General features: G+C 39.2%; 1 protein-coding gene, 1 pseudogene and 5 gene segments (V, D, J or C); 3 read left to right on the forward strand and 4 right to left on the reverse strand.

The window, feature by feature from the left end:
- LOC113654933 overlaps positions 1-3,205 on the forward strand; it is a 13,558-nt pseudogene extending 10,353 nt beyond the window's left edge.
- Positions 1-8,430, reverse strand: part of LOC113654900 — a 17,370-nt gene extending 8,940 nt beyond the window's left edge. Inside the window, 2 exon segments of the V gene segment in view lie at positions 7,828-8,151; positions 8,276-8,430. Of these exon segments, the coding sequence occupies positions 7,828-8,151; positions 8,276-8,324 (373 nt within the window).
- A 20,850-nt stretch (positions 8,431-29,280) lies between these two features.
- On the reverse strand, positions 29,281-30,293 carry LOC125145749. The segment is given in 2 exon segments: positions 29,281-30,068; positions 30,179-30,293. Coding segments are annotated over 2 exon segments (417 nt in total).
- A 7,633-nt stretch (positions 30,294-37,926) lies between these two features.
- LOC125145757 lies at positions 37,927-38,494 on the forward strand. The segment is given in 1 exon segment: positions 37,927-38,494. A coding segment is annotated over 1 exon segment (249 nt).
- A 1,056-nt stretch (positions 38,495-39,550) lies between these two features.
- LOC125145746 lies at positions 39,551-45,403 on the reverse strand. The gene is made up of 4 exons (XM_047819906.1): positions 43,886-45,403; positions 40,630-43,078; positions 40,353-40,541; positions 39,551-40,201 (listed from the first exon to the last, which is right to left on the reverse strand). Exon 2 carries the CDS (start codon positions 42,381-42,383, stop codon positions 41,256-41,258), a length of 1,128 nt encoding a protein of 375 aa, XP_047675862.1. The 5' UTR covers positions 42,384-43,078; positions 43,886-45,403; the 3' UTR covers positions 39,551-40,201; positions 40,353-40,541; positions 40,630-41,255.
- Positions 45,404-49,794: 4,391 nt separating this feature from the next.
- Positions 49,795-50,324, reverse strand: LOC125145707. The segment is given in 2 exon segments: positions 49,795-50,159; positions 50,270-50,324. Coding segments are annotated over 2 exon segments (414 nt in total).
- An 84-nt stretch (positions 50,325-50,408) lies between these two features.
- LOC113654901 lies at positions 50,409-52,576 on the forward strand. The segment is given in 3 exon segments: positions 50,409-50,437; positions 51,024-51,076; positions 52,021-52,576. Coding segments are annotated over 3 exon segments (402 nt in total).
- The last annotated feature ends 8,372 nt before the right edge of the window (positions 52,577-60,948 follow it).

A 60,948-nucleotide genomic window follows, 5' to 3' on the forward strand; every position in this document is an offset into this window, starting at 1 on the left:
TAGGGAAACTAAAGCTTAAAGTATCCATGAGCAAGCCCAGTCTGAGAAGTAACAGACTGAGATCATAATGAGGTTATAAGTTCAATAAAGCTTAAGCAGCTAACAGAGAACTCCATTTATATTCAAAGCAACATTATAGCAGCAAAGGTTTAGCAATATTAGCAATACGATATAATCAAATATAAGTAAGATCTTTTAACATAATTCACACTCATATAACATATAATCAGTAGAAATCATATACAGTATAAAATAGCAAGAGAATAAATGAGAAAAACTTACTCATTGTAGCTGAAAGGAGGATTAATCCACAAGATGTCTGTCATGAATGACTGAGCGACAAAAGTGATACAAACAAGGAAATAAAGCTTTCTCGAGCACATTTTTTAATAACAATGACGAAGAAGGTTGGAAATAAGAGGAAATTAACAAGGACAGGAAAATCCATATACAGAAAAATCCCAGGGCAGACCTTGAGTCTAGGAAATTTCTTCTGCTGTTTTTCCAATTCTTTTCTTTTTTGCTTCTCTTTGTCTTTTTCTCCTAGCTCTATGTTTACTGGTATCTGTAGCCTTAATCTCACTTTTCTTTTGTATGGGAATATGAGAGCAGGGTTTTGAAGCATTGATAAGGTTTATCTAATGAGCATGAAGTTAACCATTCATGTCCTTCATCATCCTTTCTACCCACCATTCTTACGACACCGAGCACATGCACATGAGACCTTGTGGCGCAACGGTAGCGTGTCTGACTCTAGATTAGAAGGTTGTGTGTTCAAATCATGTTGGGGTCAAAAATGTTTATTTCTCTGCTGGGAAGAAAATTGAATCATTTGGATTGCAACAATGCATATATGACACCAACAAATTCCCAGAGGGGAGTAAAGTAAATTCAGCAAGCTTTATACTGAGAGACCAACAGCAGCTACACACATTACATGAGCTATTATAAAGAGGAAAGATTTTTTTATTCTTGGACAGAAAATGACTACAGTTTAAAGTTGCATTTGAGACTATCACTTGCTGGCAAACGGACACAAATCAGACACTTTGTCTATTTCTTATTCTCAAATCAACTCAAAACAACTCAAATCAACTCAAATTAACTCTGGTGACCCTGTGACCCTAGAATGAAATCATGTTTAACTAGGTTTAAAAAATTCTCACTCACTCTGCCACTACCAAGCTCACAGTGTTTTGAGTCCCTAGTCTGATCGTCACTTCTTACTGAGTTACTTCATTAATCCTAATGTTCTACCTTTTGGTCCAAGATACATAAATATGTTACTCAGAGAGAATTTTAAACCTGAGAGATTTGTTTAATATCTCGGGAATTCTCAGGAGAATCTCATCACTAATCTGTCATTCATCATTCATTATTTCTCCTCCAGTCAAAACTTTTACTCATACAACTGTGTTCTGTAAATATGACAATTACTGCACTGTGTGTGTGTGTGTGTGTGTGTGTGTGTGTGTGTGTGTGTGTGTGTGTGTGTGTGTGTGTGTGTGTGTGTGTGTGTGTGTGTGTGTGTGTGAGTGTGAGTGTGTGTGTGTGTGTGAGTGAGTGTCAGTGTGTGTGTGTGTGTGTGTGTGTGTGTGTGTGTGTGTGTGTGTGTGTGTGTTGTGTTGTGTGTGTGCGTGTGAGTGTGTGTGTGTGTGTGAGTGAGTGTCAGTGTGTGTGTGTGTGTGTGTGTGTGTGTGTGTGTGTGTGTGTGTGTGTGTGTTGTGTTGTGTGTGTGCGTGTGTGTGTGTGTGTGTGCGTGTGTGTGTGTGTGTGTGTGTGCGTGTGTGTGTGTGTGTGTGTGTGTGTGTGTGTGTACACTGTACTGTGACGGTTTTTGTACGACGCCTTCATAGTAATGTATCACTGTGGTACACTTTTGGTGGAGGAACTAAACTCTTTATAAAAAGTAAGTGCCTTCTTTGTCTAAAAGCTCAAAGATTCTTCACTTTATTTACACAATTCATTGAAATTTATAGATTTTCTACAAATTAATGATGCGACAAATATAAAGTATTCGGTCTTTTCTATATTAGAGAAAAATGTGGTGTAAAGAGGAGAGAGATGTTTCTATAAAGACTTAATTCATGTTTTGTGTTACTCTAATTCATCATCACAATGGAAATTTGTGTAACAGTGAAGCACGAACAATAACAGTTTATTGTTGATTTCCATTAATTATTACCCATTAATAATTATTAGAATAATCTAAAAATTGAACATAGATGACTTTAGTGTGGTGTGATGATTATTTAAGCAAGGTGTGTTTCTTTAGAAGATGGAGATTATTTCAGCTGCAGTTTGGTTGGATGACTTTATCAGAATTGTGTCGTGTTGTATGATGTGCAGATAAACTACTTCATCTGCTGTACAGCTGTTACACTGAATGACCAAATATCACCATGTTCAGTATGATAGAGTTCACATTCTCAATATAAATCTCAATATTTAAGACTACAGTTTACTTTCTTTCACATTATTTTTCATTCTACATTTAATTCTACAGTATACATCTTTTATATTTTATTCTTATATTTTTATTGTTTACTTTTATTTACCTCTTTCATAGCTATATTTTCATCTGTGTTATATTTTATTTAATAATTGCACTGTCCATGAAGCGGACCTAACTCACATTTCACTGCTGGTTATATTTGCTCTATATAATTGTGTATGTGACAAATAAAAATCTGGAATCTTGAACATTCACATTAATCTAATTGTGTGTGTGTGTGTGTGTGTGTGTGTGTGTGTGTGTGTGTGTGTTTGTGTGTGTTTGTGTGTGTGTTCTCCAGCTGGTCCGGTGGTGAAGCCCTCCGTGTCTCTGCTCCGTCCTTCTTCTCTGCAGCTCTCTGATGGAACGGCCTCGCTGCTCTGCCTGCTCTCTGCCTATTCTCCACAGGGGGCGCTGCCGAGCTGGACCGTGGACGGTGCCGAGATGAACGAGGGGGTTCTGAGCAGCACAGAAGAACAGAAGGACGGCATCTACAGCCGCAGCAGCACCCTGACCCTCAGTAAAGAGCGCTGGGAAGAGGCCGAGGTGTTCAGCTGTACCGTCTCCCACCACGACACCACTCAGGTCGCCTCGTTCAGAAAGAGCCGCTGTGAAGTCCACTAGAATTCAAGTGTACACTTTAAACCATGCTTAGTAGTCTGAGGTGATGTCAGTGTGTAGCTCTGCTGAAATAAAGCTTCTATGTAGAAAGCAGGTCTCCTTCTTCATGAGTGAAGTGTCTTTGTCAGTGATTTGGAACAGCACCTTTAACAGCAGGTCGAGTTCAGCACTGTGTGTTGTGCTTGAGTGACTTTGGCTGAAGAACCATGAACATCTGCTGAAAGTGGTGATCTATTCTGAGTCTCAGAGCTGTTCATGCAAATGTGTGTGTCTTTGTGTGTGTGTGTGTGTGTGTGTGTGTGTGTGTGTGTGTGTGTGTGTGTGTGTGTGTGTGTGTGTGTGTGTGTGTATACTACATTTCTTATTTCTCTGATTTGTCAGAATTTACTTTAAACTATTAAAACAGTTACAAATACTGAAAACATGACAGAATAAACAGATTTTAATGTTTGTAAAGGAAAATAACAACCTTGATCAGAATGACACATCTAGCTATTAAATAGGACAGGATTATTTCTAATAATTTTTCTTCTAATGGGGTCAAGACACTGATAGACACAGAGAAGTAGACAGATCCATCCTCAAATTAAAAACACATGTAGGATCGGGGCAAAAGAATAATGTACACAATTATGAACCACAAACTAGAACTGAAAATAAGAACTATTGGGATGAAATAACAAAAAGGAAAAAAGAATCACATGATATCTGTAATAGAGGCCAATTCAAGACCAGAATCTTGACCATTTTCACACACACAGAGTCAGATCCGGTTTCTACAGGGTTTGATCTCTCTGACATGATACACATGATCTAGATAAAAGTCCTAAATTTGAATGTCCTGTAATGAAACTTCCACCTAAATGTATGAGCAGAGCAGGTGATGTTCTACACACTTCTTACTCTCTTCTTAACACTTGCTGTGGATTGAGAACACAGGTCTGTCTGTCAGCCAGCATTGTAGTCTGTTATTTACAGAAATTAATAAGGTTTTTAAACCCAGTGCATAAAGACACAACTGTGAAACCTCCCGAAAACAGTGAAAATTACAGCTGACACTCAAATCTCCTGATGACCTTTACTGAAGTTCTTTATAACAGCAGGAGAAAAAGAGCTCATAATTAATCTTTATTTAATAGATTGCGTTCCTAGGCATAAATTTCCACTGGGACATGACCCCATCACTCAATAATGTCTTGATTGCTTAATGTATGTACTCCAATATAATAATAATAAACACCATCATTCATTATAGATTTTTTCCACACTCCTATCATGTCACATCAGACTGCTAGAGCCTTTAGACAGTTTAATCACCATAGGATTAGTTTTGCTGTAATTACTAAAATAAAGTGTCAAGTTTTAGATTCTTAGTTTAAGCATATTGCACCTTTCAAGGTTATAACATTGTTTGTTCCCTCATTTAGCTTTAATAAATACTACTGAATATTTACCTAAAATGTGGTGAGGAAATCATTTGCCCAACTCCCCCATCTGTTTTCTTGAATTAATGAATAACCCCAAAGGTGTTAAAGTTAAGGGGAAAATCGAGGCATATTTTATAATTAGTTACAGACCTGCAAAATAGGAAGCAAACAAATGGCAGCTTGATAAGTCTTAGTAATAAAATATGAGTCAAAATAGTTTGTCTTATTATTTTAAAACTTTCTTTATAGTTTAACATACAGTATAGACAGTGTTGTCACGATTAGTCACAGGCGAATGCGGATCCAAATGCAGTTAAATCCTTTTAATAGAAGAAAAAAAAACAAGAAACAAACAAGCAGGCTAAAACAGGGCAGAACACTGAGCAGGACAGGGCACAGGACAGGGCACAGGACAGGGCACAGGACAGGGCACAGGACAGGGCACAGGACAGGGCACAGGACAGGGCACAGGACAGGGCACAGGACAGGGCACAGGAACAGACAGCATAGCACATACTAACAACGACTCACAACAGGGAAATGAACAAACAGAGTAGATATAGGGAATAAGAACCAATCACAAGACGGAGGCAATCACAGACACAGTTAATGTCCATGGTAACAAACAGGTGGGCGGGGTCAACAATTAACAGCAGGGAATGACAGCAGACAGAAAGAAGGGAAACACAGACAGACTCGTTACAGTTGTATAAAGTATTAGAAAGCAATACTTGAGTAAAAGTACAAGTATCGTACTAGAAAAAGACTTTGGTAGAAGTGAAAGTCACCTTTTAGAATATTACTCAAGTAAAAGTCTTAAAGTATCTGATATTTACTGTACTTAAGTATCAAAAGTCATTTTCTGATATTTAATGTACTTAACTATTTGAAGTAAAAGTAAAAAGTAAAATTTCAGTGATTTTCGGTAAGGAATAAGAGGCACTTCATCCTGTAGGAAGAATCTTTCATTCCGATGTACATAAACATTTCTTGCAAATACGGCCACTGGTGTATAACGTTATCCTCTTCACTCTTTTCACCGAGTTCACTACTATCGTCGGGGTGGTCGTCGGGGTGGTCGTCCGAATGCGGCTCTTTGCCCAGTTTCATGCGACTCTTACGTTCATACCGAAGTTTGTATTTGTGTCTTTATAATATGCATGTTCGCTTCGCTTGAGTTCAATATGGTATTTTCGTCAAACGTGCATGTGAGTGGGATGAAAATACCTCAAAGTTTCCCAGTAGGAGCAAGATCATTTTAGTAAACAGTTTGTGTCAAGTTCGATTTCAAAATGGCAGGGGAAAATAAAAGTTGATGATCATGTGTGCCCATGTGTATGATGTGGCTCTTTGCGGTAACACAGTAAAAATTGCCCACGGGAGGTCCTCCAGTAGGTGCCATGGCGGTTTCAGTTGTGCTTCCGCCTCCTTTTGGCAACATTACGCTGAAATAGAGCGTGCAGAGCTGCGTAATGCAATCTGAGAGCAGTGATTCACCAAACCTCCCTTATTGCAGTCGCACACATTTTGTAATAACGAGTAACGAAGATGCTTAGTGGAAATATAACAGAGTAAAAGTATACATTTTATCTATGAAATATAGTGGAGTAAAATTGAAAGTTGACACAAATTTAAATAGCAAAGTAAAGTACAGATACGTGAAATTTCTACTTAAGTACAGTAACGAAGTATTTGTACTCCATTACATTACAACACTGCATACTGTATAGCCCATAACTGTACCTAGATAAAACTGTACCTGTACCCATTAGACTGCACTAGAATTACAACAGATCAAGTTTCCAGAAAGAGAAGAGGATCGTGTATAACGCTGGGTCATCAACTGGAGGAATCCAGATTAAAGTAGAGCGTCAACTCCATGCCATTTTAAAGTTTAAAATAGATAATGATAGGCAGGGCAGAGATGGATGATTGATGGATGAGTGTGATCTTTACAGGTATATTTACCTTTTGCTCTATGTTTATGTTCTGTAAAGCTGCTTTGAGACAATGTCCATTGTAAAACGTGCTATACAAATAAACTTGAATTGAATTAAATTGAAGAACAGGTCCAGAACATGTAAACTAGCATGAAGGAGGACAGAAGGCTTTATCTGAAAGGAGGCTTCAGTCTAAAAGGAGGATGACTGATGGATTAGATTAATTTTCAAAAGAAACAGCACTAAAGGAATGAAACTGTTTAAGATGAGACAGTACAAGAGGTGTGTGAGAGTATGAGACACACAGTGTCCCTGAATCCTCTGAACCAGGTCTCAGTCTGAACAAGGAAGTGGAGAGAATAAACACCAGGTTCATTCAGAAACATTTAGAAAGAGTCAGTTTGGACAGGAGGAGTTACACCAGTGACTGAGTCAGAATCCAGAGCAGGACCAGACTGTGACCTGAAACAGACACAAGACAGAGACTGAGGCTGAGACCAGATTAATAAGAGGGTCAGATTTAGAGACTGTACTGGGGGTAGGATTAGTGAAAGACACTGAAAAATGATCCATCAAACAGTTTGTTATTATAAATAAAACAACAATCTTAAAAACTGTAAACTGTTTATCTTACAATAGTGAACATACTGGACTGTGTTCAGTGTGGTGTGATGATTATTGAGAGATTTCTAATGTGAGTTATTGTGGTGTGATTCTTCTCCTGCACAGAGTGTCATTGTGTATCATTGTGTGTCATTGTGTATCATTGTGTGTCATTGTGTGTCATTGTGTGTCATTGTGTGTCATTGTGTGTCAGACCTGCAATCAAGATTTTTTTCCTAAAGCCACATAATGTATACAGAAAAGATGATGATGATGTAAATAAAGTTTTTCAAATTATTTTGAATCAGTAATAATAAACTATAGATTTTCCCCCTCACTTTTCACTATAATGGGTTCTTTTGTGTTGCTTATTGAGATTTAGTCCCAGTACATTTTGTGTATTTAATTTTCAGGTTGTATCAATATAATAAATAAATAAATAATAGTGTGTGAAAAGACTGATAAAGACCTTCAGTTCTAATCCTGAAACATAATGTTTTGAATGTATGTGATGGAAAAAAAACCCATAATAAATACTCAGCATTCATATATTCATGATTATTGAGAGATCTCTAATGAGAGTTGGGAGTTAGTGTGATGTGGTTCTTCTCCTCCACAGAGTGTCATTGTGTCGTATCACATCCTCCAACTCAGCACCTGCAGTCGCTCCCAGCTGCAGCAGTTCAGTCTCTATACAATCTGACTGAGGGAGGTTTTTGTACGACTCTATAACACTGTGTGAACCAGTAGCCAGAGATTTCATGGTGACTCTGACAGTAGTAATCTCCTGCATCTTCAGTCTGGACTCCACTGATGGTCAGAGTGAAATCAGATCCAGATCCACTGCCACTGAAACGAGCTGGAAAACCTGACTGTAGCTTATTTACATATTTAATCAGGAGTTTAGGAGCTTCTCCAGGTTTCTGCTGATACCAGTGTAAACGATTCCCATATGTGCTGTGAGAAGTCACTGCCTGACTGGTTCTACAGTTGATGGTGACAATTTCTCCTGGAAGAACAGATTTCACTGCAGGAGTCTGAGTTACTGTGGCTTGACCTCTGCATTCTGAAAAATACACAATAACGCAGCATGAAACTGAAATATTCTAATAGAAACAATAAGTGTATTAGTATGAACAGATGATTGTAGAGATAAAATATAAAAAAAGCATAAAAAAGCAGTGTCTGACCTTGAGTCCAGAGGATCAGTGTCCAGATGAAGACGGGGATCAAAGTCATGGTAGCTGTGGGTGAAGTTGCTGTAGCAGCAGCTCTCAGTCATGAAGTGTTAAAGTCACAGCACTATAAACACTCCCAGATCACTGAAGCATGTGCTGCCAATGCAAAGTGTCCTCTAAGTATGGAAACACCTTTACCACATTCCCCCAATCTTACTGTCATTCTCACACTACTACAGAGTCATTGTGTAAATTTTACTTTTAGAGTCAGATGGAGATTTTCTGGAAATAATTTTCAGGTCTAAGATACATAAATACGTTAATCAGAAAGAATTTTAAACTTGATAGATTTGTTTAATATCTTGGAAATTCTCAGGAGAATCTCATCACTACTCTGTCATTCATCATTCATTATTTGTCCTCCAGTCAAAACTTTTAGTCATACAACTGTGTTCTTTAAATATGACAATTACTGCACTGTGTGTGTGTGTGTGTGTGTGTGTGTGTGTGTGTGTGTGTGTGTGTGTGTGTGTGTGTGTGTGTGTGTGTGTTCACTGTACTGTGACAGAGGTTTTTGTACGACGCCTTCATAGTAATGTATCACTGTGGATCACTTTTGGTGGAGGAACTAAACTCTTTATAAAAAGTAAGTGCCTTCTTTGTCTAAAAGCTCAAAGATTCATCACTTTATTTACACAATTCATTGAAATTTATAGATTTTCTACAAATTAATGATGCGACAAATATAAAGTATTCGGTCTTTTCTATAAATGAGAAAAATGTGGTGTAAAGAGGAGAGAGATGTTTCTATAAAGACTTAATTCATGTTTTGCGTTACACTTATTCATCATAACAATGGAAATTTGTGTAACAGTGAAGCATGAACAATAATTGTTTATTGTTGATTTCCAATAATTATTACCCATTAATAATTATTAGAATAATCTAAAAATTGAACATAGATGACTTAGTGTAGTGTGATGATTATTTAAGCAAGGTGTGTTTCTTTAGAAGATGGAGATTATTTCAGCTGCAGTTTGGTTGGATGACGTTATCAGAATTGTGTCGTGTTGTATGATGTGCAGATAAACTACTTCATCTGCTGTACAGCCGTTACACTGAATGACCAAATATCACCATGTTCAGTATGATAGAGTTCACATTCTCAATATAAATCTCAATATTTAAGACTACAGTTTACTTTCTTGCACATTATTTTTCATTCTACATTTAATTCTACAGTATACGTCTTTTATATTTTATTCTTATATTTTTATTGTTTACATTTATTTAACTCTTTCATAGCTATATTTTCATCTGTGTTGTATTTATCTTAATAATTGCACCGTCCATGAAGCGGACCTAACTCACATTTCACTGCTGGTTATATTTGCTCTATATAATTGTGTATGTGACAAATAAAAATCTTGAATCTTGAACATTCACATTAATCTAATTGTGTGTGTGTGTGTGTGTGTGTGTGTGTGTGTGTGTGTGTGTGTGTGTGTGTGTGTGTTTGTGTGTGTGTGTTCTCCAGCTGGTCCGGTGGTGAAGCCCTCCGTGTCTCTGCTCCCTCCTTCTTCTCTGCAGCTCTCTGATGGAACGGCCTCGCTGCTCTGCCTGCTTTCTGCCTATTCTCCACAGGGGGCGCTGCCGAGCTGGACCGTGGATGGGGCGGTGGTGAACGAGGGGGTTCTGACCAGCACAGAAGAACAGAAGGATGGCATCTACAGCCGCAGCAGCACCCTGACCCTCAGTAAAGAGCGCTGGGAAGAGGCCGAGGTGTTCGGCTGTACCGTCTCCCACCACGACACCACTCAGGTCGCCTCGTTCAGAAAGAGCCGCTGTGAAGTCCACTAGAATTCAAGTGTACACTTTAAACCATGCTTAGTAGTCTGAGGTGATGTCAGTGTGTAGCTCTGCTGAAATAAAGCTTCTATGTAGAAAGCAGGTCTCCTTCTTCATGAGTGAAGTGTTTTTGTCAGTGATTTGGAACAGCACCTTTAACAGCAGGTCGAGTTCAGCACTGTGTGTTGTGCTTGAGTAAGTTTGGCTGAAGAACCATGAACATCTGCTGAAAGTGGTGATCTATTCTGAGTCTCAGAGCTGTTCATGCAAATGTGTGTGTGTGTGTGTGTGTGTGTGTGTGTGTGTGTGTGTGTGTGATTGTTTCGCTCAGTCACATTCATTTCTTATTTCCTTGATTTGTCCGAATTTACTTTAAACTATTAAAACAGTTAAGAAATACTGAAAACATGACAGAATAAACAGATTTTAATGTTTGTAAAGGAAAATAACAACCTTGATCAGAATGACACATCTAGCTTCTTTTTTTTTTTAAATTAAAATAGGACAGGATTTTTTTTTAATAATTTTTCTTCTAATGGGGACAAGACACTGATAGACACAGAGAATGTAGACAGAGCCATCCTCAAATTAAAAACACATGTAGGATCGGGGCAAAAGAATAATGTACACAATAATAAACCACAAACTAGAACTGAAAATAAGAACTATTGGGATGAAATAACAAAAAGGAAAAAAGAATCACATGATATCTGTAATAGAGGCCAATTCAAGACCAGAATCTTGTCCATTTTCACACACACAGAGTCAGATCCGGTTTCTACAGGGTTTGATCTCTCTGACATGATACACATGATCTAGATAAAAGTCCTAAATTTGAATGTCCTGTAATGAAACTTCCACCTAAATGTATGAGCAGAGCAGGTGATGTTCTACACACTTCTTACTCTCCTCTTAACACTTGCTCTGGATTGAGAACACAGGTCTGTCTGTCAGCCAGCATTGTAGTCTGTTATTTACAGAAATGAATAAGGTTTTTAAACCCAGTGCATAAAGACACAACTGTGAAACCTCCAGAAAACAATGAAAATTACAAAATGAAAATAAATTCTTGAATGCTTAATATATGTACTAATTTATAATAATAAACACCATCGTTCATGATATATTTTTTTCCACACTCCCATCATGTCATAGCAGACTGCTAGAGCCTTTAGACAGTTTAATCAACAAAGGAAATTGTCAGGTTTCAGACACTTAGTTTAAACATATTGCACCTTTCAAGGTTATAACATGCTGTTTGTTCCCTCAGTTATCTTTAATAAATACAAGTGTTGTATAAAGTACTAGAAAGCAATATTTGAGTAAAAGTACAAGTATCGTACTAGAAAAAGACTTTGGTAGAAGTGAAAGTTACCTTTTAGAATATTACTCAAGTAAAAATCTTAAAGTATCTGATATATCTAATCCAAGATGGCAGAAACCATGTTTGTCCTGTATTGTTTGTTTTGTGTTTGAAAAGGCATTTCTTTTAAATATTGTTCTTAACCGTGGAATTTCAACATTTAGATTTTTAAAGTAACCGAGTGGATTACTGTATTTCAACGTGGAGTTTAGTCGCTTTTTTTGGTATTTTTGGGCCTTTGGATCTCTGCACTACTGATTTACATCTTGTATCATTCTTAGGAATTGCAACAGGTATATCACCACTACATTCTGTCTGTTTTAGCCTCGGATGGGTGAAAGAAACCTCAAAAAGTCTTTGATATTGAGGCACCGTACTGTATTTCATTGGTGAATGTTTTCAAACTGGATACTCATAGCTGCTAACAGCTAGCTACCACTAGCTGTAGTTACAGTTTTCACAGCTTGCTGCCACCAGCTACTGCCTCTACCACCAAGCTGTTGTTTGCCTAAAACTCACTTATTGGGCATTCGCCTACTTTATTTGTGGCCTTTATATCCACACTATCGTCATCTCAGTGGGTCTGCCTACTACGGACTCAGCTCCCTTCATTTCATCAGTTATAGTCTGCTGTAGCCTTAGCAGCTACAGCCTGCTGCAGTCTCGGTCGAGTCTTCTGCTGTTGGACTTGTTCAAAAGGAAAAGAGAAAAGGAAAAGGGAAAAATGAAGTTTTGTTTGGTCTTGTTTGTCTTTCTGATTCCCCTTGCTAGTGGGGCTGTCCATTTGCAGTTAGAAAATGAGTCTATTTTTATGCAGTTCCCTTATGTAGTCTTAAATCCTGAAACATTTTCCAAGGCCCAAATTAAATCACAGGGGCCAAGTCACTCATTTATGTTTGGTTTTAAGGTTTCAAATCTGCTCCATCTTCATTGCCTTTCTATTTTGAAGGATTGGTTTGTTGTCTCTGCAGACGCACTTCCTGTTTAAAAAGGCTTGTATGTTTTTTGCACCTTCTGTAACCGGCCGAGCTCTGGCAACTTCTACTCTCTGCGTTGTGTAATAAAAGACCCGGAAGAACTGGAGCTGCTGCTGAACTGGAGAGTTTATTCTGCACAAACCAAAGAGTACAGCACAAGAATAAACCGTAGTCTGTGATTCTTCACCTCTACTCAGCACGCACACCGCGGTCTGAGGAAGCAGCGCGATAATATCATACCATAAACAATATAAACACATTATGAATGGCATTGATATATAATCATGAATCACAAAACTAATTAATACAAAATGAATACATTGAAAACCAAAACAAATGTAAATCGCACCTGCACAAACCAAAGAGTACAGCACAAGAATAAACCGTAGTCTGTGATTCTTCACCTGTACAAACCAAAGTAGCCATTTTAGAATCATCTCGGTCTGTCGGCACACACACATACCGAGCAGCTGTACACGGTAACAAACCCACTAAACCCAACCCAGCTATATGCAAAACGCTTGCTAATACATCAAAAAAACTGTGAATAATAATATTAACGCATATTACAACTTTAATCAACTTTTCAAAACTTTTCAAAACTTATACCAAAAGAGCACCGCTAACTGCTTACCTCTACTCAGCACGCACACCGCGGTCTGAGGAAGCAGCGCGGGCTGAACCAGAATGACGTCACCATTAAAGAGACATGCAAAATATTTTTCCAAAATGGCAAAAAAAATTAAATACGAATGAAAATAATAAGGTTTTCATGAACAAATTAACACTAAATAAACAGTTGGAAATGAAAGGATAATTAGTGAAATACATCAATATTTTACTTATATTAACAATCGTCACATTCACCCCTCCTGAATTTCACTAATATCCTGACCAAATGACACAAAATTGGTCCCATAGAACCAGATTTTTCCAATGACCCTCATTCACAGTTCAACATAGAAAGTTACCCGCTTCACAGGTTAAGAGAAATCCAAGGTTGATCAGGTCTTGGACACTCTTAGAACAATATGCTGCCTGGTACAACATACAATAATCTGGTCTATTTTACACTTCTGAAATTCACCAAATGGAACCAAATGCCCCTTTTTTTTTAAATAAAGAAAGAAATGATCCTGCTCTCTTTACTACTGGTGACTCCCCTTTCTGACCATAAAATGACTTCTGTGCCATGGACTCGATTAAACGGCTAACCTTTTTGACCACCCTCCCTGCACGGGTGCTAACACCCGGTGTGTCAGTAGAAATGTGAGCTTGTGTGTCAACAATACTGTTGGCATGAGAGTCATTCACAATTTCCATTTCTAGGTCAGGATTACTTGCTGGGAATTCAATCTCTATGACAGACGCTTGATCAGAACCCCCAACAGCCTCATTTTCACTGAGGTTTTGGTCACAGACACTTCGACTGTGGACTGTGTGATCAGATCCCAGAACATCAACTTCGATAAACTCTTGACCTTCAATCTCCTTTTGAATGTCCTTGTCATCTTGAAGTGGTTCAACAGGTAAGAAGCTGATATCAAGAATCAAATTTCGATGCACCACCTTGGATCCTCCTTCCTCGTCAATCAATTTGTATATATTGGTTTGAAGGTTCCGATTCTTTACAGTGTAGACGGTTGGATCCCACTTATCGGCAAGTTTTTTCTTTCCTCTCTCACTCTTGTTTGCAAGGAGCACTCTGTCCCCGATGTTCAAATACGTGCCCTTTACCTTTCGATTATAACACCTGGCTTGCTTTTTCTGCTCTTTCTCAGCATGTTTCTGAGCAATGTGTGCTGCTTCGTGAAGGTAAGACATGAGTGTTCTCACATAACTACCATGGTCCACAATCACAGGGTCATGCAACACCTGTCCAAATATGACATCAACCGGTAACTTTGGAATACGGCCGAACATCAACTGGAATGGGGCGTAACCAGTGGTCTCATGTACTGTGGCATTATATGCGAAGGTCAAAGTCTGTATCTGCTCGGGCCACTTGTGTTTCTCTTTGAGAGGCAGAGAACGGAGCATATTACCCAGAGTTCGATTGAACCGCTCTGTCCCCCCGTTTCCCATCGGATGGTACGCAGTAGTGTGTGACTTCTCAATGCCTGCCAGCTTGAGCAATTCTGCTATGAGGTTACTTTCAAAGTTGGCTCCCTGGTCTGTATGAATGCGTGTCGGGAAACCATAAACACAAAAGAGGCGATCCCACAACTTCTTTGCAATTTGTTTTGCTTTTTGATTTACACACGGAAATGCATGGGCCAGCTTTGTGAAGTGATCAGTCACAACTAATACGTCAACAGAGCGCTGCTTGCTGTCCTCAGCAGTCCAAAAATCCAGACACACTAACTCCATGGGGGCAGAAGTTCTAATGCTCTCAAGTGGAGCTCGTGCAGATGGCTCGGGTGTTTTGGCCAATATACATCTCTGGCAACACTTGACATACTCCCTTACGTCACGCTCCATTCCAGGCCAGAAAAAGCGATGTCGGGTTAGCTGGAGTGTTCTTGACTGTCCCTGATGTCCAGCAAGGTCATGAACACCAGTTAGAGCTTTAGTCTTGAGACTAGAAGGAAGTACAAGTTGGAACCTTTTGTGATGGCTTAGAGGATCTTTAGAGACACGATAGACCACTCCATCCTGAATCTTCAGCCGATCCCATTGCTTAAGAAGAACTAAAGCTCTGGCGTCCAATCCAACCCTTTCTCGCCTTGAAGGCCGTTTCCTTTGACTCAGGAAAGGCATAATCTTTGAGATTACTGGATCTGACTCTTGACCCTGTTGGATCTCCTGAAGAGGGATTACTGGAATTGTGTCACACCCGGGCATTACTGCATCCTGAACGGACTGAACTGCCTGAATGGCCCTCATCTCAGTTACAGTCTCCCACTGATTATGGAGGTTCAGATAAGTTTCAACTGCTGTGTGATCACAGGACACTGCAGAATTCAACTGTGACAACACAAGGAGGCTGTTCACTTGTAAACGGAAAGTGTCTTGAATTCCATTTTCGCTAATACCTTCAGCCTCATTGAGTAAACTACCATATTGCTCCGTAATGAGCCTGTGACTGACTGTTTTTGTGAAAGGATCCCGACTCAAAGCGTCGGCTACAGTGTTCTTTCTTCCCGCGATATGTTTGAGATCGAAAGAGTAAGCCGCAAGCTTAGACACCCAGCGCTGTTCACAAGCATCCAGTTTAGCTTTCGTTAGAATGTATGTGAGCGGGTTATTGTCCGTCCATACGGTGAACGTGTGGCCCTTTAACCAATGGCTGAATTTCTCACACACACTCCACTTTAAGGCTAAGAACTCAAGCTTGTGTGCTGGGTACCGCTTCTGAGAATTGCTTAAGGATTTGCTAGCGAATGCAATTGGACGGGCTTTCTCTTCGCCTGCTGATATCTGTGATAACACTGCCCCAAGTCCATCCAGAGAAGCATCAATTGACAAGATTAACGGGAGAGAGAAGTCGGGGTGTGCTAGAACCACACTATGTAGCAAGCTCTCTTTCAGTTTAGAAAGGGCATCATCACACTCTAAGGTCCAATCCGCTATCTTGAGCTTTCTGTATGTACCAGCCTTAGCCTCGGTTTTAACCTTTGACCTCCTTTTCTGCCCAGCTGTCAGTGAAAAAAGTGGTTTAGCTATGGAGGAGCAATTTGGGATGAAGTGCTGGTAATAGAGGATCATTCCCAAAACAGACTTAATCCTCCGTACAGATGGAGTACACCCATCTTCTTCCATGAGGTCAGCTTTTGTCAGTTGGGCTATGGCTTCGACCTTTGACGGATCAACAGAAACACCATTCCCATCAATGATGTGACCTAAAAACTTAACAGAGGCTCGCATCAAATGGCACTTTTTTGGACTTAACTTGAGATTGTGGTTCCTCAATCGTTGGAATACTACCGCCAACCTTTCCAGAGCCACACTCTCATCGGGTGCAAACACCAACAGGTCGTCCAAGTAACACAACAGGCTACTAAAATTCAGATCTCCAAAGATACTCAACATCATACGCATAAAAGATGCTGGACTGTTGCACAGCCCTTGAGGCATCCTGTTATATTCGTGGAGTCCTACTGGGGTAGTAAATGCTGTATACTTCTTATCTTCTTCAGCCATGGGGATGTTATAAAAGCCTGATGTTAAATCCATAGTACTGAAGAGAGTATTTCCACCCAAGGCAACTAGACAATCAGATTGGTGTGGGAGCGGGTGTGCATCTTTAATAGTTCTAGCGTTTAGCCATCTAAAGTCCGTACAAATCCTCAAGCCGCCATCTTTCTTCCATACTAGAACTAAGGGCGAAGCATATTCACTCACTGATTTCCGAATTATTCCTTGCTCCTCCATCTCAGATAGAACTTGGCGCAATTTTTGATAGTGGCCAGGTGGCACTCGACGGTATGGCAGTCGAAACGGACGCTCGTCCATTAGGCGGATGCGATGGACAAAATCTCTGACCTCCCCACAATCCAAAGCATGTTTGGAGAATACATCATTGTAGTTCTCAAGCAGCTCTACAAGCCTTTCTTTCACTGTATCTTTAACAGAACATGAGTCAATATCAATGTCACTGAGACCTACAGTCTTTAGTCTCTGTTTGAGATCAGTTGTAACACCAGCTTGAGAAGGCCTTTCAGATGTTGGTACTTGGACATGACTGAAACCCTGCAACAAATCAAAATCTTCAACAGCTATGCATGGGAACACATCTGCGAGCTTACGATTCCTCTTGAGGGTAACTGGTTTGTCCGAAAGGTTGGTAACTTTCAAAGGAACCCAACGATCTCCCCACAACGGTGTAACAACGCGGCCAATGATGATGTCCCGTGGCATGGATCTAGAAGAAGTGGCCTCTACGATTACAGTGCTTCCTGTTGACATAGCAGCATTACTTGGCAGCCTTCCCCAGACAAGGTGCTCTTGTTTGGCCATAAGAGTAACTGATTGCTGAAGCTTAACAGTCCCAACCTTGTCGGGTGGATTTCCACCTCTCCAGCGGCAAGTATTTGCCATGACATCCAAGAATTGTTCACACGATGGAGATGGCTCTGAGATACGGTTAGACAAAATCCTCCAGTAATCATCACTGATCTTCATCCTGTGCATGAGGAACTTAATTACATTGGTACCAATGATCAAGTCATCTCTTTGTCCTGGCACAACTAGAACAGGCACTAAACATCTCTCACCATATACCGTCAGCTCGACTTCATACATACATTTGGGTTTAGTTGCTTTACCTCCACATCCTATTAACATTATCTCCTGTGGTAACGGTGTGGCCTTTGGCAACGTATCTTCACTCAGCATCCTGCTCTCTACTGCTTCACTGAAAGTACATGCCATAGATCCTGAGTCCAACATTCCCATCATCTGAAATTTGTTGTCAACACAGACAGGTGCATAAAACAATTCATCGAACACTTCAAGAGTTTGCATATTCTGTGCAATCACTTTAACTTCAGCCGGGGCTTGGGCACATGCATTTTCATAAACTTGTTTAGGATCTGCGCTTTTGAGGGTTTGTTCCAATCTACCCACACGTCCCCTCTCCAGGTGTGGGACGACTATTTTAAAGTCGGTGAACTCTCAGGTGTTTGTGCAAACTGATTGACATTGTTGGGTTGGTATTTTTCACAATCTCTCCGTATGTGACCAGACTGGAAACAGGCAAGACAAAGTCGATGTCGCCGACAATGTGCCAAAGTCGAATGCTCAGGGGAATGGCACACCTTACACGCTCTCGTAGGTGGTTGGCTTGGACGAGGGTGCCTCATCTCTGCTTGACTATTCTGGGAAAGAGCACGATCAAGTAGACTGATGAGTGTCTTCATGCAATTATCATCATTCTGTAAAGTAGATGGGGTACTAGAGTTAGTGTTATCAGATGACACTACAGGTAAAACGCTGGTTGCAACATCACCCTCCATAGGTGACTGGGTGTAAGCTGTAGCATTTCTTACAGCAAAGCTACGCTTGGATTTGACTGCTACTTGTTCTTTTTGTTCAGTCTGATATCTGTCAAGATGTTCTTGTACCTCACTCGCAGTCCACTTATCAGGTGCTTTTAAACGGAAAATGGCTGACAGGGATAGATCTGGGCAATGCTTGACAAACATCATTGCTGCCTCTTGGCACGGATTATCCATATGTCGCCCAAGCCTGGTTAAAGCCTCCTCTGCAACATCAACAGCCTTATTTAGACGGACCCAGTACTCAACTGGATTTTCTCCTGCAACAGGCACTGTGCTGTAAAAATCAGCTAAGGGCATGTAGGAATATCTGACCTCGCTGAAATGCTGTTTCAGAATATCAAATATCACTTTGGGGTTCTCAGAGGGTCTCAGGGAGGTGTTACTGCGAAGGGTAATTCTAACAATATCTTTGGCTTTACCCATTAGTCTTGAAAAGATTTCGTTACAATGCTCCAACACTGGTATGCCTCTTTTCCGCAGGTAAGTGTCCACTAAATCTTCCCATTCATGCACACTGAACTTATCTGTTCCATCTCCTCGGAAGACAGGGGGCTCTTTTGCCTCGGACTGCATGACTAGTTTAACTCCCGTCAAATTAAGAGAGGGTGCTTCTGAGAATGACTGACCTGCACCTAAACTACGAGTCTGTGCATTGTTAGATTCTCTTTCCCCATACGCTACCTCACTTTGAGTGGAAATTATAGTCTGTCCTACTTTCTGTGCAATATGTGTTATGAGATTAACCCATGCTGGATCACTTAGATCTGGGGAGGCAGATAGCGGATTACCCCGTAACTGACTAGGTGTTTGTTCAGTTACCCGTGTGGAACAAAATTCCGGTGGTGTTCGTTCTACATTACCCCTCAATGTAACAGGTGTAAAAGTATGGTCACTGAAAAGTCTCCCTCTGCCAAAACTTGAATTTGACACATTGCCATCAGCATCAAAATGATCCATATTGTAACCATGTGCCATCATTCCTCATTGCATTACATAACATACAATTCACCAAATAAGTAACGTTAATGATTTCAAATAATCTCAAATAATGAAAGGAAGAAAAGTAAAAGGCAGTGGAGCTAATTATACAGTGAAACGTCCAGTTCAGTGAAAATGCACTATTTTGTGTTACTGTTCATTAAAACCTTGAATGAAGTGCAGCGCCCACCGGCGACCAAACGACATTGATCCTTGGATGAAGATCCGAAATGAGCTGATCTTCATCCGGGTCACGGCACCACTGTAACCGGCCGAGCTCTGGCAACTTCTACTCTCTGCGTTGTGTAATAAAAGACCCGGAAGAACTGGAGCTGCTGCTGAACTGGAGAGTTTATTCTGCACAAACCAAAGAGTACAGCACAAGAATAAACCGTAGTCTGTGATTCTTCACCTCTACTCAGCACGCACACCGCGGTCTGAGGAAGCAGCGCGATAATATCATACCATAAACAATATAAACACATTATGAATGGCATTGATATATAATCATGAATCACAAAAACTAATTAATACAAAATGAATACATTGAAAACCAAAACAAATGTAAATCGCACCTGCACAAACCAAAGAGTACAGCACAAGAATAAACCGTAGTCTGTGATTCTTCACCTGTACAAACCAAAGTAGCCATTTTAGAATCATCTCGGTCTGTCGGCACACACACATACCGAGCAGCTGTACACGGTAACAAACCCACTAAACCCAACCCAGCTATATGCAAAAACGCTTGCTAATACATCAAAAAAACTGTGAATAATAATATTAACGCATATTACAACTTTAATCAACTTTTCAAAACTTTTCAAAACTTATACCAAAAGAGCACCGCTAACTGCTTACCTCTACTCAGCACGCACACCGCGGTCTGAGGAAGCAGCGCGGGCTGAACCAGAATGACGTCACCATTAAAGAGACATGCAAAATATTTTTCCAAAATGGCAAAAAAAATTAAATACGAATGAAAATAATAAGGTTTTCATGAACAAATTAACACTAAATAAACAGTTGGAAATGAAAGGATAATTAGTGAAATACATCAATATTTTACTTATATTAACAATCGTCACACTTCAACTTGGAACGAACTACAGAAATCACTAAAGCTACAGTGTCTAATTTCCTTAAATGATTTTAAACGTTATGTTAAATCTATAGAACATGAGTCCATTCACACTTGCAAATGTTTTTATTAATGGCCCTTTTATTTAAATTGAAATGCACTTGAGTTGTTTTTTGCCTTTTTATTTGTTTTGTGATTGTGTAATTTAATTTGTTCTGCTATTTTGGCCAGGTCTCTCTTGAAAAAGAGATTCTATATCTCAATGAGACAAATCTGGTTAAATAAAGGTTAATAATAAAATAATAATAACAATAATAATAATAATAATAATAATAATAATAATAATAATAATAATAATAATATATACTGTACTTAAGTAGCAAAAGTAATTTTCTGATATTTAATGTACTTAAGTATTTGAAGTAAACGTATTGCAACAATGCATATATGACACCAACACATTCCCAGGAGGGGAGTAAAGTAAATTCAGCAAGCTTTATCCTGAGAGACCTACAGCAGCTACACACATCACATGAGCTATTATAAAGAGGAAAGATTTTTTTATTCTTGGACAGAAAATGACTACAGTTTAAAGTTGCATTTGAGACTATCACGTGCTGGCAAACGGACACAAATCAGACACTTTGTCTATTTCTTATTCTCAAATCAACTCAAAACAACTCAAATGAGCTCAAATTAACTTTGGTGACCCTGTGACCCTAGAATGAAATCATGTTTAACTTGATTTAAAAATGCTCACTCACTCTCCCACTACCAAGCTCACAGTGTATTGAGTCCCTAGTCTGATCGTCACTTCTTACTGAGTTACTTCATTAATCCTAATGTTCTACCCCTGGTTGGAGTCTCGTCGCCCCGTGGTCACCTTGCCTACACATTGCCCCGGTGGCCACATTGACCTACATGGTCAGCCAGTGTCTCATGGGATTGTTATGGATGGAGCCCGGAGACTGCCATGCCTCCTTTGAACCAATGTTGTGTCAGTCAGCTGTATGTTCTGGTCTTTATCAGCAATCAGGTCTGCACTGAACTCAGAGATTAAGACAGGGGTCGGCAACCTTAAACACTCAAAGCGCCATCTGGACCCGTTTCCCACAGAAAAAATACCACAGGGAGCCACAAAACCCTTTTGACATCTAAAATGAAGATAACACTGCATATATAGTTTTTTAAAAAACTGTAGTGTGTTGCATTTATGAAATCAATTAACTGCTACAGATTAAACACAATTTTATTTCTGCAGGCAAACAAAAATATTTTGAACAGTTTGAACTAACCTTAAGAAAAAAGACGCTGGGTTGAAGGTTACTTTCAAATAAAATGTTTAATATATAATTGAGTCCTTCGTATTCATGACCAGGGCTCTCAAGTTTTGAAGACAGGCAAGCATGACATCTCCAAACCCTCGCTTTTTTTCATTGGATGTTGCGTTAAGTCTTTCCCAGATAGTGCTATTTTCTGATTGGCTATTGTGTAGCCTCTTTTTTGATTGGCTGATAAGTGTCAGGCTCGACTAAGAACTGAGACGCGCTTGATTCCTGCCCGGTTCCACAGAGACAGCAGTGCGGACTGATACATTTTGGGCGCTGCGGCTTATTAAATATATGATAGTCAAAAAGTTTTTCTGCGTGAGAATATGATGTGCGGCGGGAGACCGTGAGAAAAGACCCAAATGCGTGACGGTCACTCACAATGCGTGACACTTGAACGCCCTGCATGACATAAAAAAATGTAACTTGCCGGCTGCAGCAAACCAAAACTGCGCCTGCTTCTGTGTGTCGGATTTCGCAAGTCGGCAGTTATGACACATATTTTGAGCGACCAAAAAAAAAAAAAATGAAACACGGTTTATTTTAATGTTACAAGAGCATCATGATCTTAGAATTCAGAATTACATTTTTTTAAAACTAACTAATAAAATAAAACAATTAAATTAAATATTTATTTTCCAAATCTACAGGGAGCCGCAGCAGAGGGGTGAAAGAACCACTTGCGGCTCCGGAGCAGTGGGTTGCCGACCCCTGGTTTAAGATGATCCATTAGTTCCTCAGTAGCTCTCGGTTGCAAAATTATAAACTGCTGTAGAAAGGACTTTATTTACATGTGTGTGAGTATGAGTATGAGTGTGTGTGGTTTCCAAGGAAATTTCATCATGTTAAATGATTGTGATATAATATATAAAATATATCGACTTTACACTGACTGTAATACAAGTCTTTCTGACTAGCTGCTGAATTTTTCTCATAGCTGGAACCTTCAGAAACATCATGTCTAGCGAGCTGTTTGCACAGTGGTCTGATTGGAAAGAACCAGATGATCATGTTATCATCATCAGTCATCAGTAAAAGTGAATCTTATGGAGTAAAAAATAACAGTAATTGAAAGCTATGAAGGAAACTGCAGAAAAACTGTATAATTGTTGAAAATGTGCAATTTCTTATGATAATGTTGTTATTGTAGGTCAAAATTGCTGCAGAAGCGATTGTCAGAAGCCAGTTCTTTACTTACAAACCTCTGGTGTACAAAGAAGGCACAAATGTGGGGACCAAATACGTAATCAAGGTGTGTGTGTATGATATATTTCTTATATCATAAATAAAGTTTGACAAATGAGTTTGGTTTGACTCAGTTATTATGGCTGAACTATGTAGACTGATACTTCATTTGATTTAATTTTATATTTAAATATGTTTATTTCATTGCTCCGGCACTTTATATTATTTGCCAATAAAGAAAACAGCAAATTACCAACAATACTTTACAAATATGTAATAAAATAAATAATTTAGTGCATAACCTGTTGGGCAATAAATCTAGAAGGAAATTATCTCTAAATATTAAACAATCACACAGCAACCATCAGTCAATAAACACCACCAATGAAATGTCAACGATTAATATTAATTAATGATTAATTACTTTATTATTATTATTATTATTATTATTATTATTATTATTATTATTATTATCATTATTATTATTATTATTATTATTAACATTATTACTACTAATTTAAATAGCAGATTAATTCAGATTGATTTTACACAAATTAACATCATTTACTTTCGCTGTCTTTGTAAATGAAACTTATTTTAGGATTGTTACAGTTACACTTACACTAGATTATTATCAGAATTATTTTTTTAATTAAATGTTTTCTGAAACTCTGGAGTTAATGTCAAACACCACAGTGAGTCAGTGTGTAGAAACATCAGTACAAAAGTAACACTTATTAGTGAGAAAATATCAGAACAACAGGAAACCTGAGCCTTATGAAGAGTGTGTTGTGGAGATGCTGTGGGTTTTCAAGACGTGGTGTGATGGGAATTTTGATGCAAGATCGAAAATTCATGAAATATGTAAAACAATATTTGTGAACAAGATAGTTTAGATGGAGTTTGGGGCATAAAATGGAAGATAAATAAATGTGATGATCAGATACTTGATGTTTCCAATAGTAAGAGTAAGCACCATGACTGCAGAAAACAACAACATAATGGACTGTGTTCAGTGTGGTGTGATGATTATTGAGAGATCTCTAATGTGAGTTGTGAGTTAGTGTGATGTGGTTCTTCTCCTCCACAGAGTGTCATTGTGTCGTATCACATCCTCCAACTCAGCACCTGCAGTCGCTCCCAGCTGCAGCAGTTCAGTCTCTCTACAATCTGACTGAGGGAGGTTTTTGTACGACTCTATAACACTGTGTGAACCAGTAGCCAGTGATGGAATGTGTACTCTGACAGAAGTAATCTCCTGCATCTTCAGTCTGGACTCCAATGATGGTCAGAGTGAAATCAGATCCAGATCCACTGCCTTTGAAACGAGCTGGAAAACCTGACTGTAGCTGATTTACATATTTAATCAGGAGTTTATGAGCTTCTCCAGGTTTCTGCTGATACCAGTATAAACGATTCCCATGTGTGCTGTCAGAAGACACTGCCTGACTGGTTTTACAGTTGATGGTGACTGTTTCTCCTTGAAGAACAGATTTCACTGCAGGAGTCTGAGTTACTGTGGCTTGACCTCTGCATTCTGAAAAATACAAAATAACGCAGCATGAAACTGAAATATTCTAATAGAAACAATAAGTGTATTAGTATGAACAGATGATTGTAGAGATAAAATATGAAGCAGTGTCTGACCTTGAGTCCAGAGGATCAGTGTCCAGATGAAGACGGGGATCAAAGTCATGGTAGCTGTGGGTGAAGTTGCTGTAGCAGCAGCTCTCAGTCATGAAGTGTTAAAGTCACAGCACTATAAACACTCCCAGATCACTGAAGCATGTGCTGCCAATGCAAAGTGTCCTCTAATTATGCAAACTCATCTGTCAGTCGCTGCAAATATGTATCTGATTATGACATAATCAGAAACTATGTCAGAACCTTTTTCACCTTTATTGTGAAACTGCAATATTTTATAAATTAATTGATAAACAACCAGAAATTTTTAAGGGGAAAAAAGATAAACAAAAATGTCAAATTCCCAGTTTGCTTATGTTTGCACAAACTTTAGAAGCTTTCAGAATCAACCAGTCACATTCAAGCTCATACAAAGTGCTAGTTACTATACACCTGCCATGTATGTTGATTAAAGCCAAATAATGTATTGCTGTTACTATTAAATTTCTATAACCAAAGTTTATAAAAACAGCTACATGACCTCGTTGTAGAACAATATCAATCAGGTTTAATATCAACCCATAGGCCTGCAACAACATTAAAATAACTGCAATAAATTCTGTTTGTGCCATAAATGTGATATCAATTTTCTGAATTCTTCTTATTTCTGAGCTACAAGGCAGGGTGACCAGTCAGACACCAATTTTGACCAATTATGCTTCCTTTTAAGAGAAGAAGCATTAGGCTAGGCAAGGCAAGGCAAGTTTATTTGTATAGCACATTTCATACACAGAGGTCATTCAAAGTGCTTTACATAGAAATTAGAAAACAGTTTATAAAAGAGAAAAATAATATATGAAAAATAAGAAACAAACGATAAAATCATAACAAAAACAAATAACAATTTAAGAATATAAAAGTGATTTTAATAAAAACAGTTTAAAATATGTTAAAAAGAATAAAACAGGAGTAAAAGTGATTTGGATAAAAAGTGCAGTCAGTGTGAAGCAGCACAGCGCTCATTCAGTAAATGCAGAGTTAAACAGATGTGTTTTTAATCTTGATTTAAAAGTGTCTACTGTTGAAGCACATCTGATCTCTTCTGGAAACTGATTCCAGCTATAGGTGGCGTAATAACTAAATGCTGACGCATCTTGTTTCGAGTGAACCCTTGGTATCTCTAACTGACCTGATCCTAATGATCTGAATAGTCTGCTTGGTTTATATTCAATTAGCATATCTGTAATGTATTTCGGTCCTAAGCCATGAAGTGATTTATAAACCAGTAACAATACTTTAAAATCTATTCTAAATGTAACTGGAAACCAGTGTAAGGACCTGAGGACTGGAGTGATGTGCTCAGATTTTTTGGTTCTGGTCAGAATTCTGGCAGCAGCGTTCTGTATGAGCTGCAGCTGTCTAATGGTCTTTTTGGGATCCCAGTAAGGAGTCCATTGCAATAATCCACCCTGCTCGTGATGAAAGCATGAACAGTTTCTCTAAGTCCTGTCTTGAGACAAAACATCTAATTCTGGCTATATTTCTGAGATGGTAGTAAGCTGATTTGCTTATCACTTTCACATGACTACTGAAATTAAGGTCAGACTCTAAAATTACACCAAGATTTCTGACTTTATTTTGTGTCTTTAGACCCCTAGAGTCAAGGTGTGTGTTAACCTGGAGAGTTTCATCTTTACTCCAGAATACAATGACTTCGGTTTTGTCTTTGTTTAACTGGAGGAAGTTTTGACGCATCCAACTGTTAATTTCATCAATGCACTTACATAGAGAGTCAATGGGGCTGTAGTCATTAGGGGACAGGGCTAAGTATATCTGGGTGTCATCTGCATAGCTGTGGTAAGCAATTTGGTTCTTTTTCATTATTTTACCAATCGGGAGCATATACAAATTAAAGAGAAGCGGTGCAAGAATTGAGCCCTGTGGGACTCCACATGTCATGGATGTGCACTTAGATTTATGGTTACCTATGTTTACATAGTAACCTCTGCTTTTTAGGTATGACAAACCATTCGAGGACCATCCCAGAAAGCCCTACACAGTTTTCCAGTCTATGTAAGAGTATGGTGTGATCTACCGTGTAAAAGGCAGCACTAAGATCTAGTAGCACCAGCACTGATATTTTACCTGAATCAGAGTTTAATGAATATCATTTATTATCTTTATGAGCACTGTCTCTGTGCTGTGACGCTGGCGGAAACCAGATTGAAAATTCATTGAGGACTGTAGCGCTGCAGCTGTCTTCTAACCAGATTTCATTTAGAAACATGAAGTCCAGGTTGTTAGTGGTGATAAGATCACTAAGTAAAAATGATTTGTTCTTTAATGAACGGATGTTCAGAAGTGCTAATTTAACAGTAACTGGTTTTGGCCCTGTATCCATCTCAGAATGACGTCTAAAAGGCAGTAGATTAGATAGAGTTGTTGTGCCGCTGGAGAGGGCCTTCGTCTTTCTGTCACATATCAGGACAGATATAGGGAAAGCTAAATGGACATTGGGCTCCCGCTTGTTCTGAAAACATTTCTGATTGTTACTGCTGTCATAGCGGGGACCCAACACATATCAGTTACCAGTGCTGTTTGCAGATGAGGGCTGGTGTGATCCCTGACGTTGAAGCAGAGGTCGGAGTACCCTCTCAGATGGAGGGGGAGGGCAGGCTGGGCCCGGAGGCTTTGGTGGTTGTGGAGCCCGCCGTTTCTTGGTTGGTGTTTGGGGACTCGCAGCAATAGAGTGGGAAAACTTAGTTCCAGCAGATACCAGTTTCTCCATTTTCTCTGAAAAGCACAGAAGTGGTGATGTTGGAGAGAAGGAGAGAGTGTGACAACATCAGCTGTGATTCTGGTGTTCCTGGATGTTCGGGAGTGCTATCTTGTTTTTCCTGGTTGTTATCCACAGAAACGTCCTTGGGTGTTGATTCACCATCAGGCTATAGTGAGATCTGTGGGCAGGGCTCAGCCTGAGCTGTTTCTGTGAACAGTAGTTGTTGTGGCTGCGGAGTTTTATCCTTGTCAACTGAATGTCCATCCAGGTGTTGGTGTGAAATCCTGTGGTCATGTAGGCCATTCAGGAGTGGACTGGCACACTCACCTGATGAACGATGAAGGAAGAAAAAGATATTGTCTTTAAGCAACCTAGCACCTAGTTTGTTTGGGTGGATACCATCTCTTTTAAAAAGTTGCCTTTGACTCCAGAAGATATTAAAATTGTCAATGTAATTCAGTCCTCTCATGGTGCAGGTTTTTTGCAGCCATGAATTTAAACTTAGTAGCCGAGAAAACATATGTTTCATCAGAATGTTGCAAAGTTCCTTGTTAACATCAGAAACCGTTGCCCGAGGAAAACGGTATGTACGGTTAGCCTTGCTTCCAATGTTTCTGATAATAGAGTCACCCACTATCAGCGTGCTTGGCTCGGCTGCTGTCTGAGTGGAGAGCCGCTGCCTGTATGATATTGAGCGCCTGTTAGCTCTGTTAGCTACTGGCTGATGTGATCTGTGTGCATTTACATATGGGAATTCTTCGCCCAAACTCACTAGTGCTTCAAATCTATTCTCATGCCACACAAGGGGTGGTGGAATACCAATATTAGCTACTCGAGTTGGACCCATATCTGGGGTAGATGATGCTAATGCAGCACCTTTGGGTCTCGCACCCTGTTTATGCCATCGGTTTATGTCCTCAATTACTTTAAGTTTCTCTGAGCTCACTATGACCTGTTTAGAAGCATTAGGTTCACAGGACTCACCAGCTTTATGTTGAGAGGGACCACGATGAAGCTCTGCTGTATGTTCTGGCAGGGTCGGCAGCACCACAAGTAACTTTGTTTCGAGAACTGCAATCTTTTGTAGAAGTCTGTGGCAGATTGAGCAGCAGGTGGATTGAGATCCAAAAGAAGGCATTTTCTCTTTTGTTTGAGTGTGGGCAGCTGTGTTGTCCTGATTTAGGATTGTAAACTGCCAGCAATAGCAGACTGGTAGACCGCTATGACAAATTCCCCAAGTTGAATATTCCAAATGTCAATATAGATCCAGGAATTTGTAGTTTTTGTGTGAGTGCCCAATTCTTTAGTTAGAGCACTGTGTTGAACTGCTGGTAGTTAAATCAAAAGACAAAAGCGAAAAAGCAAAAGCGCAAAGCAAAGAGTGCAAGTAAAAGTGTCCGAACAGTAGTGAAGCAAGAAGTAGAGTGATATAATAGAGTGACAACTCCATGCTACATGTCTCCTGATTCAATAAAGCAGCAGACTGGAAGGAGACCTGAAGCAGAAGACAGCACTGGAAGTAGAAATGTACTCTCTGTCACAGGGATATTTACATTTACAGGATTTGGCAGATGTCCTTCTCCAGAGTGACTTCCAGAAGTAGAAGTGCTTTGTAATCTCCAACAAAACACATCCTCATGGTCTAATAAAATATTATGAAGCTAAATCACTGTTCATGATGAGTTAGCATTAGTTAGTACAGCAGTACAACAACACTAGATGAGGAGATTTAGAGAAATAAAGTTCTCAATTTAGTGGTTGGTGTTTGAATGGAGTTGGGGATTTTTTTCGAAGATAGACAGTGACTCAGGTTTTCAGTAAGAGAGAGAAAGTTAAATCCTCCACACAGGGGCCAGGAAAGAGAAGAGTCTTTATACAATATGAGGAGATGGTGAGGTGAGATGGTGTAACTCAAGAATTCTCCATAGAGAGCCAAACATGTTGATATGGAGAATCATCTTCACAGGATGTTGATCAGAATCAGATACTTTCTTGGGGGCAGGATTAGTGACAGAGACTGACAAATAAAACAAAAATGACAAATTATCCACTGAAGATATTGAGTAGGACCACAATAAATTTATATAACTACAAATGTTAGAATAGATGTGATGGACTGTGTTCACTGTGGTGTGAAAATTATTGAAAGATCTCTAATGTGAGTTGTGATTCAGTGTGATGTGGTTCTTCTCCTCCACAGAGTGTCATTGTGTCGTATCACATCCTCCAACTCAGCACCTGCAGTCGCTCCCAGCTGCAGCAGTTCAGTCTCTCTACAATCTGACTGAGGGAGGTTTTTGTACGACTCTATAACACTGTGTGAACACACCACCACTGTGGTGACTCTGACAGTAGTAATCTCCTGCATCTTCAGTCTGGACTCCACTGATGGTCAGAGTGAAATCAGATCCAGATCCACTGCCACTGAAACGAGCTGGAAAATCTGACTGTCTCCGATTTGCGAGCTTAATCAGCAGTTTAGGAGCTTCTCTAGGTTTCTGCTGATACCAGTGTAAGTAGTGACCATATGAGCCGTGATAATACACTGCCGGACTGGTTTTACAGTTGATGGTGACTGTTTCTCCTGGAAGAACAGATTTCACTGCAGGAGTCTGAGTTACTGTGACTTGACCTCTGCATTCTGAAAAATACACAATAACGCAGCATGAAACTGAAATATTCTAATAGAAACAATAAGTGTATTAGTATGAACAGATGATTGTAGAGATAAAATATGAAGCAGTGTCTGACCTTGAGTCCAGAGGATCAGTGTCCAGATGAAGACGGGGATCAAAGTCATGGTAGCTGTGGGTGAAGTTGCTGTAGTGTTAAAGTCACAGCACTATAAACACTCCCAGAGCACTGAAGCATGAAAAATGAATGCAAAAATAAAAAATAACGTTTTCACTACAGACAACACACGACAGAACTGAAACCAGTAGGATGACAAAAAAGTTCTCAGAATTTGTACTTAAGGTGCTTTCCTTGTTCAATGAAGCATTAAAATATAGATTCAATATGATTCACTACAAGATTACAGTGAAGTAATTTTCAATGTGAACAATTACTGCCTGTCGAAAGTGACGTTTTAATTTTTTTTTAAATGTCAAAGAAAGTGTTTTATGATTTTATGATTTTTTTAATTGTTGCTGTTGAACAAAGGTTTAATATTGTAAACGTAACATGCTACAGATAAATTATCTTACAAATGAAATGTTATACCTTCCCAAATTGACAGAAAACACAAGACCCAGAGAGAAAATGATCGATTGATACATAACAAGCTCTCTAGCAGCACTCGTGGAGTCAGATTAATCAGGAAGTAAAGCTCCAAAGATTCTAAAATGCCTCCTTTTGGGAGCTGCATCTCTCTTGGGTGCTGGAGTTCACCACAGTGTGAGGCTGGTGTTGTCTGAAAGCCAATGAGAAACTATTTTTAACTGTTTTAACCTGCCTGTAAAAGCATATACTGTGTTGGTATTGGTATCTGTGATCTGAAGCTATCTGTCACTATCTGTGATTGCTGGTAATATTTCATGCTATAGATATAGACTGTATTTGAACTGTCATTGTTTTGCTCTCTTTGCTGCTATTGTTTTATCTTAGTGCAGCTTTTGATACCATTGACCATGCTGTTCTATTTGATAGGATAGAACATGTTGTCGGTGTTAAAGGGACAGCCGTCTCCTGGCTCAGGTCTTATTTGACGGATCGCTATCAGTTAGTAGATCTAAATGGTCACTAGTCTAAACAAACTAAGGTAACATTTGGTGTTCCGCAAGGTTCTGTTTTATACAGTATATATTTATAATCCCACACACCCCTCACACACACTCTTCTCCCTCCTTAGTCCTTAGGTCTGTGTTGTTCTATGTAGTTTAAATGTCCAGCTAATCTGTCAGAGTTAGAATACTTGGCTAAGGAAGAATAGCAAAATATCACTAAATCAAGATAAAACACTAAATTGATTGACTCTTGCCTTACAAGATTGAATGCAGTGATAAAATCTAAAAGGTGCTTCAACTAAGTGTTAGTTTAAAGATGTGCACACTCATGACCTCTGTTTTTCACACACTCTGTTTTTCACTTACTTTTTTGCAATTTCACAATAAAAGTAAAAAAAAAAGCTCTGACATTAATCTTGGTTTAATCTAGCTATGGGGGTCACAGTACAGTGACTTCTGTGCTGGTCCCAAGCCCGGATAAATAGAGAGGGTTGCGTCAGGAAGGGCGTCTGGCCTAAAACATTGCCAAATTTAATCATGCGAATAGTCAATACGAATTTCATACCATATAGGTCGAGGCCCGGGTTAACAACAACTGCCATCGGCGCCGTTGACCTTCAGGGCGCTGTTGGAAATTGGGCTACTGTTGGCTGAAGAAGTAGAGGAGGGAGGAGAGTGCACAGACAGAGAGAGAAGAGGAAAGGTAAGAGTGTAGGACTGAGAATAGGAACTCTGAATGTTATTATGACAGGGAAAAGTAGAGAGCTGGCTGATATGATGGAGAAAAGGAAGGTGGAAATACTGTGTGTACAGGAGACCAGTGGAAGGGTAGCAAGGCTCGTAGAATACAGTAGGGCAGGATTCAAGCTGTTTATTATGGTGTGGATAGTAAGAGAAATGGGGTAGGTGTGGTCCTGAAGGAGAAGTTTGTGTGGAATGTTCTGGAGGTGAAGAAAGTGTCAGACAGGGTGATGAGCCTGAAGTTAGAGATTGAAGGGGTGATGTTGAATGTTGTTAGTGGTTATGTCCCACAGGTAGGTTGTGAGTTAGAGGAGAAATGGAGATTCTGGAGTGAATTAGATGAGGTGATGGAGAGTATTCCCACGGGTGAGAGAGTGGTGATAGGAGCAGATTTTAATGGACATGTTGGTGAGGGGAACACAGGTGATGAGGGGGTGATAGGCAAGTTTGTAGTTAAGGAAAGGAATCTTGAAGGACAGATGGTAGTGGACTTTGCTAAGAGGATTGACATGGCTGTGGTTAACACTTATTTTCAGAAGAGGGAGGAACATAGAGTGTTTTACGAGAGTGGAGGTAGGAGAACACAGGTAGACTACATCCTATGTAGAAGAGGCAATCTGAAAGAGATTAGTGACTGTAAAGTGGTAGTGGGAGAGACTGTAGCCAGACAGCATAGGATGGTGGTGTGTAGGATGACTCTGATGGTCTGTAAGAGGAAGAAGTCAAAGATAGAGAAGAAAGCTAAGTGGTGGAAGCTGAAAAAGGAGGAATGTTGTGAGAAATTCAGACAGAAGTTGAGGCAGGCTCTGGGTGGTCAGGTAGTGCTGCCAGATGACTGGAAAACTACCGCAGAAGTGATCAGGGAGACAGGGAGAAAGGTGCTGGGTGTGTCATCTGGAAGGAGGTGTTGTAAAAAATCTTAGTAGAAATAATTAAAATATTATTCCTTACAATACTATAACCAAAGTAAAGTATTAGGCCTTACAAAATATTACAATTGCTGTCATAAGACATTTGTAGGTGATGTTGTAGGCCAAAGATGTTTATTGTAACCAGATTCGGGGCTGTCAGGCCTAGTCAGTCTGAGCACATTTGTAATAACAACTTGTTATGTAGAAGGGAAAAGACCATGATTCCCAGACCTTAGCTCATAAATTGTTTTGGAAAATGAAGAAGACCATGTTTCTCAGACCTTGGTCCATAGCAATAACATGTTATGTAGAATGAAAAAACAGTGGTCCACAGACCTAGGCCCTGAGAAATAAAGGGAGGAAAATCCATAAATGGGCATGTGGTGCTCATAAACTTGTTGTGCAGACTGAAGAAGGCCCAGCTGTTTAGTCTGAGGGCATGAAAAATAAGGGGAGGAAAATCCATAAATGGGCATATGGGTGAAAGGTAATGGGAAATAAGGGGAAATTGGGTCAGTGTATTTAGAAAACATAGGAGGTAATGCCGGTAAATAAGGTGATATGGCACCTGGGCTCCTAGGAGCGCCAGGGTATATATTGAGAAGATATCTGAGGTTTTTTTGGTTCTTCGGGGACGAAGGTGTGTGTGTGTGCGTGGGTGCGTGGTGGTGCGTGTGCACGCGCGGGTCAAGGTGGGTGTTTTTATTTTTGCAAGGACGTCGCGAGAGTTCTTGTTTTTCTTGATTGATTTTGAATGACATGCTCCTTTTGGGGGTTTTCATTTGTTACTTTTAATTTGGCAACTTTGTTACTTTTAATTTGGCAAATTTGTTACTTTTACATCCAGGTCTGAGGAGTTTTCTCAGTATTTTTGTAGTAATTATAGAGTTAACAGTTAAGTTTAACTAAAACAGTCTTTAGTAACCAAAAAGTCTAAGTGTGGAGATCACCCTGCAATGTGTCGACTTGGAGACCGGCTCTGAGTTCCGACAGAGGAAAGGAGATAAGGAGACTTGGTGGTGGAATGAGGAAGTTCAGGATAGTATCCAGAGGAAGGGATTAGCAAGAAGAAATGGTATATGGACAGGACTGAAGAGAATAGACAGGAATACAAGGAGTTACAGTGCAGAGGGAGGTGTCTAAGGCCAAGCAAAGGGCATATGACGAGTTGTACACTAGGTTAGACACTAGAGATGGAGAGAAGGACTTGTACAGGTTAGTTAGGCAGAGGGATCGAGATGGGAAGAATGTGCAGCAAGTTAGAATTGTTAAGGATAGAGATGAAAGGGTGCTCACAAGTGAGGAGAGTGTACAGAGGAGATGGAAGGAATACTTTGAGGAGCTGATGAATGAGGAAAATGAGAGGGAAAAAAGAGTAGAAAGGATGGAACAGGAAGTAGATAAGATTAGAAAGGATGAAGTCAGAAAGGCTTTGAAGAGGATGAAAAGTGGAAAGGCAGTTGGTCCTGACGACATCCCGGTAGAGGTCTGGAAGTGTCTAGGAGAGGCAGCAGTGGAATTTTTAACTAGTTTGTTCAACAGGGTTTTAGAGAGTGAGAGGATGCCTGAGGAATGGAGAAGGAGTGTGTTAGTGCCGATCTTTAAGAATAAGGGTGACGTGCAGAGTTGCAGCAACTATGGGGTTATAAAGTTGATGAGCCATACAATGAAGCTGTGGGAAAGAGTAGTGGAAGCTAGGTTAAGGAAGGTGGTGGAAATTTGTGAGCAGCAGTATGGCTTCATGCCCAGAAACAGCACAACAGATGCAATTTTTGCTCTGAGAATGTTGATGGAGAAGTATAGGGATGGTCAGAGGGAGTTGCACTGTGTGTTTGTAGACTTAGACAAAGCGTATGACAGGGTGCCAAGAGAAGAGCTTCCTGTTTGCTATAGTGATGGACCAGTTGTCAGAAGAGGACAGATAGGAGTCTCCTTGGACGATAATGTTTGCAGATGACATTGTGATCTGGAGTGAGAGCAGGGAGCAGGTGGAGGAAAACCTGGAGAGGTGGAGGTTTGCGCTGGAGAGAAGAGGAATGAAAGTCAGTCGTAGTAAGGGAGGGAAGTGGAACAGTAAAGTTACAGGGTGAAGAGGTGAAGAAGGATTTTAAGTACTTGGGGTCAACAGTCCAGAGTAATGGAGAGAGTGGGAAAGAAGTACTGTAAAGAAGCGAGTGCAGGCAGGTTGGAGTGGGTGGAGAAAGGTGTCAGGAGTTCTGTGTGATAGGAAAATATCAGCAAGAATCAAGGGGAAGGTGTACAGGACAGTGGTGAGACCGGCCATGCTGTATGGTTTAGAGACAGTGTCACTGAAGAAAAGACAGGAGTCAGAGCTAGAGGTAGCCGAGCTGAATATGTTTAGGTTCTCTTTGGGAGTGACAAGATTGGACAGAATTAGGAACGAGTACATCAGAGGGACAGCTCATGTTGGACGTTTGGGGGACAAAGTTAGGGAGGCCAGATTAAGATGGTTTGGTGAATATATTAGTAGGAGAATGTTGGATATGGAGCTGTCAGGCAGGAGGCAAAGAGGAAGGCCAAAGAGGACGTATATGGATGTAATTAATGAGGATCTGAAGCTAGTGGGTGCAAATGTTGAGGATGCAGAAGATAGGGATACGTGGAGAGAGATGATTCGCTGTGGCGACCCCTGAAGGGAAAAGCCGAAAGAAGAAGAAGAAGATTAATCTTGTATTCATTTGGTTTGGTTTGGTCTAAGACAGATATATCAGACCTGTGATCAAGATTTTTTTCAGAAAAAATTAAAAAAACTATTGTGTCAAAAGACTGATAAAGACCAGGTCTAATCATAAATCTGTCAGTTTTGAATGTATTTGATGGAAAAAACAAAAACAAAATAAATACTCAGCTTTCATATATTCATGATTATTGAGCGATCTCTAATGTGAGTTGTGAGTCAGTGTGATGTGGTTCTTCTCCTCCACAGAGTGTCATTGTGTCGTATCTCATCCTCCAACTCAGCACCTGCAGTCGCTCCCAGCTGCAGCAGTTCAGTCTCTCTACAATCTGACTGAGGGAGGTTTTTGTACGACTCTATAACACTGTGTGAACAGGCTGGTACTACTAATGGAATGGTAACTCTGACAGTAGTAATCTCCTGCATCTTCAGTCTGGACTCCACTGATGGTCAGAGTGAAATCAGATCCAGATCCACTGCCACTGAAACGAGCTGGAAAACCCGACTGTAGCTTATGTACAAATGTAATCAGGAGTTTAGGAGCTTCTCCAGGTTTCTGCTGGTACCAGTATAAATAGTGACCAACTGAGCTGTGATAATACACTGCCGGATTAGTTTTACAGTTGATGGTGACTGTTTCTCCTGGAAGAACAGATTTCACTGCAGGGGTCTGAGTTACTGTGACTTGACCTCTGCATTCTGAAAAATACACAATAACGCAGCATGAAACTGAAATATTCTAATAAAAACAATAAGTGTATTAGTATGAACAGATGATTGTAGAGATAAAATATGAAGCAGTGTCTGACCTTGAGTCCAGAGGATCAGTGTCCAGATGAAGACGGGGATCAAAGTCATGGTAGCTGTGGGTGAAGTTGCTGTAGCAGCAGCTCTCAGTCATGAAGTGTTAAAGTCACAGCACTATAAACACTCCCAGATCACTGAAGCATGTGCTGCCAATTCAAAGTGTCCTCTAAGTATGGAAACACCTTTACCGCATTCCCCCAATCTTACTGTCATTCTCACACTACTACAGAGTTATTGTGTGGATTTTACTTTTAGGTTTAAAGGCATAAATATGTGAATCAGAGAGAATTGTAAACTTGATAGATTTGTTTAATATCCTAGAAATTTGTGGGTGAATTTCATCATTAATACACTAATATTGGACAGTATAGGGGTGTAATTATTATTGCAGCTTTTTGTGTTTAACAAGTAAATCAATAAATTATACTATATACAAAAAATAAAGTATATTGAAGCAAAATGTATATTCAGCATTTCTGATTATTTTTTGTGAAATATTTTTAGTAAAGTCAATAAAGGTGTTATTCTTATTCTATCAGGAATGGCTGATTTAGGTGAAAAATCATTCAAACTTGAAAAACATAAGTACATTATTTCAGTACATTGTGTGTGTGTGTGTGTGTGTGTGTGTGTGTGTGTGTGTGTGTGTGTGTGTGTGTGTGTGTGTGTGTGTGTGTGTGTGTGTGTGTGTGTGTGTTCACTGTAGTGTGACAGAGGTTTTTGTACGATGCCTTTATAGGAATGTATCACTGTGGATCACTTTTGGTGGAGGAACTAAACTGTCTGTGGGCCGTAAGTAACCTGTTTACTAATGACTGAAATGGAGTGTGTTCAGATTAATGTCTGAAATGGAGTGTGTTCAGATTAATGTCTGAAATGGAGTGTGTTCAGATTAATGACTGAAATGGAGTGTGTTCAGATTAATGTCTGAAATGGAGTGTGTTCAGATTAATGTTAAAATGTGTAAAATATATAGTTGATCAACATTTTCTTCAAATTTTCTCTTAGGGAATGTGATGTTTGTATAAAATCATTTTGTTTCTCAAATTTCTCTTATTGTAGAAGTTTCATAAAATGTGTCTGACTTTAGTGATAATAGCTCGTTCTAACCGAAATAACATTTATATAATTGTTTGTGCAAATGACTGTAACAGAGTTTCACTGAATTATTCTAGCTACATTTAATATCTCAGAGACTGTGACTCTATAAACAGATGTCCTGAAGACTAGGATCAATTTATTTAAATAATAAATATGTTCTCATTTGAAAATATTTATATATAATTTATAAAATATTTTTTTCATATTTCTAATTATTGAATATACAGTATAATTAATTTAAAATTGTCATTGTTCATAATAATATAAATCATTATAGCTGTAAGATGTAAAAGTATTTGAATTGAATGTGAAACGTTTGTGATGCTCCACTGATCTCAGTTCTGCTCTGTAAGATATAAAGGGAAGTGAAACACACACAGTGAGCTGAAACAAAGCCTGAGTGACTGACAGCTGTCCATTCCTGTCTCACCTCTGTGTGTGTGTGTGTGTGTGTGTGTGTGTGTGTGTGTGTGTGTGTGTGTGTGTGTGTGTGTGTGTGTGTGTGTGTGTGTGTGTGTGTGTGTGTAGGTGACACCCAGCCCAGTGTGACAGTGCTGCCCCCCTCCAGTGTGGAGCTGCAGCAGGAGAAGGTCACACTCATGTGTGTGGCCTACAAGGGCTTCCCCTCGGACTGGAAGTTGAGCTGGAAGGTTGACGGCAGCAGCTGGAGCTCGGGGGAGAGCCGCAGCGCCGCCGTTCTGAACGCGGACGGCCTCTACAGCTGGAGCAGCACGCTGAGCCTCCACCCGGATCAGTGGAGGAACAAGGTGGTGACCTGTGAGGCCTCCAAAGACAACCAACCTACTGTAGTGAGCACAGTGAACAAAGAGCAGTGCTCAGAGCTGTGAGCTCACACACACTTTACTCAGCTCACCTTCTACTGCTTCACTGTGTGCTACATGTGGCCTTTACTGCTCAAATCATCCACTCTCATCATTTCATTTGTCTTATTAACATGTGAGCTCACACACTCCTCACTTTAACTCAGCTCTTCTTCTTAATTATCACCTAAATATGTGTTAAGTGTGTGGATCGCTGCAATGTCCTGCTTTGAATTATTAATAAAAGCTTTTGAATCAGTAAACACGGCTGTTTTACATTGTTGATTATACACATCATACACAAATCACCAAGGAATCTGTCTCAGTATCTGCTGTAGAACCTGATTATTCATGAGAAAGACACCTGATAATAATAATAATAATAATAATAATAATAATAATAATAATAATAATAATAATAATAATAATAATAATAATAATTTACTCTCACTGGAGAATATAAGTGTATAATCTTGGGGACTGGTGTGATGGGTCTGGAAATGCTGTTACACTAACTGTATTAATCACGACTCAACTCCTGTATATTTCTAATTCTAAAAATACTTTCTACTTCATCAAAGCAACTTAATATTAACACTTTGCATAAAGTCTATCAACATATTCACTTCTCAGTGTAGAGTAAATTATTGTCATTTTGAGCATATATGGCTAAAACAGTACACAGTGGAATTAAATAACGTTCCTGCAGGAAAATGGTAGTACATAAAGACTCAGAGCTACAGAAGACAACACAGGACAAGGGCTAATAAATAAATAAATAAATAAATAAATAAATAAATAAATAAATAAATAAATAAATAAATACAAGCTCTTTAACATAAGGTGCATGCGTGCAGCCTAATGCAAATAGTGTAAGACAAAAGACAGAGACGGACAAGAGACAGTTTATAGATAAAATACAACCCAGTCAACAATTTGATCTCACAATGATGTCACTATGAGCTCACAATATTCTCATGGTGCGGTCATAATGTGAGTGTCACAGTGAACTAAAAGTGTAACCACGCAGAGCTCTCACTGTGTGCTCATACTTTGTTCACAACATGAGGTCACTGCACAATCACAGTGCACTCATACTGTGGTGGAAATATGAGGTCACTGTGTGCTCATACTGTGATCACTGTGTGCTCATACTGTGGTCACTGTGTGCTCATACTGTAGTCACTGTGTGCTCATACTGTAGTCACTGTGTGCTCATACTGTGGTCACTGTGTGCTCATACTGTGGTCACTGTGTTCTCATACTGTGGTCACTGTGTGCTCATACTGTGGTCACTGTGTGCTCATACTGTAGTCACTGTGTGCTCATACTGTGGTCACTGTGTGCTCATACTGTGGTCACTGTGTGCTCATACTGTGGTCACTGTGTTCTCATACTGTGGTCACTGTGTGCTCATACTGTGGTCACTGTGTGCTCATACTGTGAGATCACCATATAACACCACTATGCAATAATTGTGTTAGTTCACTGTTATCTAAAATTCAGTTAACTCAAACTTTTACACCCACATTCTTTATTTCCATCAATAAAAACAAACAAACAAAAAGTCAGGTTTTTTCTTTATTTGGTTTCCTTTTCAGCCTGGTGTTGGCGTTGGACAAAAAATTACTACTTGGCGAATACATTCCGTGTCTGGTGTTGTTCTGGTGGTTACTTTTAGCTTCTTCACCTCTATTTCATTTTGTTTGTGAAAAGACCTGACACATTCTAAAAACACAAAGAGCAAGGTGTTAACATTACAATTTCTATAGCAGCATCCAGATGCACAAACCAAAACTTAAACACTTACTTTTCAAACATATCAGGAGCACAGGTGGCAACACCTTCTTCCCATCTTTCCCCGTTCTGTTATACAGACAGAGAACATTGTCTGACGCTATGCTTTTTAAAGCCTGTCTCACCATCTCACCTATACTGGAGCTGCCGTGAGTATGGATGAGATAGTGTACCTGACAAAAACATACATAATATTGTCATGATTAAAATATACCAGGCTTCAACATTTCTTTTACATGGTATCTGCTGAAAATAAATAAATAAATAAATAAAACTGTGGCTTTGTTGTAAAAATAAACGCTAAATTTATATAGTAGTACTAACATAAAGCTCTCGATAAGAAGGCTTCAAACGTTTCAAAGCTGGAGCACTGTTGTTGTTTAAAAAGTTCCTCATGGGCATCTTCTTCTGCCCGCTTCATGAGAACAGACTTAACTTTTGCCAAGTCATTCACGATGACAGCTTGTCTCTGTTCCAGCATTTGAATTTGTTGGAGTATCTTAGTATTCAGATCTGAAAAATTGTAAAGTTAGATTGTTATATAGCAAAGGATGTTTTATGTCTGTATAAACAAATAATGTCTAATTGATATATCACATACCAAACAATTTCTCCATGGTGACTTTGCATTTTGTTTCCTTTGGTTCCTTCCCTGTTATCAAAATTACATACATAAGGTCAGTGAAATTGCATTTATCTAAATCAGTTACTGTATATTGTTTCTCTATTTATTTTTCTACATCAATTAAACCGTTTTTTCCCTGATCGTTTTATCCACAATGCACATGTAGGTGGTTCACTTTAATTGTTTGGTACAATGAAAAAAAAAAAAAAACACACGCACACACACACACACACACACACACACACACACACACACACACACACACACACACACACACACACACATTATTCATAGTCTTTGGATCAAAATCAGGATAACATGCAATAAAAAAGGCAAAAACCCTGCCTTACTGACTTACTTGACTAACTAATCAAACTGAATGCATGAGCGGTATAGACGCTACCGCATTGTATTCATCTTTATCAATCAAGGACAAAGGTATCATGATTGCTTTATGTCCCAGTTGAGTGGTGTCAGTATGTAACATTTTAGTGTGATTCCGAAATCCTTTGAATATGCCAATTATTCTGGAGTCACATGGCTTAGTGTACAAAGGTTCCATTCTGCAAAAAACCTCACAAAAAAATCAGATTTTCTTGAACTCAATGTATAAGGCAGTAGCTATCATTGGTCATTCTGTAACATTCTTTTGTCTTTGGCGTACCAGAGTTAACATTTGATTTCTTAGAACTTGATATTGCTTGCCTCTCTGCCAATCTGTTAGCTACTTGAATCAGTGGATCACTTGAACCGCGGATAAACCTCTTGATTTGACCCATATTGTTCTCAAACTTGTACGCTGAACAATAGTGTAATGATCTGTTGTAATTTGCAACATCAGTGAGATGTAGCAAGCAATGCACATTATATGAGATGAAACTCATGCTATACAGGCTGCTACCTTTTTCAACAAAATATGTTAACAGCTCATCTGCATAATCACGATGCTCCATTAGGTTTTCACTGTACAAGATGCGCATTCCAATACTAAGTAAAAGGAAGTGAATATACTTCTCCTTATCGAGAACATATTTCAAAATCACTGGTCCAGTATAAAGCAAAAATGTTCGGAATTCAGTTGCTTTCCAGTGCTTCAGTTCATCTAACCCCCTGGGTTTCCTATTGAATTCAGGAGGTATGTGATGTCGGAAAGCTTGATGAAAATAAGTAATGGTGCTAAGATATCCAGCTGATAATCTATGGGCCAAAGGTCCTTCTTTCCACAGCATCAACATTCGCTTAGTCACTCCTCGATCTACACAATGCATGGGATCTATTGGGAACTGCCTGATCATATCAATGTCCAGATTCAAAAGAATGCTATCTGTTTTGTGATGTTCAAGATTTGTCTTCTGTCTAAATGACTCATTGGTTCTGAGATTTCCTTGATACAAAAAAAGCATTTTGCTCTCATGAACTCCCTTTACATCACAAAAGTCACAGCCATAGCGGCCATTAAACTGAACTATTCCTTTGATGAGGGCTCGTGCTGGTGCATCACATATGATGTTTTTGAGGACAATTCTCTTGCCTTTAAAGCCTGTTTCCATCAGTTCTTGCAGCTCCTCCATAAAATCCCTCAAAAACTCCAAATCATTTGGTTTCTTTGCTCCAGAAAACAGAGCAACAACAAAAGGACTGTTTTTCACTTCATCAAGGTTGATGACAGCACACTGAAGTGGCCACATTGTGAGGTTTTTGGACTTGAAATATTCATCAATATCGGCCATCAATATTCAAAGAAATCTCAAAGTGGTCGTATTTTGAAGTGTCTTGCTCAGACAGAGTATGTGTAAGACCTTCCTTTAACCCAAAATATGTGTATTTGCCAGCTATCAAAAACAAGATTTTACAGTTCAGTGAAATTTCTGAATAATATTGCCAAATGAGTGCATGGACATTTTCAAAGTTAAAATGTACCTGATTTTTCTGTTATTCTCAAACTGCCAGAACGAAGTGTTTTCAATAGTGTTCGTCCGTCTGCTGGAACATCAATGTCATGTTCCTTCAAAATCTTAAGCAAATGAGTGAGAGAGGTCATGGAGATGTTGAATTTCATTGCCCACTCAGACAGCTTTTTCTCCAGAGACAAAGCTAGCTCTGAGTTACTTTCACTGGTAACATCCATGGAATCATTTAGTCTATCAATTTCATACCATAGCACTTGATCTTGCATATTAATTATGGTATTCTGTTGTGATTCTGAATCATACTGTTCTTGCAAGTCTTCATTTAGATGCTGCTCCACAACATTCAGCATATTTCCTGAGTCGTCTGATGAGTAGTCTGATTCAAGTTCTCTGGAGGAGTGTTCACTATCAGAAGTGTTTTCATTTTTTTTCTGAAGAGCCAAAATGATCTTTTTTGATTTTCTACGAGCTTTTTGTTGCTGTCTTTTCAATGCCTTAATTTTTGTTTCCAAATCCTAACAGGCCAAAAAGAACTTCTGTATTAGTAAAACATTATATGAAACACATACATCTTTTACAAATTATTTTTGTTTGAGAGGACAACCTTAGCCACTCTCACTGATTACTGTATTTGATAATTGTTTAAGAAGTCTTCTTTGGACAATTGTTGTGTATCCTAAAGAAAGTGTGTATCATAAACTACTTTAAACTACACTTTTGTAGATCTACACTTTACATTCTTAAAGATGTAGTGTTGCCTCTGATGTCTGGGTAAAGTTGCTTGTTATGTTAATAAGAGGATGAATGTCAGTCACTTTGAGTTTTGGTAAATGGGAAGTGACGTTGAAGCTTTTAACATAAAACAGCTCCAGTTCCGCAGATAGAAGTTGTTGTTAAAAAAAAACTAGTCATATAGCGTGGTGAAATAAGTCTTTTTATCTTTAATATGAGTGTCTAAGAGTAGGCGTACTTCATCTTTTTATCCAAAGAGCAATGATAGTTTACGCTATTCCACCAGTGCAGCATTCTTGCTTACTGTTGTTTTACAGCGCTTGTTAATTATTGAAATATAAGTATAAATAAAAAAAAATTATATATTGAAATATAAAGTTAGTGATGTTGTAATGATCTGACATAACAGGCCTAACAATTCACAAATACTGATAGGCAAACTAGCTGCAGCTAGCAGTTTTGGTGTGATTACTGAAGGTAAAATGGCTGGTATACATGTACAGTAGCATGTGTGAGCAGTACTCTGCTAAAAAAAAAAAAAAAGACCAGACCACATTGCACATCTAAAAGTATGTAAATAGGCCACTCACCATTTCTGCGGTGTAACAATCCCATGCACAACTTTTTCTTCTTCTTTAAATGTTTTATGGTGGTTGGAAGACCAGCTTAGATGGTGCATTTAAAACCACCAACTGGACCGGAGTGTGAAGCATTTACAATGAGCTCACGCTTTACACACATGCTGAGGATCACAGTATGAGGATCAGATAAACTCACATTGAGCTCACGCTTTACACACATGCTGAGGATCACAGTATGAGGATCAGATAAACTCACATTGAGCTCACGCTTTACACACATGCTGAGGATCACAGTATGAGGATTGTGTGATGTCACTGTGATCATTGCATGATCTCACGGGTTGACTGGGAATATACAATGCAAGTCATGACAGACAGATAACAAGACAGATACATGAAGATAGCACTGATCAGTATGACATCTGATGGTGTGTGAAAAGTTGTTTTTTTTGTAGCAGGATCCCAAAGAATGTAGAAAAAATTAATGTGCAACGATTGCAGACTGAGTGTAAAGGTGTAAAGGGAAGAAACTGTTACATAGTCTGGTTGTGAAGACCTGAACGCTTCGGTACCTTTTTACAGACAACAGGAGTGTGTAGAGTGTGTGTGAGGTGTGTGTGGGGTCCTCCACAATGCTGTTGGCCTTGCAGATGCAGCATGTGGTGTAAATGAGACTGCTGATGATCTTCTCAGCTGCCCTCACTATCTACTGCAGGGACTTTGCAGAACATGCAGTGATGCAGCTGCTCAGTAAACTCTCATTAGTCAGTCAGTAAAACATGATAATGATAGGGGTGGGAGATGGGCTTTCCTCAGACTTTGTAAAATGTAGAAATGCTGCAGAGCTTTGTTCTTGGTGGAGCTAATGTTGAAGAATCAGATGGGATTCTCTGCTAGGTGAACATCAAGGATGTTTGGTGCTCTTGATGGAGGATCTTCAAGTAAATCTTCATCAGAGCATGGCCACTCTGCCTTCCTGAAGTCAACAATCATCGTTTTTTGTTTTGCCCATGTTCAGAGACAGATGGCTCTATATGAGGCTATTAGCTGTTTTCTCTCTTCTCTGTATGCTGACAGTTTGTTCTTGCTGGTGAGACACAGCACTGTCATGTCATTGGTGAGCTTGATGATGTTGTTTGAGCTGTGTATAACTGCACAGTTATGAGTGAGCAGAGTGAACAGAGTATGTGGGAGCTGTACCACTTTTTGTTGGGTAGGTCATGTAGGCGAAAAACCTGCAATAGGGGGCGAGATCCCTAAAAGGACCAGATGGAGGAAGGTGATGATGTTGTGTGTGGAGTTGTTGTGATGATAAACAAACTACAGAGGGTCCAGTGGGGGCAGTCACAGGGTCCACAGGGTCTTGATATGCCTCATCATGAGTCTCATGTAGAGATGGGTGTTTGTGTGACTGGATGATAATCATTGAAGTAAAGACACCAAAGATTTTTTTGGCACAGTGAGGATGGTGCATTCTTGAAGCAGGTTGGAGTTTCTGTGTGAGTGCTCACTTTACCTCTCTGATGGCCTGGGACAGTTTGTCCCTTTCTGTTAGTGCTACATTATCACCTGCTTTAAAAACAGAGTTTATGGTCCTCAGCAGTGCATGCACCTTTACAGTTATCCACAGCTTCTTATTCACAAAACAATGCACACAATAAAACTGAATGTTAAACAGTCTTTGTGAGCAGGATAGTTTAGATGGAGTGTGTGTGGGGTCAGAGAGAACAGAAATGAGTTTGATAATCAGATTCCTTATATGTGGAAATGTGTGATGTTTTCAATTGGAACAGTAAACACCATGACTGTAGAAATCTACAAAACCAGAGACTGAGACCAGATTAATAACAGGGTCAGAATCAGAGACAGTACTGGGGGTAGGATTAGTGATAGACACTGGAAAAAATTACAAATGATCCATCAAACAGTTTGAGTTATGACGAAAAACGATCTTGAAAACTGTAAAACTATTTATCTTACAGTAGTGAACGTGGAGGACTGTGTTCAGTGTGGTGTGATGATTACTGAGTGATGGATCATAAGTATTATACATTGGGGCTGCTTTTCTTCAGCTGGATCTGAAGCTTTAATCTGTGTGGAGTGAATCATGAATAACTCAACATTCAAGATGAAGAGAAATTTTACCATTCAGTATGACGACAAACAAAGGAAAACCTCCAAATCTACAAAGAAATGGCTTTACGTGAAAGATCAAGGTTTTGAAATGACTCAAAGTCCTGATTTAGATCCATATGAAAGTCTGTGGGTTGAGCTGGAGAGAGCTGTACACAAGAAATGTCCAGCTGATCTGTCAGAGTTAGAATACTTTTCTAAGGAAGAATGTCATAATATCTCTAAATCAAGATTAAGCATTAAATGTATTGACTCTTGCCTAAGATTTAATGCAGTGATAAAATCTATTGGTTCTACAACTGTGTTAGTTTAGGGGTGTGCACACTCATGACCAACTGATTTTATTTTAACTAAAATTATTCTTCCTGTTTTTCACTTTCATTCATGACAATTTCACAGATGAAAGATCAATCTTGGTTTCATTTGGTCCGGTTTGGTCTAAAACAGATATATCAGACCTGCAATCAAGATTTTTGTCAATAAGCCACATAAAGTATACAGAAATGACCATAATGTAAATAAAGAATTTAAAATGTTGTTGAGGCATAAATAATTTACTATAGATTTTTTCCCTACACTCCAGTATAATGGGACAATTTGTGTGCCAAGTGATGACATCACAGACCATTACCTTATAATGTACACACTACCTATAGAACAGACTAACTGTGTCTCACCACGTTATCGACTCGGTAGAACCATTATTTCGACCACCAAAGACAGATTCACAAACAACCTGCCTGATCTGTCTGGACTTCTTAATGTACCCTCAAACTCAAACGACCTAGATGCAATGACTAACAGCATAGACGCTATATTCACTAGCACATTAGACACTGTTGCCCCAGTCAGATTACAGAAGGTTAGAGATAAAACACTTGCACCATGGTATAATAGTCACACTCACACCCTCAAGAGAGAAACCCGTAACCTCGAACGGAAATGGAGAAAAACTAAATTAGAGGTGTTTAGAATTGCGTATAAGGACAGTATGTCCAGCTATAGACAGGCTCTAAAAGCTGCTAGGGCTGAGCACCTGAGCAAACTCATAGAAAATAACCAGAACAATCCCAGGTTTTTATTTAGCACTGTGGCTAGTTTAACAAAAAATCAGAAATCTGAACACACTATTCCATCACATTTCAGTAGTGAGGACTTTATGAGATTCTTCACTGATAAAATCGAAAGTATCAGGAATAAAATAGGTGACGCTCAACATATGAGAGCAACCAGTGACACAATCTCACCTAAGGCTTTACACAGCTTTACAAGTACAGGACAGGAAGAGTTAGATAAACTTATTACTACAGCTAAATCAACAACATGTTCACTAGACCCCATCCCAACTAAATTACTGAAAGAAGTGTTACATAAAGCTGGTGAGCCTCTTCTTAATATCATTAACTCCTCGTTATCTTTAGGTTACGTCCCGAAGTCTTTTAAGTTGGCAGTTATTAGGCCACTCATCAAAAAACCTAACTTAGACCCTAATGAACTATCAAATTACAGACCTATCTCACACCTCCCGTTTATGTCTAAAATACTTGAAAAGGTTGTGTCTGTTCAACTGAGCTCCTTCTTACAGGAGAGCAATATCCTTGAAGAGTTTCAGTCAGGTTTCAGGCCCCATCATAGCACAGAAACTGCACTTGTTAAAGTTACAAACGACTTGTTCTTAGCTTCGGACCAAGACTGTATGTCACTATTAGTTCTACTTGACCTTAGTGCTGCATTCGACACTATAGATCACAACATTCTTCTAGATCGCTTACAATATTACACAGGTATTCATGGTCAGGCTTTAAGCTGGTTTAGATCCTATCTGTCTGACCGATACCATTTTGTAGAATTAAATGGTGAATCCTCCAGTTTACTACCAGTTAATTATGGGGTCCCTCAAGGATCAGTTCTAGGACCTCTGCTTTTCTCTATATACATGCTTCCATTAGGGAACATTATTAGAAGACATGGGATTAGTTTCCATTGTTATGCTGATGACACACAGTTATATATCTCATCAAAACCAGATGAAATAGCCACAGTGTCCAAATTAACTCGGTGCCTTAGAGAGATAAAAGACTGGATGAGCTGCAACTTTCTATTGTTAAACTCCGATAAGACTGAAATACTACTCATAGGTCCAAAAACCAGTGCACATAAACTCTCACAACTTAACTCCCATTTAGAGGGATGTACTATTACAAGTAGCTCGACAGTGAAAGACCTCGGTGTTATACTAGACAGTAACTTGTCTTTTAAAAATCATATCGCCCATACTACCAAAACAGCCTTCTTCCACCTTAGAAACATTGCCAAGCTGAGAACCATCCTGTCTGTATCTGATGCTGAGAAGCTAGTTCATGCGTTCATGACCTCTAGACTGGACTATTGTAATGCATTACTAGGTGGTTGTCCTGCATCTTTAATAAATAGGTTACAGTTAGTCCAAAATGCAGCTGCCAGAGTTCTCACTAGGACAAGAAAGTATGACCATATAACCCCAATTTTATCATCTCTACACTGGCTACCTGTTAGGTATAGAATTGACTACAAACTGCTGCTACTTACGTACAAGGCTCTTAATGGTTTAGCTCCCATGTATCTAACTAGTCTGCTAACACGTTACAATCCTTCACGCTCTCTGAGATCACAAAACTCAGGGCTTTTGGTAGTTCCCAGAATATCTAAGTCTACTAAAGGTGGTAGAGCATTTTCTTATTTAGCTCCCAAACTTTGGAATAGTCTTCCTGATAGTGTTCGGGGCTCAGACACACTTTCCCAGTTTAAATGTAGATTAAAAACTCATCTCTTCTGTCAGGCGTACACATAATACATCCCATAATATCATGCACCAGTACATCAGACCAGCACATTTTTATGAACGGCAGATATGTTAATCCCTTTCCACTGCTTTTCTCTTTGTACCCATCCCGAGGCATCCAGACACTGTACCAGCTCCCATCGTCCTCTGTGGGACGAAGCCTTTGGACATCCACTCAGCCGAGGCCGACTCTAAGAATCCTGAGACATCTCCAGTTAGACTCTGTGGTACTCAGAAGATCAGAAGTCCTTAAACCTCACACCAATACACCATTTGTTTGACTGTATATTACAATCACACCCCCAGTGTCACCCATATGAGGATGGGTTCCCCCTTGAGTCCGGTTCCTCTCAAGGTTTCTTCCTTTACCAATTAAAGGGAGTTTTTCCTTGCCACTGCTGCCTGAGTCATCTCAGACTTGCTCATAGGGGAATAAATACATACACACTGTGAACTATATACATCTAATAATAATCTAGAATTTTTATTCTGTTAATTCTTATTTCTTTTATTATTCGTTATTTCCTTTATCATTAATTATGTCTACCTTCTGCTTTATGTTTATGTTCTGTAAAGCTGCTTTGAGACAATGTCTATTGTAAAAAGCGCTATACAAATAAACTTGAATTGAATTGAATTGAATTGAATTGAATTGTGTTGGTTAATGAGATTTAGTCCCAATGAATTTTGTACATGTGAAAAAATGCAATAAAACTATTGTGTAAAGAAAGTAATAAAAGACTTTCAAGTTTAATTATAAAATTGTCTATTTTAAATGTAGTTGATGGAAATATAAAATAATAAATTACTCAGCTTTCATATATTCATGATTATTGAGAGATGTCTAATGTGAGTTGTGAGTCAGTGTGATGTGGTTCTTCTCCTCCACAGAGTGTCATTGTGTCGTATCACATCCTCCAACTCAGCACCTGCAGTCGCTCCCAGCTGCAGCAGTTCAGTCTCTCTACAATCTGACTGAGGGAGGTTTTTGTACGACTCTATAACACTGTGTGAACACACCACCACTGTGGTAACTCTGACAGTAGTAATCTCCTGCATCTTCAGTCTGGACTCCACTGATGGTCAGAGTGAAATCAGATCCAGATCCACTGCCACTGAAACGAGCTGGAAAATCTGACTGTCTCTGATTTGCGAGCTTAATCAGGAGTTTAGGAGCTTCTCCAGGTTTCTGCTGATACCAGTGTAAGTATTGACCATTTGAGTTACTGTACACTGCCTGACTGGTTTTACAGTTGATGGTGACTGTTTCTCCTGGAAGAACAGATTTCACTGCAGGAGTCTGAGTTACTGTGACTTGACCTCTGCATTCTGAAAAATACACAATAACGCAGCATGAAACTGAAATATTCTAATAGAAACAATAAGTGTATTAGTATGAACAGATGATTGTAGAGATAAAATATGAAGCAGTGTCTGACCTTGAGTCCAGAGGATCAGTGTCCAGATGAAGACGGGGATCAAAGTCATGGTAGCTGTGGGTGAAGTTGCTGTAGCAGCAGCTCTCAGTCATGAAGTGTTAAAGTCACAGCACTATAAACACTCCCAGATCACTGAAGCATGTGCTGCCAATGCAAAGTGTCCTCTAAGTATGGAAACACCTTTACCACATTCCCCCAATCTTACTGTCATTCTCACACTACTACAGAGTTATTGTGTGGATTTTACTTTTAGGTTTAAATGCATAAATATGTGAATCAGAGAGAATTTTAAACTTGATAGATTTGTTTAATATCCTGGAAATTTGTGGGTGAATTTCATCATTAATACACTAATATTGGACAGTATGGGGTGTAATTATTATTGCAGTTTTTTTGTATTTAACAAGTAAATCAATAAATTATACTATATACAAAAAATAAAGTATATTGAAGCAAAATGCAGCATTTCTGATTATTTTTTGTGAAATATTTTTAGTACAGTCAATAAAGGTGTTATTTTTATTCTATCAGGAATGACTGATTTAGGTGAAAAATCATTCAAACTTAAAAAAAAACATAAGTACATTATTTCAGTACATTATGTGTGTGTTTGTGTATTTGTGTGTGTGTGTGTGTGTGTGTGTGTGTGTGTGTGTGTGTGTGTGTGTGTGTGTGTGTGTGTGTGTGTGTGTGTGTGTGTGTGTGCACTTGGTCAATGTAGTGTGACAGAGGTTTTTGTATGACGCCTTCATAGGAATGTATCACTGTGGTACACTTTTGGTGGAGGAACTAAACTGTCTGTGGGCCGTAAGTAACCTGTTTACTAATGACTGAAATGGAGTGTGTTCTGGTTAATGACTGAAATGGAGTGTGTTCAGATTAATGACTGAAATGGAGTGTGTTCTAGTTAATGACTGAAATGGAGTGTGTTCTGATTAATGACTGAAATGGAGTGTGTTCAGATTAATGACTGAAATGGAGTGTGTTCTGGTTAATGACTGAAATGGAGTGTGTTCTGATTAATGACTGAAATGGAGTGTGTTCAAATTAATGACTGAAATGGAATGTGTTCAAATTCATGTTAAAATGTTTAAGATATATATTTTATAGCGATTTTTTTTCTTCAAATTCGCTTTTAGTGAATGTGATGTTTGTATAAAATCACTGTGTTTCTCAAATTTCTCTTATTGTAGAAGTTTCATAAAATGTGTCTGACTTTAGTGATAATAGCTCGTTCTAACTGAAATAACATTTATATAATTGTTTGTGCAAATGACTGTAACAGAGTTTCACTGAATTATTCTAGCTACATTTAATATCTCAGAGACTGTGACTCTATAAACAGATGTCCTGAAGACTAGAATCAATTTATTTAAATAATAAATATGATCTCATTTAAAAATATTAATATATATTTCATAAAATATTATTTTTATATTTCGTATTATGAATTTACATCATAAATATGAATTTTCACTCTTCACAATAATATAAATAATTATAGATGTAAGATGTAAAAGTGTTTGAATTGAATGTGAAACGTTTGTGATGCTCCACTGATCTCAGTTCTGCTCTGTAAGATATAAAGGGAAGTGAAACACACACAGTGAGCTGCAACAAAGCCTGAGTGACTGACAGCTGTCCATTCCTGTCTCACCTCTGTGTGTGTGTGTGTGTGTGTGTGTGTGTGTGTGTGTGTGTGTGTGTGTGTGTGTGTGTGTGTGTGTGTGTGTGTGTGTGTGTGTGTGTAGGTGACACCCAGCCCAGTGTGACAGTGCTGCCCCCCTCCAGTGTGGAGCTGCAGCAGGAGAAGGTCACACTCGTGTGTGTGGCCTACAAGGGCTTCCCCTCGGACTGGAAGTTGAGCTGGAAGGTTGACGGCAGCAGCTGGAGCTCGGGGGAGAGCCGCAGCGCCGCCGTTCTGAACGCGGACGGCCTCTACAGCTGGAGCAGCACGCTGAGCCTCCACCCGGATCAGTGGAGGAACAAGGTGGTGACCTGTGAGGCCTCCAAAGACAACCAACCTACTGTAGTGAGCACAGTGAACACAGAGCAGTGCTCAGAGCTGTGAGCTCACACACACTTTACTCAGCTCACCTTCTACTGCTTCACTGTGTGCTACATGTGGCCTTTACTGCTCAAATCATCCACTCTCATCATTTCATTTGTCTTATTAACATGTGAGCTCACACACTCCTCACACTCACTCAGCTCTTCTTCTTAATTATCACCTAAATATGTGTTAAGTGTGTGGATTGCTGTAATGTCCTGCTTTGAATTATTAATAAAAGCTTTTGAATCAGTAAACACGGCTGTTTTACATTGTTGATTATACACATCATACACAAATCACCAAGGAATCTGTCTCAGTATCTGCTGTAGAACCTGATTATTCATGAGAAAGACATCTGATAATAATAATAATAATAATAATAATAATAATAATAATAATAATAATAATAATAATAATAATAATAATAATTTACTCTCACTGGAGAATATAAGTGTATAATCTTGGGGACTGGTGTGATGGGTCTGGAAATGCTGTTACACTAACTGTATTAATCACGACTCAACTCCTGTATATTTCTAATTCTAAAGTGAAATAAATATTCAGTTAAAAAATCATAAATATAATATACATAGTGAATTTTCCACAACAACAACAACAACACTACAATTTAAACACAATTATATCATGAGAATGAATTAATCCATTATCCCACTGCTTCCTGTCCTTGTCCTGGATTGTCCCCTGTGCTGCACATTTTAGTGTTTTCCCTTCAGTTACACACTCAGTCAACTCAACAAACCTGTGCTAACAAGATGGCGCCTGTGTGTTGGGCCTGCCGTCTGTCTCTCTCGTGTTTGTGTGTTTGGTTGTCTGCTTTGTTCTTAAACTGCTTCTCCCTTTTTACCTACGACCGCCAAGCACTGTTGGATATCAAGCACACACTGGTATCAGTACTTTACTCCACTATTTATTTTTCGGACAACTTTTTACTTTTACTCATTACATTTTTACACAAATATCTGTACTTTTTACTTCTTACATTTTCAAAACGGACTCGTTACTTTTAGTATTATTCCTTCTCATTGAGCGCTGTTTCCAGCCTATCATCCTATCATTGTGCGGCTTTTCCCCCATGTGACTGGTGTACTGTATTATTTACTGGCTATCAGACATAGACTAAGGATAGCGGAGCTAACAATGAGCAGCGCCTACAAAAGGAATGGCTAATGTTCATTCAGAGGGAGTCACCGATGTTAAAATAACTAACAACGAGGACATTCCTGAACACACATGGCCATATATGAGGGAGATGTTTGTAATAATCGGCGTCAAAAAGGATTCCAGGCGAATGCATTGTGAATTGTGTCACCCAGGGGCGGTTCTAGCCCTTTTTTAGGGTGGCTTCAGCCCCCTGTCTATAATCTCAGCCACCCTAAAACTCTAAGGATAATTTTTACTTTCATAAATAAACAATACAAATTACTTTAAAATGCAGGACATGTCATCGATGGGAAAGAAAATTATTTATCAGTTTGATCCAAAAACGATTTTTTTTACTTTGCTTTTACGCACGTGTGTTGTAGTCTTTCAAAAGTACAGGTACGCGCAGCATGCACGCGCAGTCAGAGCTGGAGGCGTTTATCTATAACGTTAATCAGCGGAAAGACGCAAAGACGGCAACCAAAAGCAGTGAAATGTCATTAATCTTATTACCAGAGTTGTCATATAATATATAATATAAAACTCTTCTTGTTTTAAATTCTCACTGAGGGCTAAAAACCCCCTAAAGATGAAATCCTAGAACCGCCCCTGGTATCAACGTGCTTAATTTAATTAACATTAATTTTGTCATTTGTAAAACATCACAATAATTTTGAGTTGTTTTCAAGGACAGAGCTGGAATCTCCCTACAGTTTGGGATATGGCCTTGGTGATACACTTGGTATACATTGTATTTCCAAAAGTATTGGGTCACCTGACCTTCCCTGCTATATGTGGTTGTTTTCTGATCTCATCCCTACTGAACACCTTTGGGATGAACGTGAACGCTGACTCCACCCTACCTCACCTACATCAGTGCCTGCCTTTCGTAACACTCTTGTGGCTGATAAACACAAATATCCATCAGCACAATCCAAAATTATATATACATATACATACACACACATACAGACCAAAAGTTTGGACACACCTTCTCATTCAAAGAGAACATTTAGTGTATATAATAAAACATAACATATAACAAAAAAGTGTGAAACAACTGAAAATATGTCATATTCTAGGTTCTTCAAAGTAGCCACCTTTTGCTTTGATTACTGCTTTGCACACTCTTGGCATTCTCTTGATGAGCTTCAAGAGGTCATCACCTGAAATGGTCTTCCAACAGTCTTGAAGGAGTTCCCAGAGATGCTTAGCACTTGTTGGCCCTTTTGCCTTCACTCTGCTGTCCAGCTCACCCCAAACCATCTCGATTGGGTTCAGGTCCGGTGACTGTGGAGGCCAGGTCATCTGGTGCAGCACCCCATCACTCTCCTTCATGGTCAAATAGCCCTTACACAGCCTGGAGATGTGTTTGGGGTCATTTATTTTTCACACTTTTTTGTTATGTATATAATTCCACATTGTGTTAATTCATAGCTTTGATGCCTTCAGTGTGAATCTACAATTTTCATAGTCATGAAAATAAAGAAAACTCTTTGAATGAGAAGGTGTGTCCAAACTTTTGGTCTTTACTGTATATATATATATATATGACGTCCAGTTACCAGCATGACACTAAACAGGTAGTAGTAACGGCGACTTTTAACTTAAGTACATGTCAGAGCCCATACTTCTTTACTTTAACTTGAGTAAAGGAGTGTAGTCACTACTTCTACTTTTACTGGAGTCTTTTAAAATATGAGTATCTGTACTTCTACTTGAGTAAAGGATGTGTGTACTTTTGCCACCTCTGCCTGTGCTGCAAATTTTAGTGTTTTCCCTTCAGTTACACACTCAGGCAACTCAAGAAGCATCTTTAATGAACTGACTAGTTAAATGAGGTGAGATGGGAGCAGGGAAAGTGCTGAAATGTGCAGGACAGAGGATACTAGTGTGGAAATGGATCAACCAGGGACAGGAACCTACAGGACAGGAATAATAATAATAATAATAATAATAATAATAATAATAATAATAATAATAATAATAATAATAATAATAATAATAATAATAATAATAATAATAAATTAGCAAATTCAATTGATGTACTTGTGAACAAATCTCAGTGATTCAGTTGGTCACAGTGTCAGTGAGCAACACCACCCCAAACTCCACACTATGAAGCTGCAGTCCTGAGGTGATCAGACTACACACAACAGCAGCACTACACAGAGAGCTGAATCACCTGAGCAGAGTAAAGTCCCTCACCACTGACACGAGCCAACAGCCTGAAGGACAATGTCCCTGATCCTCACCTAACAGACATACAGCAAGCCCTGAAAAAGCAAAACCATGAAAGTCCAACACTCAGACATGGGACTGTTGGAGATCCACTGGAACCAGCAGGTAGTGGACTGATTGTAGTGAACTGACTAAACATGATAGAAATGTAATGTAAATAGATGACAGGCGGCATCTTAAACCTCCTCTTCTAAACCCATCAAACATCTCTAATAGTAAACCACCTCACTTACTGAAATAAGACATGACATTTTGCTGTCTGTTTTGGCCTCTCTGCTTCTAGGAAATGTCTTAAAGGGGAATGTTTTTACTTTTCAGGAACCAAGAAGAAAATCACACCAGCATTAATAAGGAAAATGGCACAGATTTCTATGAAGACATGCAGCTGAGACTGATGTCCTTCTGTCCCAGACTAGACATAAGCTGAGATCCTCATTTACATTAGCTGTGTCTGTAAATGAAACTTATCTTAGTGTATTTACAGTTACACTTACACTAGATTATTACCAGAAATCATTTTATCTTTCATGTTTTCTGAAACTCTGGAGTTAATGTCAAACACCACAGTGAGTCAGTGTGTAGAAACATCAGTACAAATGCTGTTGTGGTATGCCAGCTCGATCTTGCAATGGACACACCCCACGGCATTTTCTTTACTTTTTGATTTGAAATGATCCCAAACCTTCGACATTTTCTGTCGTTTTCTCCTGTTTGTTTCTTCTCTTTGCTCATTGCCATTGTTATCGCGCCCTTCCATTTACAGCCCGCACTAGCACGTGTCCTCAAATCAAAAGACTGCTAACTCCTGCTTTGACGTAAGCATGTCTCTCTCTCTCTCTCTCTCTCTCTCTCTCTCTCTCTCTCTCTCTCTCTCTCTCTCTCTCACTCTCTCTCTCTCTCTCACACACACACACACACACACACACACACACAATAATTGCACAAGAACGTGACGTGAGTTTTAAAATGAGTTAAGAGGCTTCGAGGCAGATGAATTTGCCTTGATAAATTTTTGTAATCAAGTTACTCGAGGAATCATTTCCGCCATGAGATACATCTGTACTATAAAAAACAAACCTGAAACAGTACAGTAACATTGTTTGAAATATAAAACCTGCAGAAATATGAAAAGCTGACTTTTATCTAATCTTTTATTTACATTTTCCTCGCTCGTTGTGGCGCTCATTTTTTGCTTATCAGTTGCTAAAGAACACGAGATAACAATATGGCGCAGCCAAACATGATACCGTTACATGATTAGCTGTTATCGTGTCGCTCCCTACGTTGCTAGGTTACCAGAGGGTGATTTCCCTTTGTTAATGCCACCAAACTTGCTTCGCAACCTCTGTTTTCTTCCGATGAAGGATAAAAAATATCGAATGTTTTATCGTTCACATTTTCTATCGTTATAGTTCACGTGTCAATCGCGATAGATATCGGTATATCGCCCAGCCCTAGCTGTTACTATAGAAATAACATTTTCATCATCTGAATTAAACATCTGAACAATTTTCAGATGGACTACTGTCAAAATATTCATTATATATTCCTTATTAATTCATTAATTTATTAATCAACACTTTATTACCAACCTGTATCTAGAAACATTATAGTAGTATAGGCATTTAAAGTGCTAAAGTCTATGTGACACTAAGGAGATCTGAAGTCCATGATCCTTACACCAATACAGCATTTATCTGATTGTATATTACAATCACACCCCCAGTGTCACCCATATGAGGATGGGTCCCCCTTGAGTCCGGTTCCTCTCAAGGTTTCTACCAATTTAAGGGAGTTTTTCCTTGCCACTGCTGCCTGAGTCACCTCAGACTTGCTCATAGGGGGATAAATACATACAGATTGTGAACTATTTATATCTAATAATAATCTAGAATTTTTTATTCTGTTAATTCTTTTTCTTTTATTATTCCTTATTTCTTTTATTATTCCTTATATTTACCTTCTGCTCTATGTTTATGTTCTGTAAAGCTGCTTTGAGACAATGCCTATTGTAAAAAGCGCTATACAAATAAACTTGAATTGAATTGCAGTATTTCATTCATTGTTATTCCTGGCACCTTCTACATCTCTCTGCTTCCTGGTTTGTTTTTCCGAGAATCTCTGAACCGGTTCTGTGTATTATGCGCATGATGGAATGAAAACAATGCAGCTCAGACAGGAAGATAAGTCATTTATGGATACATATGGCTGATGGCCAATAAAATGCTTTAGGTTTAAGTGGAAAGTCATAGTGATATTTCACAGAAACAAAGTGACCGTAAAGTCTACCATAATAATGAACTGTATTTTTGGATATCTAGTAAATAAAAAAAGCACTTTAAGAAAAAAAACCTGCTGTTCTACAGTATTGTTTTCAACTGTAAAATACCTATATTATGTCAGAAGATTTTTAAATGGACAGTGTGTCTGGAAAGAGTTTACCTTTTCTAAAATGCATGTCTATGTAGACATGTCTGTTAAGCTTTATATCCTGTAGGAAAAAGTTTTTTTTTGCTTTATTATAAGTATAATGACATGAAAGTGCTATCAGAGATGCTAAAAATATACTAATATACTGTATTGATGATATATAACATCTTACCTGTAGTTTGACCTGTAATCATTATAACACATCCTACAAGAAGCATGAGTAGCATCTTGGCATACAGTGATGTAAAAGCAGCTCTCGGCATGGTAATCCTTAAACAGCATGAAATCTGAGGCAAGCGTATCATATGCTGCTATAAAGCTGAACAAACTCTGAGGCACTAAATGACGGTTCACAGTTGCTTGTATGCTGTAAAGCTCTTTCTTCAAACTCCACCCTATCATAATAGATAATAAAGCAGGTTTAACCAGAAAATTGTGTGACTATTCACTGTATTTACTGGAAATCTACTTATTCGTTACTATGTGCATTCAGCTGTTATAGAGCACAAGAGAGTGTGTGTCATAGTTGAGTAAATAAAAAAGAAAAGACTGGGGTAAAGTCATTTCCAACCAGGAAGCTGGATGACTGCAAAAGGTGCATGTGCTGCTGAAGTCCAGAGACTCCGCATTCGGAACAGGGGACAAGACAGCCTTAAGGAAGGCAAGGCCCAAATGGTCCCCGAGCCATCAGCCCAGAGAATCCACAGCCGCATCCTGGACAGTGGAGACACCCGGCACATGTGGCAGGACATCCAGGTGATTAAGAACTACAGGACAACTTCACCTACCTGTGACAGTGACAACTCCCTAACAGTCACGCTGAACGAATGGTACACACGTTTTTATGTCGCAAAACAATATATCGGCAAAATAGACCACCCCCACCACCAGGTACTAATCACAGATGATGTGAGTAGAGCTAACCCACTGATGTCTGCTGGACTAGACAACATTCTTGGTAGAGTGCTCAAGAAAAGCTAGTTGATGTCTCCATTGACGTCTTCAACATTTCCCTGAGTAGCAGCGTTGTTTCTACAGTATGTGCCTCAAGACAACCATTGTCCCTGTGCCAAAGAAGTCTACAATGTCCTGCCTCAATAAATATCATCCAGTTGCACTCACACCCATCATGATGAAGTGCTTTGAGAGGCTGTTCATGAGGCACATCAAGACTCAGCTACCACTGTCACTGGCTCCACAGATGATGCCATTGCCACGATCCTTCATCTGGCCCTCACCCATCTGGACAATAAGATACATACAGTATGTACGAATGCTGTTTCTAGACTTCAGTTCAACTTTCAAAACAATCATCCCTCAACACCTGACTGAGAAGTGGAGCCTGCTGGGGCTGAACATCGCCCTCTGCAACTGGATCCTGGACTTCCTGACTGGAAGACCTCAGTCAGTCCGAATCGGTAACAGCATATCCAGCACCAGAGGTGGGAAGTAACGGAGTAAAAATACTTCGTTACTAAAGTGTGTGTGAGCTCACAGCTCTGAGCACTGCTCTGTGTTCACTGTGCTCACCACAGTAGGTTGGTTGTCTTTGGAGGCCTCACAGGTCACCACCTTGTTCCTCCACTGATCCGGGTGGAGGCTCAGCGTGCTGCTCCAGCTGTAGAGGCCGTCCGCGTTCAGAACGGCGGCGCTGCGGCTCTCCCCCGAGCTCCAGCTGCTGCCGTCAACCTTCCAGCTCAACTTCCAGTCCGAGGGGAAGCCCTTGTAGGCCACACACACGAGTGTGACCTTCTCCTGCTGCAGCTCCACACTGGAGGGGGGCAGCACTGTCACACTGGGCTGGGTGTCACCTACACACACACACACACACACACACACACACACACACACACACACACACACACACACACACACACACACACACACACACACACACACACACACACACACACACACACACACACACACACACAGAGAGAGAGAGGTGAGACAGGAATGGACAGCTGTCAGTCACTCAGGTTTTGTTTCAGCTCACTGTGTGTGTTTCACTTCCCTTTATATCTTACAGAGCAGAACTGAGATCAGTGGAGCATCACAAACGTTTCACATTCAATTCAGATACTTTTACATCTTACAGCTATAATTATTTATATTATTATGAATGATGACAATTTTAAATTAATTATACTGTATATTCAATAATTAGAAATATGAAACAAATATTTTGTAAATTATATATAAATATTTTCAAATGACAGATTTATTATTTAAATAAATTGATTCTAGTCTTCAGGACATCTGTTTATAGAGTCACAGTCACTGAGATATTAAATGTAACTAGAATAATTCAGTGAAACTCTGTTACAGTCATTTGCACAAACAGTTATATAAATGTTATTTCAGTTAGAGCGAGATATTATCACTAAAGTCAGACACATTTTATGATACTTCTAAAATAAGAGAAATTTGAGAAACACAGTGATTTTATACAAACATCACATTCACTAAGAGAAAATTTGAAGAAAATATTGATCAACTATATATTTTACACATTTTAACATTAACCTGAACACACTCCATATCAGTCATTAAACTGAACACACTCCATTTCAGTCATTAACCTGAACACACTCCATTTCAGTCATTAATCTGAACCCACTCCATTTCAGTCATTAACCAGAACACACTCCATTTCAGTCATTAATCTGAACCCACTCCATTTCAGACATTAACCTGAACACACTCCATTTCAGTCATTAATCTGAACCCACTCCATTTCAGACATTAACCTGAACACACTCCATTTCAGTCATTAATCTGAACACACTCCATT

Source organism: Tachysurus fulvidraco, chromosome 10 (genome assembly GCF_022655615.1).
Source record: "Tachysurus fulvidraco isolate hzauxx_2018 chromosome 10, HZAU_PFXX_2.0, whole genome shotgun sequence".
Classification (NCBI taxonomy): Eukaryota; Metazoa; Chordata; class Actinopteri; order Siluriformes; family Bagridae; genus Tachysurus; species Tachysurus fulvidraco.

Coding starts and splice junctions, on each gene's coding strand:
- LOC125145746 (XM_047819906.1), bottom strand. CDS start 42,383: ATGGCCGATATTGATGAATATTTCAAGTCCAAAAACCTCACAATGTGG.